This window comes from Phodopus roborovskii, unplaced genomic scaffold (assembly GCF_943737965.1).
Source record: "Phodopus roborovskii unplaced genomic scaffold, PHOROB, whole genome shotgun sequence".
Classification (NCBI taxonomy): domain Eukaryota; kingdom Metazoa; phylum Chordata; class Mammalia; order Rodentia; family Cricetidae; genus Phodopus; species Phodopus roborovskii.
The window spans coordinates 55774600-55843969 of NW_026126511.1; the positions used below are offsets into that span (position 1 = coordinate 55774600).

The following is a 69370-nucleotide window of genomic DNA, read 5'->3' on the forward strand; positions in this document are numbered from 1 at the left end:
TGAGTAAAACCACTTCTATACCCATATCCGTATCATCTCAGTCTGGTTTCCCTTGCACACTGGGCAACGGGAGGCTTGGAAACAAAGACTTTGAGTTCTACAGCTGAAGGGCTACAGAATGGAAACTCTGATGAGGTACTGTCCATCAGAGAGACATGCAGATGTGGTACAGGAGTCTGAGTACAAGAGTCCCATGCAGAAAGAGAGTACTAGAATCAACCTCCTCCAAGCCCCCATCCCCTGCTGCTCTATCCTCATGGCCCACACTGAAATGACAAGGATGAGGCGGGAGTGATTTTATTGACCTTTATTTGATTCCACCTTTGTCTGCATATAGGAGGCAGACAAAGATGCGTACACATACAACACATAGGGTCCTCGTGTTTCTAGAGAAAACACAGCAATCTCCACTGAATTCCCTGAGGGCCTTGGGTGTCATCAGGAGTCAAGCACTGTTGGTTGACACTGGAGTCTCTAGGACGGGAGCAGGAAGGGGTTGTGCAGCCGAAAAGAAGGCTGGATGGCCGGAATGCCCACAAGACATCATAGACCATTGGTAGCCTTGAAGCCTTGGAGAAGGTGCAGGTAAGCCATAATGGCAAGGCTGGTACGGGGCAGATGGTATCACCATTGGAAGTTGAGGGTCCATCGGATACAGGGGGTAACCAGCTCCATATTTGGGAGGCCCTGCCAAGAGAAGAAACTCAGTGAGATCATGAGCATGGCACCACAGTTGGCCCTATTCACCCTCAGCAACTGCCTGGCTCCCGTCTCTCGGTCTGCTATGAACAAGTCCCAATTCCATTGCCTGGGGTGAAAGACAAGGTCAGACACACAGGGCACAGACTTTCCCACCATGGGCCACGGAAGCTGTAGGAATGGGGCTTGCCTGCATCCTGTGCTATCCCCAGTGGGTGCCCACCACAGAGAGGCCAGCTGATTCCACACTCAAGGGCATTCCCTGGACCGTCCCCAAGAAACTTACCTGGGAAATAGCTTCCCTGGGGTCTATGGCCCAGGATCCTATACAGGGCCTCGGCATACGGAGAAAACAAGGGTTCTGTCCTGGGTCTCTCGCTACATAGTTTCCTGTGCAGATACTGCAGACTGACCAGCAGGTCGAAACAGCTTTGCCATGACTTCTTCAGGCCCCTGTGAAAGAGTCGCTGGCAAAGAGCCCTGGTCTTCTTGTGAATTTTTCTGCCTGGGTGGCCTATTTCCGCTTCTACTACTTCCCACTCCTGCAGGAAGATCCTGATGTCAGGGTCAGTCCATCTGCTCCGGGAAGGCCCTGCAAGGACAGGAAGGGGGTCACTATTGTGAACACAGCATGCAGGTGTACCGCTGAACTCTTCCTGGGAAATCTTCCTGCTCACTCACTAGCCACGAGTCCCCTAACTCACTCCAGGACTTGGCATCCACCCTGACCGCAGTGCCAAGCAATGTCCTCCCTCGGGATGAGTAGGTACCCTCGCCTTTGGAGATTAAACATCAGAACAGGAGGGGCAGTCGCGGGCCTAGCTGACTGGGGACGCTGTCCCTGTATACACTGACAGCCACCGTTCCACCTATCATTTTGGAGACTCTGTGCAGCTGGGGAGATGGCCAGCTACCTGGCACCACTGGCTGTCCCTCTCTGTCCATCACAGCTGTCCCCATCTTGACTCATGCATAGACCAGTAAGTCACTGAAAAAACACACCGTCTAGAAGGATTTGGATTTAGCACAGGTTTGCATACAAGTACCTGAGAGTGTTGGCCCTTGCTGCTGCACACTCTGCTCCATCCTAGCTTCTCCTCTGCTGTTTCTCAAACTTGTCAATTGGGGTTCTTTTCTCTGTTCACAAATGAATAAATAAATTATTAATCATTTTCATGCAACTTTCTAAGCTGTCCCTGCATCAAGGAACCAACCCCTCGCAACAGCATCCAATCAAAAGACTCCACATTCCTCACCTACAGGTGCTGGTACATACATTCTCACCTAATGGGAAGCTTGGTCATCAAATTGGACCAAGCAATGCCTCCAGTGAAGCCTGAGGTGCCCCCTGTGGAAGGGACAGATAAGAAACAGAAGGGCCTGTCCTTTGACAGGACCTCACCCATTCTCTCCTGCTCACATTCTACCCCCAAATCTTCTGCATTATCCTGCTGCTAAAATACCTCTAGAGTCTCCTGATGAACCCCAGCTGGTTGTCCGGACATATACAGGTTATCAGAGGAAAGATGTCAACCCACAATTTTTCATCTGCTATCGCATGGCATGGGTGTTTGGCCGGTAGCTATAATCCTGGCTCTTTCACAAGAGGACAGGGAGATTCTACACTTCAGGGTAATCCTTGACTACACAGTAGGTTGTGGGCAAGCCTCGGACAAAGAAGAATCTGCCTTGAGGCAGAGGTGCTGCCCGCCTTTAATCCCAGCACTCGGGAGTCAGACCCTGGTTGACCTCTGTGAACTCAAGCACATCCATGTCCACAGAGCAAGTTCCAGGACAGCCAAGGCTGCGCCACAGAGAAAACATCCCACAAACCCCCTAACAAGAAAAACACACACACACACACACATACACAATAAGTGGGATTGGAGATAGTTTAGCAGTTAAGTGCATTGGCAGTTATTTCACAGGGCCTGATTTCACTTCTCAGTAACCACATGGAGGCTTGCAGCCATTTATAATGGGATCTGATGCCCTCTTCTGGGAAGCAAAAAGTCTAAAAAACAAAACAAAACAAAAAAGAAAAACAAAAAACAACAACAACACAAAAAGGCCTGTCGGTGTCACATGCCTTTAATCCCAGCACTCAGGAGGCAGAGACTGGCAGATCTCTGTGAGTATGAGGACAGCATTGTCTACAGGACTAGTTCCAAGACAGCCTCCAAAGCTACAGAGAATCCCTGTCTTTTAAAAACGGAACAAAACAAACAAACAAACAAAAAAACAATCTGCCAAGACAAACATAAAAAAACAAATAATCCCAAGAAAACAAGGATCACTGGCTTTTGTAATTGCAGAAATGTGTTCCCGTTTAAGGCAGTTACCCACGTTTCCTTGCCTGTACAATGAACAGAGAACCAACACCTCCAATGGGGCATACTACTACTCCTGGTTCATTTCACCTCACTCCATGTGGAGTGGAGAAGCATGCCAGAGACACAGTTTAAGGCTATAAACCTCCTGGGATGGATTGAAAAACAAACATTCCAGCCATCCTCCAGAAAACACCAGACTGGATGACCTGGACCTTACGTACATTTTCCCTTCTGAGCTCTCTTGTGGTCCACAGAATCAGGAAACCAGTGTTCTGTAGGTGCTGCTGGGTGCCACAGAGTCTGGAGTGTGCAGTGTGGAGGGAGGGTTCTGTTCACTGCCCGAGCTCCAAGAGGTCTGGGAACCCGATGGAGATCTGACCCTTTATAAAGCTCTTGGTAGGCTCGAATCTGGCCACGCCTGACTAGATTCCAGGGTGTGTCAACAGAGTATAACAGCAGCTTTGCATCCCATCTCAGGAGGCTGAGACAGGAGGGATGCCCAAGTTTCTAGCATTCTTAGGTTAGACCTCCTTGAGAACCACACAGTCTCCATTAAAAGCTATCAAACAAGCGCAGGAAACATAGGCAAATAGTTTCAATGTCTTCTTTGAAGCAGCTTTTTGGTTTTTCATAGCACATTTATTAAATATCTTCACTTCATGTAAACTGTGATTGAAACCTGAGATGTACAGAAAGTTTGGAACTTCTCTATCAAAGGGCCAAAAAGAGAAATAGTGAAGGAGGCTAAGAGATCATCAGGAAGCATGGCCCGAGGAAGAGACAGGAATGGTGAACACTGGGGCCTTCTATATGGAGGCGACACTGGATGGGCCCAGTTTGTGCAAAACTGTCACAACTCAACACGTGTGTCAAGGACGCTTCTCTCGCCTACAGAAGCATGAGAGTTGCCTCAGCTAGCTCAGTGTTTGTCACCTAGTCGGACAAGAGCCCTCTCCAGAAAGAATGGCCCTGACACAGGCATGGCCTGTTATTTACTTTATGGATTATAAGATGATTTAACACAGTGGCAAAATACACCTAGAAAGGAGCAACTTATGTGAATTTAGGTTTGGGCTGGGAGGTCACCACACCCTGAAGAACTGTATTTATGGGTAGAGTCATCGGCGAGGGTGAGGACAACTGGTCTACCCCTTGAGATGTGCTCTTTCCACGCTGTGTTCACTTTAATGCAAGGGATCTCACAGGACCACGTGGACAATGCCATAACCAGTGAAAGGAAGCATCATTCTCAAGTCTAGGGAAAAGAGTCATTATTTTACTTGGTGGGTTTTCTTGTTGTGAGTGAGGATCTTGAGACAGTAACTCTCATATCCCAAGATACAGTGAAACCCTCTTTGTAGACAAGAATGAGCATGAATCCCTGCTCAATTTCCCTTGGTTTGCCTGTTGCTAGGATGATCTACTCACTCCTGTCATATCATAGTACAGGGCTCATGGAAAGAACAAAGTTGGCAAGAGACTTTAAGGTGGATTTTAATCACCAGGACAAGAGTAATTCACCAGGCCAGGCCTAGAATGAAGAGCTCCTACCTATGGAATTGCGATTCCCTGGATCCCTGAGCCTACAATTCCTCCAGTAGTACCCGATGACCTTGTACCCCTCTTATCCCTTTCCCCGGTGATCTGATCTCTGCCCACCCACAGACACAGCATCTGTGCAAAGTACCATGAAAAACAGTTATGATGTGAGCCCCCTATAAGAAGATCCTTGATAGGTAGCCAATATCCCAAGAAATCTCTCTTTTGGTTTTTGTTTTGTTTTGTTTTCAGATGTTGATTTCCGGAGGTTTCTAGCATGACTCACTGACAATGGCTATGTGTGGTGTGCTAGAGTTCCCTACAATAACTGAAATTTAGCATTATTCTTTCCCTATACGTGTGTGTGTATGTCTTTTAGTCAGGGTTTTCTACATTCACCAACATTAGGGGACATATACACATATGTGAGTGAGTGAGTGAGTGAGTGTGTGTCTTTCTGCGTGTCATTTTTTAGACAGGCTGCTGTCAAAATCATGTGATCCCTAGATGTGAATGGAAAGTAGGAGAATGTAGAGTTTACTTGGCCATTTGGGCCGGGTTGTCTCAGCTATTCATCTGTATATGCTGAAACTGGATAAGTAGGTCCAATATCACTGAAGGAATAGATGTACTGCCAGGTTCAGGCCAAACAGACATGAAAATAGGAATCGATCCTCATTTGATTGAGTTTATATTGGTTTCCAGCTGAAGCTGAGAGCCTGATTAAAGGTGTGCCTTTCCTTTTCAGGATTTGGATTAAAGGCGTGTCTTGTCCCACTTACAGGCCTTGATCTAAAGCCTGTGTCTTCCCAGCTCAGTATAGGGATCAAAGGGGAGTCCTTCAATTCTGAATTTGTAATTCATTTGGAATAAAGTCAAATTTACAACTACGAGGAGTCAACAGTGTGTGTGTGTGTGCGGGGGGTGGGGGAGGGTTCGTATTCCTGTGTTTATGTGTGTTTGTCTATGTGCCTGTCTCTTGGTATAATGTGTATGTTTATGGATGTAGATATGTGTAAGTGTGTGTATGTGTATATATCCGGTTTGACAAGAACCACATAAAGGCAGCTAATCCAACAATGGCTGCCTATGGACAGAAGGTCCGAGGATCCAGTAGTCGTTGTTCCCCGAGGAGGAATGTCTCAACTGCTCTTTAGTATTTGTCACATCTCAAAGAAGTAGACTCTAAGACAGTGTTTCTCACCTTTCAAATGTGAAAATCTTTCATGCGGCTCCTCATGTTATGTTGATTCTTAATCCTACACCTTTTCATTGCTGCTTCATAACTGTGTATTTGCTACCATTGTGAAATATAAAGTATATAAGTGTATTTTGCCATATTTTAGAACATAATTGTCTTTTCACCTCATGAGGGGTTCCCAAACACTGGGTGTCAAACATCTCTCTAATGCCACCCAAGGGATGGATTTGCCATCCCGGGCCATACCTCGTAGGCAAAAGAGAGAAACTTTGTGTCAGTCACCTTGAGCAGCTGGAGTGCCTGAGCCGAGCAGGGGCTGCAGGGGAGTGGGGGTGCAGATTGGAAAATGCAGACCACCAAGGCACTGCTCTTTACTCCAGGTCGGATCCGCTCCTGTACCAGGGGTCTAATCAGACCTGTGTCTGCCTCCCTCCTGAGTAGGACAGAGGCCCTGTCTAAACAGCCTTCCAGTAGCAGCTCCCCTACTCCAGGGGGCCAGACGGGAATTGCAGACCAGTGTTGTGTCCCTGGACATTGACACAGCTGCCAAGGCTATTGGTGCTGGGGCTGCCACAGTTGGTATGGCTGGCTCAGGGACGGGCATTTGAACAGTGTTTGCTAGCTTGATTACTGGCTATGCCAGGAAGCCATCTCTCAGGCAACAGCTCTTCTCCTATGCCGTTCTGAGCTTAGCCCTGTGAGGCCATGGGGCTCTTCTGTTTGATGGTAGCCTTCCTCATCCTCTTCGCCATGTGAGTTGAGGCTCCATGGGGTCAGCCAGCCATCCATGCTGCTTGGACTCCAGGCCAGGCCTGGTGCTGGAGTGTGCTAACTTTTACCATTAAACAATTTTTGTCAAAAAAACAAAACAGAGGTAAGAGTGAAGGGGAGAGAGGAGAGAGAGAGAGAGAGAGAGAGAGAGAGAGAGAGAGAGAGAGAGAGACATTGTCCTTCAGGTCCATTCACACATTTCCATTATGAAATCTGGCCCATGTGAGAGGTGTGACATTTCCCTTCAATACACCTGGACTAAATGAGTGTCTCATACCTTGTTGTAGAAATGGCTTCTGTAGCAGGGAAGACACACCATGAGCAAGGCAACCCTTATGAGCAAGGAAATCCCTTAGTGGGGTGTCTCACTTAGTGGTCAATGGGTTTAGTCCATTGTCACCATGGTGACATACAAACCTGCATGTTGCTGGCTACAACTTGGTCAAAGACAACAGAGAACGAACTGTGACGTTCAGCTAAGCATAAGCACAACAGACTCCAAAGCCTGCCCCCACAGTGACACACTTCCTTCAACAAGACCACACCTCTCAATGGAGGCAGAGGCTAAGAGATTATGGGGAAAATTACATTCAACCTACCACAAACCTCAATCATCCTCATAAGAAGTGAAACTTCCCCCATCCAGAGGACAGACCCCCATCGAGGAGATGCCCAGCCATTTGGGGATTTTAACTACTGGTAGATGTAGTCAAGTACACCATAATTCCACCCCTTTTCAATTTGATACACAATTAGGTCACCTTATGACATGCTGAAGTCCAAAACATTAACCAGCTCATACCTACATGAAAAGAGTCATTGTATGAAATAACTCTAATGTGTTTATGTATAATGGCCATAGAACTATACGGCCAAGAATGACAACAACATTATATACTTAAGGAGATCATAGTTGGCCCTGACGTATTACAAATGTGACCCCTAAGATGCAAAAGCATTATTTGAGACCTAGATCAAAGGATCAGCAGCCCATAATTCACACCACCAGAGGAGATTCACATAAAGTCCCTCACAGAACGGGGAAGGGACAAGTCCCCCAGAGCACAGGGGAAGTGGGGGGGGGGCAGCAAATGGAGAAAGAATTAGGAGAAAACAAGGGGTAGGAAAGGAAAACATGTGTGTCCAGGAAGATTGAACCCGGTTAGGAATAGAAGACAGGAGACAGACAGAGAGAGGAGAGAGAGAGAGAGAGAGAGAGAGAGAGAGAGAGAGAGAGAGAGAGATCATAAAAGAGGGAGCCAATAATGGTTGAAGATAAAATTGAACCCAAAGAAAGGTCTAGAGAAATACAAGACTGCTGCCAACTAACAATCTGAGTTTCTGTGGATAGGCTACCATAAATGCCCTTCCCGGAGAGTGAGATCAACAACTAACTTCTCCATGGAGCCCTCAACTAATGCCTGATGGAAACAGGAGCAAACACCCATACATAAACCCTGAGTGGAAGTAGAACCCAGATGCAGATGGAGAGGACAAGACCAGCTGGCAGAAACACAAAGAGACAGATTACCTGAACAAGGAGGAGCTAAAGGGCCACCAGACTGATAGCTGGGAAGCCAGCAGGGGACTGACTCAGGCCCCCCTGAATATGGGTCTCAGCCAGAAGGACTGAACAGTCTAAGGGACCTCAGACAGTGGAGCCAGGAAGTATCCCTGGTGCACAAAAGGACCTTGAGAACACATCCCCCAAGGAGGGATAACTGCCTTAATCTAGAGTCAGGACAGAAGCCCTAGTCCCTACTTCACATGACCTGTCAGATCTACATGACCCCAACTGGATGGCATTCCCCTACATATGGAATTGGGGTGAGGGGATGGGAGGGGAGGGTGGTTAGAGTGCATGTGAGAGGGCAGAGAGGGTAATGGGGAGGGAGGAAGGGAGGGAGGGCCGGAGGGAGAGAGGGAGAGAGGGAGAGGGAACTGGGATCGACATGTAAAATAATAAATTAAATTTAAAAAATGCTTTGACTCCAAAATTTAAGTTCAAGGACAAGTTACTGGGGATAAGGACTTCTATTTTTGTTTCCACAGAAAATGAAAAGATGTGGATTCCTTCCAGACTAATGTGGTTTGATCAAGCCACACCACCTGAAACAGAGTACCTACCAGGTGATCCTACATTCAAAACAGCTGGACAACGCAGCCTTACAGACTACAGCCAGGATTTCTGGGTCTTCTTCAAATCCCCTTGACAGCGCCCCTTACCAGCAAGAAGTAGTTTGGAAAGAACGACGCCCAAATTCCCAAATATTGTCTATAAATGTTTGCTTTCATTTAAATCAACTTGGTTATATAAAAGAAATAAAAAAAAATGCAAAAGCATTTTCAATTCACACTGGATGACAATGTCGCTGGTGGACATTATTTTATATCTGATTCTTAACTGTGATAGCTTCCCCTTCATCTGAGTAAAACCACTTCTATACCCATATCCGTATCATCTCAGTCTGGTTTCCCTTGCACACTGGGCAACGGGAGGCTTGGAAACAAAGACTTTGAGTTCTACAGCTGAAGGGCTACAGAATGGAAACTCTGATGAGGTACTGTCCATCAGAGAGACATGCAGATGTGGTACAGGAGTCTGAGTACAAGAGTCCCATGCAGAAAGAGAGTACTAGAATCAACCTCCTCCAAGCCCCCATCCCCTGCTGCTCTATCCTCATGGCCCACACTGAAATGACAAGGATGAGGCGGGAGTGATTTTATTGACCTTTATTTGATTCCACCTTTGTCTGCATATAGGAGGCAGACAAAGATGCGTACACATACAACACATAGGGTCCTCGTGTTTCTAGAGAAAACACAGCAATCTCCACTGAATTCCCTGAGGGCCTTGGGTGTCATCAGGAGTCAAGCACTGTTGGTTGACACTGGAGTCTCTAGGACGGGAGCAGGAAGGGGTTGTGCAGCCGAAAAGAAGGCTGGATGGCCGGAATGCCCACAAGACATCATAGACCATTGGTAGCCTTGAAGCCTTGGAGAAGGTGCAGGTAAGCCATAATGGCAAGGCTGGTACGGGGCAGATGGTATCACCATTGGAAGTTGAGGGTCCATCGGATACAGGGGGTAACCAGCTCCATATTTGGGAGGCCCTGCCAAGAGAAGAAACTCAGTGAGATCATGAGCATGGCACCACAGTTGGCCCTATTCACCCTCAGCAACTGCCTGGCTCCCGTCTCTCGGTCTGCTATGAACAAGTCCCAATTCCATTGCCTGGGGTGAAAGACAAGGTCAGACACACAGGGCACAGACTTTCCCACCATGGGCCACGGAAGCTGTAGGAATGGGGCTTGCCTGCATCCTGTGCTATCCCCAGTGGGTGCCCACCACAGAGAGGCCAGCTGATTCCACACTCAAGGGCATTCCCTGGACCGTCCCCAAGAAACTTACCTGGGAAATAGCTTCCCTGGGGTCTATGGCCCAGGATCCTATACAGGGCCTCGGCATACGGAGAAAACAAGGGTTCTGTCCTGGGTCTCTCGCTACATAGTTTCCTGTGCAGATACTGCAGACTGACCAGCAGGTCGAAACAGCTTTGCCATGACTTCTTCAGGCCCCTGTGAAAGAGTCGCTGGCAAAGAGCCCTGGTCTTCTTGTGAATTTTTCTGCCTGGGTGGCCTATTTCCGCTTCTACTACTTCCCACTCCTGCAGGAAGATCCTGATGTCAGGGTCAGTCCATCTGCTCCGGGAAGGCCCTGCAAGGACAGGAAGGGGGTCACTATTGTGAACACAGCATGCAGGTGTACCGCTGAACTCTTCCTGGGAAATCTTCCTGCTCACTCACTAGCCACGAGTCCCCTAACTCACTCCAGGACTTGGCATCCACCCTGACCGCAGTGCCAAGCAATGTCCTCCCTCGGGATGAGTAGGTACCCTCGCCTTTGGAGATTAAACATCAGAACAGGAGGGGCAGTCGCGGGCCTAGCTGACTGGGGACGCTGTCCCTGTATACACTGACAGCCACCGTTCCACCTATCATTTTGGAGACTCTGTGCAGCTGGGGAGATGGCCAGCTACCTGGCACCACTGGCTGTCCCTCTCTGTCCATCACAGCTGTCCCCATCTTGACTCATGCATAGACCAGTAAGTCACTGAAAAAACACACCGTCTAGAAGGATTTGGATTTAGCACAGGTTTGCATACAAGTACCTGAGAGTGTTGGCCCTTGCTGCTGCACACTCTGCTCCATCCTAGCTTCTCCTCTGCTGTTTCTCAAACTTGTCAATTGGGGTTCTTTTCTCTGTTCACAAATGAATAAATAAATTATTAATCATTTTCATGCAACTTTCTAAGCTGTCCCTGCATCAAGGAACCAACCCCTCGCAACAGCATCCAATCAAAAGACTCCACATTCCTCACCTACAGGTGCTGGTACATACATTCTCACCTAATGGGAAGCTTGGTCATCAAATTGGACCAAGCAATGCCTCCAGTGAAGCCTGAGGTGCCCCCTGTGGAAGGGACAGATAAGAAACAGAAGGGCCTGTCCTTTGACAGGACCTCACCCATTCTCTCCTGCTCACATTCTACCCCCAAATCTTCTGCATTATCCTGCTGCTAAAATACCTCTAGAGTCTCCTGATGAACCCCAGCTGGTTGTCCGGACATATACAGGTTATCAGAGGAAAGATGTCAACCCACAATTTTTCATCTGCTATCGCATGGCATGGGTGTTTGGCCGGTAGCTATAATCCTGGCTCTTTCACAAGAGGACAGGGAGATTCTACACTTCAGGGTAATCCTTGACTACACAGTAGGTTGTGGGCAAGCCTCGGACAAAGAAGAATCTGCCTTGAGGCAGAGGTGCTGCCCGCCTTTAATCCCAGCACTCGGGAGTCAGACCCTGGTTGACCTCTGTGAACTCAAGCACATCCATGTCCACAGAGCAAGTTCCAGGACAGCCAAGGCTGCGCCACAGAGAAAACATCCCACAAACCCCCTAACAAGAAAACACACACACACACACACATACACAATAAGTGGGATTGGAGATAGTTTAGCAGTTAAGTGCATTGGCAGTTATTTCACAGGGCCTGATTTCACTTCTCAGTAACCACATGGAGGCTTGCAGCCATTTATAATGGGATCTGATGCCCTCTTCTGGGAAGCAAAAAGTCTAAAAAACAAAACAAAACAAAAAAGAAAAACAAAAAACAACAACAACACAAAAAGGCCTGTCGGTGTCACATGCCTTTAATCCCAGCACTCAGGAGGCAGAGACTGGCAGATCTCTGTGAGTATGAGGACAGCATTGTCTACAGGACTAGTTCCAAGACAGCCTCCAAAGCTACAGAGAATCCCTGTCTTTTAAAAACGGAACAAAACAAACAAACAAACAAAAAAACAATCTGCCAAGACAAACATAAAAAAACAAATAATCCCAAGAAAACAAGGATCACTGGCTTTTGTAATTGCAGAAATGTGTTCCCGTTTAAGGCAGTTACCCACGTTTCCTTGCCTGTACAATGAACAGAGAACCAACACCTCCAATGGGGCATACTACTACTCCTGGTTCATTTCACCTCACTCCATGTGGAGTGGAGAAGCATGCCAGAGACACAGTTTAAGGCTATAAACCTCCTGGGATGGATTGAAAAACAAACATTCCAGCCATCCTCCAGAAAACACCAGACTGGATGACCTGGACCTTACGTACATTTTCCCTTCTGAGCTCTCTTGTGGTCCACAGAATCAGGAAACCAGTGTTCTGTAGGTGCTGCTGGGTGCCACAGAGTCTGGAGTGTGCAGTGTGGAGGGAGGGTTCTGTTCACTGCCCGAGCTCCAAGAGGTCTGGGAACCCGATGGAGATCTGACCCTTTATAAAGCTCTTGGTAGGCTCGAATCTGGCCACGCCTGACTAGATTCCAGGGTGTGTCAACAGAGTATAACAGCAGCTTTGCATCCCATCTCAGGAGGCTGAGACAGGAGGGATGCCCAAGTTTCTAGCATTCTTAGGTTAGACCTCCTTGAGAACCACACAGTCTCCATTAAAAGCTATCAAACAAGCGCAGGAAACATAGGCAAATAGTTTCAATGTCTTCTTTGAAGCAGCTTTTTGGTTTTTCATAGCACATTTATTAAATATCTTCACTTCATGTAAACTGTGATTGAAACCTGAGATGTACAGAAAGTTTGGAACTTCTCTATCAAAGGGCCAAAAAGAGAAATAGTGAAGGAGGCTAAGAGATCATCAGGAAGCATGGCCCGAGGAAGAGACAGGAATGGTGAACACTGGGGCCTTCTATATGGAGGCGACACTGGATGGGCCCAGTTTGTGCAAAACTGTCACAACTCAACACGTGTGTCAAGGACGCTTCTCTCGCCTACAGAAGCATGAGAGTTGCCTCAGCTAGCTCAGTGTTTGTCACCTAGTCGGACAAGAGCCCTCTCCAGAAAGAATGGCCCTGACACAGGCATGGCCTGTTATTTACTTTATGGATTATAAGATGATTTAACACAGTGGCAAAATACACCTAGAAAGGAGCAACTTATGTGAATTTAGGTTTGGGCTGGGAGGTCACCACACCCTGAAGAACTGTATTTATGGGTAGAGTCATCGGCGAGGGTGAGGACAACTGGTCTACCCCTTGAGATGTGCTCTTTCCACGCTGTGTTCACTTTAATGCAAGGGATCTCACAGGACCACGTGGACAATGCCATAACCAGTGAAAGGAAGCATCATTCTCAAGTCTAGGGAAAAGAGTCATTATTTTACTTGGTGGGTTTTCTTGTTGTGAGTGAGGATCTTGAGACAGTAACTCTCATATCCCAAGATACAGTGAAACCCTCTTTGTAGACAAGAATGAGCATGAATCCCTGCTCAATTTCCCTTGGTTTGCCTGTTGCTAGGATGATCTACTCACTCCTGTCATATCATAGTACAGGGCTCATGGAAAGAACAAAGTTGGCAAGAGACTTTAAGGTGGATTTTAATCACCAGGACAAGAGTAATTCACCAGGCCAGGCCTAGAATGAAGAGCTCCTACCTATGGAATTGCGATTCCCTGGATCCCTGAGCCTACAATTCCTCCAGTAGTACCCGATGACCTTGTACCCCTCTTATCCCTTTCCCCGGTGATCTGATCTCTGCCCACCCACAGACACAGCATCTGTGCAAAGTACCATGAAAAACAGTTATGATGTGAGCCCCCTATAAGAAGATCCTTGATAGGTAGCCAATATCCCAAGAAATCTCTCTTTTGGTTTTTGTTTTGTTTTGTTTTCAGATGTTGATTTCCGGAGGTTTCTAGCATGACTTAATACACTTATCATCACTGACAATGGCTATGTGTGGTGTGCTAGAGTTCCCTACAATAACTGAAATTTAGCATTATTCTTTCCCTATACGTGTGTGTGTATGTCTTTTAGTCAGGGTTTTCTACATTCACCAACATTAGGGGACATATACACATATGTGAGTGAGTGAGTGAGTGAGTGTGTGTCTTTCTGCGTGTCATTTTTTAGACAGGCTGCTGTCAAAATCATGTGATCCCTAGATGTGAATGGAAAGTAGGAGAATGTAGAGTTTACTTGGCCATTTGGGCCGGGTTGTCTCAGCTATTCATCTGTATATGCTGAAACTGGATAAGTAGGTCCAATATCACTGAAGGAATAGATGTACTGCCAGGTTCAGGCCAAACAGACATGAAAATAGGAATCGATCCTCATTTGATTGAGTTTATATTGGTTTCCAGCTGAAGCTGAGAGCCTGATTAAAGGTGTGCCTTTCCTTTTCAGGATTTGGATTAAAGGCGTGTCTTGTCCCACTTACAGGCCTTGATCTAAAGCCTGTGTCTTCCCAGCTCAGTATAGGGATCAAAGGGGAGTCCTTCAATTCTGAATTTGTAATTCATTTGGAATAAAGTCAAATTTACAACTACGAGGAGTCAACAGTGTGTGTGTGTGTGCGGGGGTGGGGGAGGGTTCGTATTCCTGTGTTTATGTGTGTTTGTCTATGTGCCTGTCTCTTGGTATAATGTGTATGTTTATGGATGTAGATATGTGTAAGTGTTGTGTATGTGTATATATCCGGTTTGACAAGAACCACATAAAGGCAGCTAATCCAACAATGGCTGCCTATGGACAGAAGGTCCGAGGATCCAGTAGTCGTTGTTCCCCGAGGAGGAATGTCTCAACTGCTCTTTAGTATTTGTCACATCTCAAAGAAGTAGACTCTAAGACAGTGTTTCTCACCTTTCAAATGTGAAAATCTTTCATGCGGCTCCTCATGTTATGTTGATTCTTAATCCTACACCTTTTCATTGCTGCTTCATAACTGTGTATTTGCTACCATTGTGAAATATAAAGTATATAAGTGTATTTTGCCATATTTTAGAACATAATTGTCTTTTCACCTCATGAGGGGTTCCCAAACACTGGGTGTCAAACATCTCTCTAATGCCACCCAAGGGATGGATTTGCCATCCCGGGCCATACCTCGTAGGCAAAAGAGAGAAACTTTGTGTCAGTCACCTTGAGCAGCTGGAGTGCCTGAGCCGAGCAGGGGCTGCAGGGGAGTGGGGGTGCAGATTGGAAAATGCAGACCACCAAGGCACTGCTCTTTACTCCAGGTCGGATCCGCTCCTGTACCAGGGGTCTAATCAGACCTGTGTCTGCCTCCCTCCTGAGTAGGACAGAGGCCCTGTCTAAACAGCCTTCCAGTAGCAGCTCCCCTACTCCAGGGGGCCAGACGGGAATTGCAGACCAGTGTTGTGTCCCTGGACATTGACACAGCTGCCAAGGCTATTGGTGCTGGGGCTGCCACAGTTGGTATGGCTGGCTCAGGGACGGGCATTTGAACAGTGTTTGCTAGCTTGATTACTGGCTATGCCAGGAAGCCATCTCTCAGGCAACAGCTCTTCTCCTATGCCGTTCTGAGCTTAGCCCTGTGAGGCCATGGGGCTCTTCTGTTTGATGGTAGCCTTCCTCATCCTCTTCGCCATGTGAGTTGAGGCTCCATGGGGTCAGCCAGCCATCCATGCTGCTTGGACTCCAGGCCAGGCCTGGTGCTGGAGTGTGCTAACTTTTACCATTAAACAATTTTTGTCAAAAAAACAAAACAGAGGTAAGAGTGAAGGGGGGAGGGGGAGGGGAGAGAGAGAGAGAGAGAGAGAGAGAGAGAGAGAGAGAGAGAGAGAGAGAGACATTGTCCTTCAGGTCCATTCACACATTTCCATTATGAAATCTGGCCCATGTGAGAGGTGTGACATTTCCCTTCAATACACCTGGACTAAATGAGTGTCTCATACCTTGTTGTAGAAATGGCTTCTGTAGCAGGGAAGACACACCATGAGCAAGGCAACCCTTATGAGCAAGGAAATCCCTTAGTGGGGTGTCTCACTTAGTGGTCAATGGGTTTAGTCCATTGTCACCATGGTGACATACAAACCTGCATGTTGCTGGCTACAACTTGGTCAAAGACAACAGAGAACGAACTGTGACGTTCAGCTAAGCATAAGCACAACAGACTCCAAAGCCTGCCCCCACAGTGACACACTTCCTTCAACAAGACCACACCTCTCAATGGAGGCAGAGGCTAAGAGATTATGGGGAAAATTACATTCAACCTACCACAAACCTCAATCATCCTCATAAGAAGTGAAACTTCCCCCATCCAGAGGACAGACCCCCATCGAGGAGATGCCCAGCCATTTGGGGATTTTAACTACTGGTAGATGTAGTCAAGTACACCATAATTCCACCCCTTTTCAATTTGATACACAATTAGGTCACCTTATGACATGCTGAAGTCCAAAACATTAACCAGCTCATACCTACATGAAAAGAGTCATTGTATGAAATAACTCTAATGTGTTTATGTATAATGGCCATAGAACTATACGGCCAAGAATGACAACAACATTATATACTTAAGGAGATCATAGTTGGCCCTGACGTATTACAAATGTGACCCCTAAGATGCAAAAGCATTATTTGAGACCTAGATCAAAGGATCAGCAGCCCATAATTCACACCACCAGAGGAGATTCACATAAAGTCCCTCACAGAACGGGGAAGGGACAAGTCCCCCAGAGCACAGGGGAAGTGGGGGGGGGGCAGCAAATGGAGAAAGAATTAGGAGAAAACAAGGGGTAGGAAAGGAAAACATGTGTGTCCAGGAAGATTGAACCCGGTTAGGAATAGAAGACAGGAGACAGACAGAGAGAGAGAGAGAGAGAGAGAGAGAGAGAGAGAGAGAGAGAGAGAGAGAGATCATAAAAGAGGGAGCCAATAATGGTTGAAGATAAAATTGAACCCAAAGAAAGGTCTAGAGAAATACAAGACTGCTGCCAACTAACAATCTGAGTTTCTGTGGATAGGCTACCATAAATGCCCTTCCCGGAGAGTGAGATCAACAACTAACTTCTCCATGGAGCCCTCAACTAATGCCTGATGGAAACAGGAGCAAACACCCATACATAAACCCTGAGTGGAAGTAGAACCCAGATGCAGATGGAGAGGACAAGACCAGCTGGCAGAAACACAAAGAGACAGATTACCTGAACAAGGAGGAGCTAAAGGGCCACCAGACTGATAGCTGGGAAGCCAGCAGGGGACTGACTCAGGCCCCCCTGAATATGGGTCTCAGCCAGAAGGACTGAACAGTCTAAGGGACCTCAGACAGTGGAGCCAGGAAGTATCCCTGGTGCACAAAAGGACCTTGAGAACACATCCCCCAAGGAGGGATAACTGCCTTAATCTAGAGTCAGGACAGAAGCCCTAGTCCCTACTTCACATGACCTGTCAGATCTACATGACCCCAACTGGATGGCATTCCCCTACATATGGAATTGGGGTGAGGGGATGGGAGGGGAGGGTGGTTAGAGTGCATGTGAGAGGGCAGAGAGGGTAATGGGGAGGGAGGAAGGGAGGGAGGGCCGGAGGGAGAGAGGGAGAGAGGGAGAGGGAACTGGGATCGACATGTAAAATAATAAATTAAATTTAAAAAATGCTTTGACTCCAAAATTTAAGTTCAAGGACAAGTTACTGGGGATAAGGACTTCTATTTTTGTTTCCACAGAAAATGAAAAGATGTGGATTCCTTCCAGACTAATGTGGTTTGATCAAGCCACACCACCTGAAACAGAGTACCTACCAGGTGATCCTACATTCAAAACAGCTGGACAACGCAGCCTTACAGACTACAGCCAGGATTTCTGGGTCTTCTTCAAATCCCCTTGACAGCGCCCCTTACCAGCAAGAAGTAGTTTGGAAAGAACGACGCCCAAATTCCCAAATATTGTCTATAAATGTTTGCTTTCATTTAAATCAACTTGGTTATATAAAAGAAATAAAAAAAAATGCAAAAGCATTTTCAATTCACACTGGATGACAATGTCGCTGGTGGACATTATTTTATATCTGATTCTTAACTGTGATAGCTTCCCCTTCATCTGAGTAAAACCACTTCTATACCCATATCCGTATCATCTCAGTCTGGTTTCCCTTGCACACTGGGCAACGGGAGGCTTGGAAACAAAGACTTTGAGTTCTACAGCTGAAGGGCTACAGAATGGAAACTCTGATGAGGTACTGTCCATCAGAGAGACATGCAGATGTGGTACAGGAGTCTGAGTACAAGAGTCCCATGCAGAAAGAGAGTACTAGAATCAACCTCCTCCAAGCCCCCATCCCCTGCTGCTCTATCCTCATGGCCCACACTGAAATGACAAGGATGAGGCGGGAGTGATTTTATTGACCTTTATTTGATTCCACCTTTGTCTGCATATAGGAGGCAGACAAAGATGCGTACACATACAACACATAGGGTCCTCGTGTTTCTAGAGAAAACACAGCAATCTCCACTGAATTCCCTGAGGGCCTTGGGTGTCATCAGGAGTCAAGCACTGTTGGTTGACACTGGAGTCTCTAGGACGGGAGCAGGAAGGGGTTGTGCAGCCGAAAAGAAGGCTGGATGGCCGGAATGCCCACAAGACATCATAGACCATTGGTAGCCTTGAAGCCTTGGAGAAGGTGCAGGTAAGCCATAATGGCAAGGCTGGTACGGGGCAGATGGTATCACCATTGGAAGTTGAGGGTCCATCGGATACAGGGGGTAACCAGCTCCATATTTGGGAGGCCCTGCCAAGAGAAGAAACTCAGTGAGATCATGAGCATGGCACCACAGTTGGCCCTATTCACCCTCAGCAACTGCCTGGCTCCCGTCTCTCGGTCTGCTATGAACAAGTCCCAATTCCATTGCCTGGGGTGAAAGACAAGGTCAGACACACAGGGCACAGACTTTCCCACCATGGGCCACGGAAGCTGTAGGAATGGGGCTTGCCTGCATCCTGTGCTATCCCCAGTGGGTGCCCACCACAGAGAGGCCAGCTGATTCCACACTCAAGGGCATTCCCTGGACCGTCCCCAAGAAACTTACCTGGGAAATAGCTTCCCTGGGGTCTATGGCCCAGGATCCTATACAGGGCCTCGGCATACGGAGAAAACAAGGGTTCTGTCCTGGGTCTCTCGCTACATAGTTTCCTGTGCAGATACTGCAGACTGACCAGCAGGTCGAAACAGCTTTGCCATGACTTCTTCAGGCCCCTGTGAAAGAGTCGCTGGCAAAGAGCCCTGGTCTTCTTGTGAATTTTTCTGCCTGGGTGGCCTATTTCCGCTTCTACCACTTCCCACTCCTGCAGGAAGATCCTGATGTCAGGGTCAGTCCATCTGCTCCGGGAAGGCCCTGCAAGGACAGGAAGGGGGGTCACTATTGTGAACACAGCATGCAGGTGTACCGCTGAACTCTTCCTGGGAAATCTTCCTGCTCACTCACTAGCCACGAGTCCCCTAACTCACTCCAGGACTTGGCATCCACCCTGACCGCAGTGCCAAGCAATGTCCTCCCTCGGGATGAGTAGGTACCCTCGCCTTTGGAGATTAAACATCAGAACAGGAGGGGCAGTCGCGGGCCTAGCTGACTGGGGACGCTGTCCCTGTATACACTGACAGCCACCGTTCCACCTATCATTTTGGAGACTCTGTGCAGCTGGGGAGATGGCCAGCTACCTGGCACCACTGGCTGTCCCTCTCTGTCCATCACAGCTGTCCCCATCTTGACTCATGCATAGACCAGTAAGTCACTGAAAAAACACACCGTCTAGAAGGATTTGGATTTAGCACAGGTTTGCATACAAGTACCTGAGAGTGTTGGCCCTTGCTGCTGCACACTCTGCTCCATCCTAGCTTCTCCTCTGCTGTTTCTCAAACTTGTCAATTGGGGTTCTTTTCTCTGTTCACAAATGAATAAATAAATTATTAATCATTTTCATGCAACTTTCTAAGCTGTCCCTGCATCAAGGAACCAACCCCTCGCAACAGCATCCAATCAAAAGACTCCACATTCCTCACCTACAGGTGCTGGTACATACATTCTCACCTAATGGGAAGCTTGGTCATCAAATTGGACCAAGCAATGCCTCCAGTGAAGCCTGAGGTGCCCCCTGTGGAAGGGACAGATAAGAAACAGAAGGGCCTGTCCTTTGACAGGACCTCACCCATTCTCTCCTGCTCACATTCTACCCCCAAATCTTCTGCATTATCCTGCTGCTAAAATACCTCTAGAGTCTCCTGATGAACCCCAGCTGGTTGTCCGGACATATACAGGTTATCAGAGGAAAGATGTCAACCCACAATTTTTCATCTGCTATCGCATGGCATGGGTGTTTGGCCGGTAGCTATAATCCTGGCTCTTTCACAAGAGGACAGGGAGATTCTACACTTCAGGGTAATCCTTGACTACACAGTAGGTTGTGGGCAAGCCTCGGACAAAGAAGAATCTGCCTTGAGGCAGAGGTGCTGCCCGCCTTTAATCCCAGCACTCGGGAGTCAGACCCTGGTTGACCTCTGTGAACTCAAGCACATCCATGTCCACAGAGCAAGTTCCAGGACAGCCAAGGCTGCGCCACAGAGAAAACATCCCACAAACCCCCTAACAAGAAAACACACACACACACACACATACACAATAAGTGGGATTGGAGATAGTTTAGCAGTTAAGTGCATTGGCAGTTATTTCACAGGGCCTGATTTCACTTCTCAGTAACCACATGGAGGCTTGCAGCCATTTATAATGGGATCTGATGCCCTCTTCTGGGAAGCAAAAAGTCTAAAAAACAAAACAAAACAAAAAAGAAAAACAAAAAACAACAACAACACAAAAAGGCCTGTCGGTGTCACATGCCTTTAATCCCAGCACTCAGGAGGCAGAGACTGGCAGATCTCTGTGAGTATGAGGACAGCATTGTCTACAGGACTAGTTCCAAGACAGCCTCCAAAGCTACAGAGAATCCCTGTCTTTTAAAAACGGAACAAAACAAACAAACAAACAAAAAAACAATCTGCCAAGACAAACATAAAAAAACAAATAATCCCAAGAAAACAAGGATCACTGGCTTTTGTAATTGCAGAAATGTGTTCCCGTTTAAGGCAGTTACCCACGTTTCCTTGCCTGTACAATGAACAGAGAACCAACACCTCCAATGGGGCATACTACTACTCCTGGTTCATTTCACCTCACTCCATGTGGAGTGGAGAAGCATGCCAGAGACACAGTTTAAGGCTATAAACCTCCTGGGATGGATTGAAAAACAAACATTCCAGCCATCCTCCAGAAAACACCAGACTGGATGACCTGGACCTTACGTACATTTTCCCTTCTGAGCTCTCTTGTGGTCCACAGAATCAGGAAACCAGTGTTCTGTAGGTGCTGCTGGGTGCCACAGAGTCTGGAGTGTGCAGTGTGGAGGGAGGGTTCTGTTCACTGCCCGAGCTCCAAGAGGTCTGGGAACCCGATGGAGATCTGACCCTTTATAAAGCTCTTGGTAGGCTCGAATCTGGCCACGCCTGACTAGATTCCAGGGTGTGTCAACAGAGTATAACAGCAGCTTTGCATCCCATCTCAGGAGGCTGAGACAGGAGGGATGCCCAAGTTTCTAGCATTCTTAGGTTAGACCTCCTTGAGAACCACACAGTCTCCATTAAAAGCTATCAAACAAGCGCAGGAAACATAGGCAAATAGTTTCAATGTCTTCTTTGAAGCAGCTTTTTGGTTTTTCATAGCACATTTATTAAATATCTTCACTTCATGTAAACTGTGATTGAAACCTGAGATGTACAGAAAGTTTGGAACTTCTCTATCAAAGGGCCAAAAAGAGAAATAGTGAAGGAGGCTAAGAGATCATCAGGAAGCATGGCCCGAGGAAGAGACAGGAATGGTGAACACTGGGGCCTTCTATATGGAGGCGACACTGGATGGGCCCAGTTTGTGCAAAACTGTCACAACTCAACACGTGTGTCAAGGACGCTTCTCTCGCCTACAGAAGCATGAGAGTTGCCTCAGCTAGCTCAGTGTTTGTCACCTAGTCGGACAAGAGCCCTCTCCAGAAAGAATGGCCCTGACACAGGCATGGCCTGTTATTTACTTTATGGATTATAAGATGATTTAACACAGTGGCAAAATACACCTAGAAAGGAGCAACTTATGTGAATTTAGGTTTGGGCTGGGAGGTCACCACACCCTGAAGAACTGTATTTATGGGTAGAGTCATCGGCGAGGGTGAGGACAACTGGTCTACCCCTTGAGATGTGCTCTTTCCACGCTGTGTTCACTTTAATGCAAGGGATCTCACAGGACCACGTGGACAATGCCATAACCAGTGAAAGGAAGCATCATTCTCAAGTCTAGGGAAAAGAGTCATTATTTTACTTGGTGGGTTTTCTTGTTGTGAGTGAGGATCTTGAGACAGTAACTCTCATATCCCAAGATACAGTGAAACCCTCTTTGTAGACAAGAATGAGCATGAATCCCTGCTCAATTTCCCTTGGTTTGCCTGTTGCTAGGATGATCTACTCACTCCTGTCATATCATAGTACAGGGCTCATGGAAAGAACAAAGTTGGCAAGAGACTTTAAGGTGGATTTTAATCACCAGGACAAGAGTAATTCACCAGGCCAGGCCTAGAATGAAGAGCTCCTACCTATGGAATTGCGATTCCCTGGATCCCTGAGCCTACAATTCCTCCAGTAGTACCCGATGACCTTGTACCCCTCTTATCCCTTTCCCCGGTGATCTGATCTCTGCCCACCCACAGACACAGCATCTGTGCAAAGTACCATGAAAAACAGTTATGATGTGAGCCCCCTATAAGAAGATCCTTGATAGGTAGCCAATATCCCAAGAAATCTCTCTTTTGGTTTTTGTTTTGTTTTGTTTTCAGATGTTGATTTCCGGAGGTTTCTAGCATGACTTAATACACTTATCATCACTGACAATGGCTATGTGTGGTGTGCTAGAGTTCCCTACAATAACTGAAATTTAGCATTATTCTTTCCCTATACGTGTGTGTGTATGTCTTTTAGTCAGGGTTTTCTACATTCACCAACATTAGGGGACATATACACATATGTGAGTGAGTGAGTGAGTGAGTGTGTGTCTTTCTGCGTGTCATTTTTTAGACAGGCTGCTGTCAAAATCATGTGATCCCTAGATGTGAATGGAAAGTAGGAGAATGTAGAGTTTACTTGGCCATTTGGGCCGGGTTGTCTCAGCTATTCATCTGTATATGCTGAAACTGGATAAGTAGGTCCAATATCACTGAAGGAATAGATGTACTGCCAGGTTCAGGCCAAACAGACATGAAAATAGGAATCGATCCTCATTTGATTGAGTTTATATTGGTTTCCAGCTGAAGCTGAGAGCCTGATTAAAGGTGTGCCTTTCCTTTTCAGGATTTGGATTAAAGGCGTGTCTTGTCCCACTTACAGGCCTTGATCTAAAGCCTGTGTCTTCCCAGCTCAGTATAGGGATCAAAGGGGAGTCCTTCAATTCTGAATTTGTAATTCATTTGGAATAAAGTCAAATTTACAACTACGAGGAGTCAACAGTGTGTGTGTGTGTGCGGGGGTGGGGGAGGGTTCGTATTCCTGTGTTTATGTGTGTTTGTCTATGTGCCTGTCTCTTGGTATAATGTGTATGTTTATGGATGTAGATATGTGTAAGTGTGTGTTGTGTATGTGTATATATCCGGTATGACAAGAACCACATAAAGGCAGCTAATCCAACAATGGCTGCCTATGGACAGAAGGTCCGAGGATCCAGTAGTCGTTGTTCCCCGAGGAGGAATGTCTCAACTGCTCTTTAGTATTTGTCACATCTCAAAGAAGTAGACTCTAAGACAGTGTTTCTCACCTTTCAAATGTGAAAATCTTTCATGCGGCTCCTCATGTTATGTTGATTCTTAATCCTACACCTTTTCATTGCTGCTTCATAACTGTGTATTTGCTACCATTGTGAAATATAAAGTATATAAGTGTATTTTGCCATATTTTAGAACATAATTGTCTTTTCACCTCATGAGGGGTTCCCAAACACTGGGTGTCAAACATCTCTCTAATGCCACCCAAGGGATGGATTTGCCATCCCGGGCCATACCTCGTAGGCAAAAGAGAGAAACTTTGGGTCAGTCACCTTGAGCAGCTGGAGTGCCTGAGCCGAGCAGGGGCTGCAGGGGAGTGGGGGTGCAGATTGGAAAATGCAGACCACCAAGGCACTGCTCTTTACTCCAGGTCGGATCCGCTCCTGTACCAGGGGTCGAATCAGACCTGTGTCTGTCTCCCCTCCTGAGTAGGACAGAGGCCCTGTCTAAACAGCCTTCCAGTAGCAGCTCCCCTACTCCAGGGGGCCAGACGGGAATTGCAGACCAGTGTTGTGTCCCTGGACATTGACACAGCTGCCAAGGCTATTGGTGCTGGGGCTGCCACAGTTGGTATGGCTGGCTCAGGGACGGGCATTTGAACAGTGTTTGCTAGCTTGATTACTGGCTATGCCAGGAAGCCATCTCTCAGGCAACAGCTCTTCTCCTATGCCGTTCTGAGCTTAGCCCTGTGAGGCCATGGGGCTCTTCTGTTTGATGGTAGCCTTCCTCATCCTCTTCGCCATGTGAGTTGAGGCTCCATGGGGTCAGCCAGCCATCCATGCTGCTTGGACTCCAGGCCAGGCCTGGTGCTGGAGTGTGCTAACTTTTACCATTAAACAATTTTTGTCAAAAAAACAAAACAGAGGTAAGAGTGAAGGGGAAGAGGAGAGAGAGAGAGAGAGAGAGAGAGAGAGAGAGAGAGAGAGAGAGAGAGACATTGTCCTTCAGGTCCATTCACACATTTCCATTATGAAATCTGGCCCATGTGAGAGGTGTGACATTTCCCTTCAATACACCTGGACTAAATGAGTGTCTCATACCTTGTTGTAGAAATGGCTTCTGTAGCAGGGAAGACACACCATGAGCAAGGCAACCCTTATGAGCAAGGAAATCCCTTAGTGGGGTGTCTCACTTAGTGGTCAATGGGTTTAGTCCATTGTCACCATGGTGACATACAAACCTGCATGTTGCTGGCTACAACTTGGTCAAAGACAACAGAGAACGAACTGTGACGTTCAGCTAAGCATAAGCACAACAGACTCCAAAGCCTGCCCCCACAGTGACACACTTCCTTCAACAAGACCACACCTCTCAATGGAGGCAGAGGCTAAGAGATTATGGGGAAAATTACATTCAACCTACCACAAACCTCAATCATCCTCATAAGAAGTGAAACTTCCCCCATCCAGAGGACAGACCCCCATCGAGGAGATGCCCAGCCATTTGGGGATTTTAACTACTGGTAGATGTAGTCAAGTACACCATAATTCCACCCCTTTTCAATTTGATACACAATTAGGTCACCTTATGACATGCTGAAGTCCAAAACATTAACCAGCTCATACCTACATGAAAAGAGTCATTGTATGAAATAACTCTAATGTGTTTATGTATAATGGCCATAGAACTATACGGCCAAGAATGACAACAACATTATATACTTAAGGAGATCATAGTTGGCCCTGACGTATTACAAATGTGACCCCTAAGATGCAAAAGCATTATTTGAGACCTAGATCAAAGGATCAGCAGCCCATAATTCACACCACCAGAGGAGATTCACATAAAGTCCCTCACAGAACGGGGAAGGGACAAGTCCCCCAGAGCACAGGGGAAGTGGGGGGGGGCAGCAAATGGAGAAAGAATTAGGAGAAAACAAGGGGTAGGAAAGGAAAACATGTGTGTCCAGGAAGATTGAACCCGGTTAGGAATAGAAGACAGGAGACAGACAGAGAGAGAGAGAGAGAGAGAGAGAGAGAGAGAGAGAGAGAGAGAGATCATAAAAGAGGGAGCCAATAATGGTTGAAGATAAAATTGAACCCAAAGAAAGGTCTAGAGAAATACAAGACTGCTGCCAACTAACAATCTGAGTTTCTGTGGATAGGCTACCATAAATGCCCTTCCCGGAGAGTGAGATCAACAACTAACTTCTCCATGGAGCCCTCAACTAATGCCTGATGGAAACAGGAGCAAACACCCATACATAAACCCTGAGTGGAAGTAGAACCCAGATGCAGATGGAGAGGACAAGACCAGCTGGCAGAAACACAAAGAGACAGATTACCTGAACAAGGAGGAGCTAAAGGGCCACCAGACTGATAGCTGGGAAGCCAGCAGGGGACTGACTCAGGCCCCCCTGAATATGGGTCTCAGCCAGAAGGACTGAACAGTCTAAGGGACCTCAGACAGTGGAGCCAGGAAGTATCCCTGGTGCACAAAAGGACCTTGAGAACACATCCCCCAAGGAGGGATAACTGCCTTAATCTAGAGGCAGGACAGAAGCCCTAGTCCCTACTTCACATGACCTGTCAGATCTACATGACCCCAACTGGATGGCATTCCCCTACATATGGAATTGGGGTGAGGGGATGGGAGGGGAGGGTGGTTAGAGTGCATGTGAGAGGGCAGAGAGGGTAATGGGGAGGGAGGAAGGGAGGGAGGGCCGGAGGGAGAGAGGGGAGAGAGGGAGAGGGAACTGGGATCGACATGTAAAATAATAAATTAAATTTAAAAAATGCTTTGACTCCAAAATTTAAGTTCAAGGACAAGTTACTGGGGATAAGGACTTCTATTTTTGTTTCCACAGAAAATGAAAAGATGTGGATTCCTTCCAGACTAATGTGGTTTGATCAAGCCACACCACCTGAAACAGAGTACCTACCAGGTGATCCTACATTCAAAACAGCTGGACAACGCAGCCTTACAGACTACAGCCAGGATTTCTGGGTCTTCTTCAAATCCCCTTGACAGCGCCCCTTACCAGCAAGAAGTAGTTTGGAAAGAACGACGCCCAAATTCCCAAATATTGTCTATAAATGTTTGCTTTCATTTAAATCAACTTGGTTATATAAAAGAAATAAAAAAAAATGCAAAAGCATTTTCAATTCACACTGGATGACAATGTCGCTGGTGGACATTATTTTATATCTGATTCTTAACTGTGATAGCTTCCCCTTCATCTGAGTAAAACCACTTCTATACCCATATCCGTATCATCTCAGTCTGGTTTCCCTTGCACACTGGGCAACGGGAGGCTTGGAAACAAAGACTTTGAGTTCTACAGCTGAAGGGCTACAGAATGGAAACTCTGATGAGGTACTGTCCATCAGAGAGACATGCAGATGTGGTACAGGAGTCTGAGTACAAGAGTCCCATGCAGAAAGAGAGTACTAGAATCAACCTCCTCCAAGCCCCCATCCCCTGCTGCTCTATCCTCATGGCCCACACTGAAATGACAAGGATGAGGCGGGAGTGATTTTATTGACCTTTATTTGATTCCACCTTTGTCTGCATATAGGAGGCAGACAAAGATGCGTACACATACAACACATAGGGTCCTCGTGTTTCTAGAGAAAACACAGCAATCTCCACTGAATTCCCTGAGGGCCTTGGGTGTCATCAGGAGTCAAGCACTGTTGGTTGACACTGGAGTCTCTAGGACGGGAGCAGGAAGGGGTTGTGCAGCCGAAAAGAAGGCTGGATGGCCGGAATGCCCACAAGACATCATAGACCATTGGTAGCCTTGAAGCCTTGGAGAAGGTGCAGGTAAGCCATAATGGCAAGGCTGGTACGGGGCAGATGGTATCACCATTGGAAGTTGAGGGTCCATCGGATACAGGGGGTAACCAGCTCCATATTTGGGAGGCCCTGCCAAGAGAAGAAACTCAGTGAGATCATGAGCATGGCACCACAGTTGGCCCTATTCACCCTCAGCAACTGCCTGGCTCCCGTCTCTCGGTCTGCTATGAACAAGTCCCAATTCCATTGCCTGGGGTGAAAGACAAGGTCAGACACACAGGGCACAGACTTTCCCACCATGGGCCACGGAAGCTGTAGGAATGGGGCTTGCCTGCATCCTGTGCTATCCCCAGTGGGTGCCCACCACAGAGAGGCCAGCTGATTCCACACTCAAGGGCATTCCCTGGACCGTCCCCAAGAAACTTACCTGGGAAATAGCTTCCCTGGGGTCTATGGCCCAGGATCCTATACAGGGCCTCGGCATACGGAGAAAACAAGGGTTCTGTCCTGGGTCTCTCGCTACATAGTTTCCTGTGCAGATACTGCAGACTGACCAGCAGGTCGAAACAGCTTTGCCATGACTTCTTCAGGCCCCTGTGAAAGAGTCGCTGGCAAAGAGCCCTGGTCTTCTTGTGAATTTTTCTGCCTGGGTGGCCTATTTCCGCTTCTACCACTTCCCACTCCTGCAGGAAGATCCTGATGTCAGGGTCAGTCCATCTGCTCCGGGAAGGCCCTGCAAGGACAGGAAGGGGGTCACTATTGTGAACACAGCATGCAGGTGTACCGCTGAACTCTTCCTGGGAAATCTTCCTGCTCACTCACTAGCCACGAGTCCCCTAACTCACTCCAGGACTTGGCATCCACCCTGACCGCAGTGCCAAGCAATGTCCTCCCTCGGGATGAGTAGGTACCCTCGCCTTTGGAGATTAAACATCAGAACAGGAGGGGCAGTCGCGGGCCTAGCTGACTGGGGACGCTGTCCCTGTATACACTGACAGCCACCGTTCCACCTATCATTTTGGAGACTCTGTGCAGCTGGGGAGATGGCCAGCTACCTGGCACCACTGGCTGTCCCTCTCTGTCCATCACAGCTGTCCCCATCTTGACTCATGCATAGACCAGTAAGTCACTGAAAAAACACACCGTCTAGAAGGATTTGGATTTAGCACAGGTTTGCATACAAGTACCTGAGAGTGTTGGCCCTTGCTGCTGCACACTCTGCTCCATCCTAGCTTCTCCTCTGCTGTTTCTCAAACTTGTCAATTGGGGTTCTTTTCTCTGTTCACAAATGAATAAATAAATTATTAATCATTTTCATGCAACTTTCTAAGCTGTCCCTGCATCAAGGAACCAACCCCTCGCAACAGCATCCAATCAAAAGACTCCACATTCCTCACCTACAGGTGCTGGTACATACATTCTCACCTAATGGGAAGCTTGGTCATCAAATTGGACCAAGCAATGCCTCCAGTGAAGCCTGAGGTGCCCCCTGTGGAAGGGACAGATAAGAAACAGAAGGGCCTGTCCTTTGACAGGACCTCACCCATTCTCTCCTGCTCACATTCTACCCCCAAATCTTCTGCATTATCCTGCTGCTAAAATACCTCTAGAGTCTCCTGATGAACCCCAGCTGGTTGTCCGGACATATACAGGTTATCAGAGGAAAGATGTCAACCCACAATTTTTCATCTGCTATCGCATGGCATGGGTGTTTGGCCGGTAGCTATAATCCTGGCTCTTTCACAAGAGGACAGGGAGATTCTACACTTCAGGGTAATCCTTGACTACACAGTAGGTTGTGGGCAAGCCTCGGACAAAGAAGAATCTGCCTTGAGGCAGAGGTGCTGCCCGCCTTTAATCCCAGCACTCGGGAGTCAGACCCTGGTTGACCTCTGTGAACTCAAGCACATCCATGTCCACAGAGCAAGTTCCAGGACAGCCAAGGCTGCGCCACAGAGAAAACATCCCACAAACCCCCTAACAAGAAAACACACACACACACACACATACACAATAAGTGGGATTGGAGATAGTTTAGCAGTTAAGTGCATTGGCAGTTATTTCACAGGGCCTGATTTCACTTCTCAGTAACCACATGGAGGCTTGCAGCCATTTATAATGGGATCTGATGCCCTCTTCTGGGAAGCAAAAAGTCTAAAAAACAAAACAAAACAAAAAAGAAAAACAAAAAACAACAACAACACAAAAAGGCCTGTCGGTGTCACATGCCTTTAATCCCAGCACTCAGGAGGCAGAGACTGGCAGATCTCTGTGAGTATGAGGACAGCATTGTCTACAGGACTAGTTCCAAGACAGCCTCCAAAGCTACAGAGAATCCCTGTCTTTTAAAAACGGAACAAAACAAACAAACAAACAAAAAAACAATCTGCCAAGACAAACATAAAAAAACAAATAATCCCAAGAAAACAAGGATCACTGGCTTTTGTAATTGCAGAAATGTGTTCCCGTTTAAGGCAGTTACCCACGTTTCCTTGCCTGTACAATGAACAGAGAACCAACACCTCCAATGGGGCATACTACTACTCCTGGTTCATTTCACCTCACTCCATGTGGAGTGGAGAAGCATGCCAGAGACACAGTTTAAGGCTATAAACCTCCTGGGATGGATTGAAAAACAAACATTCCAGCCATCCTCCAGAAAACACCAGACTGGATGACCTGGACCTTACGTACATTTTCCCTTCTGAGCTCTCTTGTGGTCCACAGAATCAGGAAACCAGTGTTCTGTAGGTGCTGCTGGGTGCCACAGAGTCTGGAGTGTGCAGTGTGGAGGGAGGGTTCTGTTCACTGCCCGAGCTCCAAGAGGTCTGGGAACCCGATGGAGATCTGACCCTTTATAAAGCTCTTGGTAGGCTCGAATCTGGCCACGCCTGACTAGATTCCAGGGTGTGTCAACAGAGTATAACAGCAGCTTTGCATCCCATCTCAGGAGGCTGAGACAGGAGGGATGCCCAAGTTTCTAGCATTCTTAGGTTAGACCTCCTTGAGAACCACACAGTCTCCATTAAAAGCTATCAAACAAGCGCAGGAAACATAGGCAAATAGTTTCAATGTCTTCTTTGAAGCAGCTTTTTGGTTTTTCATAGCACATTTATTAAATATCTTCACTTCATGTAAACTGTGATTGAAACCTGAGATGTACAGAAAGTTTGGAACTTCTCTATCAAAGGGCCAAAAAGAGAAATAGTGAAGGAGGCTAAGAGATCATCAGGAAGCATGGCCCGAGGAAGAGACAGGAATGGTGAACACTGGGGCCTTCTATATGGAGGCGACACTGGATGGGCCCAGTTTGTGCAAAACTGTCACAACTCAACACGTGTGTCAAGGACGCTTCTCTCGCCTACAGAAGCATGAGAGTTGCCTCAGCTAGCTCAGTGTTTGTCACCTAGTCGGACAAGAGCCCTCTCCAGAAAGAATGGCCCTGACACAGGCATGGCCTGTTATTTACTTTATGGATTATAAGATGATTTAACACAGTGGCAAAATACACCTAGAAAGGAGCAACTTATGTGAATTTAGGTTTGGGCTGGGAGGTCACCACACCCTGAAGAACTGTATTTATGGGTAGAGTCATCGGCGAGGGTGAGGACAACTGGTCTACCCCTTGAGATGTGCTCTTTCCACGCTGTGTTCACTTTAATGCAAGGGATCTCACAGGACCACGTGGACAATGCCATAACCAGTGAAAGGAAGCATCATTCTCAAGTCTAGGGAAAAGAGTCATTATTTTACTTGGTGGGTTTTCTTGTTGTGAGTGAGGATCTTGAGACAGTAACTCTCATATCCCAAGATACAGTGAAACCCTCTTTGTAGACAAGAATGAGCATGAATCCCTGCTCAATTTCCCTTGGTTTGCCTGTTGCTAGGATGATCTACTCACTCCTGTCATATCATAGTACAGGGCTCATGGAAAGAACAAAGTTGGCAAGAGACTTTAAGGTGGATTTTAATCACCAGGACAAGAGTAATTCACCAGGCCAGGCCTAGAATGAAGAGCTCCTACCTATGGAATTGCGATTCCCTGGATCCCTGAGCCTACAATTCCTCCAGTAGTACCCGATGACCTTGTACCCCTCTTATCCCTTTCCCCGGTGATCTGATCTCTGCCCACCCACAGACACAGCATCTGTGCAAAGTACCATGAAAAACAGTTATGATGTGAGCCCCCTATAAGAAGATCCTTGATAGGTAGCCAATATCCCAAGAAATCTCTCTTTTGGTTTTTGTTTTGTTTTGTTTTCAGATGTTGATTTCCGGAGGTTTCTAGCATGACTTAATACACTTATCATCACTGACAATGGCTATGTGTGGTGTGCTAGAGTTCCCTACAATAACTGAAATTTAGCATTATTCTTTCCCTATACGTGTGTGTGTATGTCTTTTAGTCAGGGTTTTCTACATTCACCAACATTAGGGGACATATACACATATGTGAGTGAGTGAGTGAGTGAGTGTGTGTCTTTCTGCGTGTCATTTTTTAGACAGGCTGCTGTCAAAATCATGTGATCCCTAGATGTGAATGGAAAGTAGGAGAATGTAGAGTTTACTTGGCCATTTGGGCCGGGTTGTCTCAGCTATTCATCTGTATATGCTGAAACTGGATAAGTAGGTCCAATATCACTGAAGGAATAGATGTACTGCCAGGTTCAGGCCAAACAGACATGAAAATAGGAATCGATCCTCATTTGATTGAGTTTATATTGGTTTCCAGCTGAAGCTGAGAGCCTGATTAAAGATGTGCCTTTCCTTTTCAGGATTTGGATTAAAGGCGTGTCTTGTCCCACTTACAGGCCTTGATCTAAAGCCTGTGTCTTCCCAGCTCAGTATAGGGATCAAAGGGGAGTCCTTCAATTCTGAATTTGTAATTCATTTGGAATAAAGTCAAATTTACAACTACGAGGAGTCAACAGTGTGTGTGTGTGTGCGGGGGTGGGGGAGGGTTCGTATTCCTGTGTTTATGTGTGTTTGTCTATGTGCCTGTCTCTTGGTATAATGTGTATGTTTATGGATGTAGATATGTGTAAGTGTGTGTATGTGTATATATCCGGTTTGACAAGAACCACATAAAGGCAGCTAATCCAACAATGGCTGCCTATGGACAGAAGGTCCGAGGATCCAGTAGTCGTTGTTCCCCGAGGAGGAATGTCTCAACTGCTCTTTAGTATTTGTCACATCTCAAAGAAGTAGACTCTAAGACAGTGTTTCTCACCTTTCAAATGTGAAAATCTTTCATGCGGCTCCTCATGTTATGTTGATTCTTAATCCTACACCTTTTCATTGCTGCTTCATAACTGTGTATTTGCTACCATTGTGAAATATAAAGTATATAAGTGTATTTTGCCATATTTTAGAACATAATTGTCTTTTCACCTCATGAGGGGTTCCCAAACACTGGGTGTCAAACATCTCTCTAATGCCACCCAAGGGATGGATTTGCCATCCCGGGCCATACCTCGTAGGCAAAAGAGAGAAACTTTGTGTCAGTCACCTTGAGCAGCTGGAGTGCCTGAGCCGAGCAGGGGCTGCAGGGGAGTGGGGGGTGCAGATTGGAAAATGCAGACCACCAAGGCACTGCTCTTTACTCCAGGTCGGATCCGCTCCTGTACCAGGGGTCTAATCAGACCTGTGTCTGCCTCCCCTCCTGAGTAGGACAGAGGCCCTGTCTAAACAGCCTTCCAGTAGCAGCTCCCCTACTCCAGGGGGCCAGACGGGAATTGCAGACCAGTGTTGTGTCCCTGGACATTGACACAGCTGCCAAGGCTATTGGTGCTGGGGCTGCCACAGTTGGTATGGCTGGCTCAGGGACGGGCATTTGAACAGTGTTTGCTAGCTTGATTACTGGCTATGCCAGGAAGCCATCTCTCAGGCAACAGCTCTTCTCCTATGCCGTTCTGAGCTTAGCCCTGTGAGGCCATGGGGCTCTTCTGTTTGATGGTAGCCTTCCTCATCCTCTTCGCCATGTGAGTTGAGGCTCCATGGGGTCAGCCAGCCATCCATGCTGCTTGGACTCCAGGCCAGGCCTGGTGCTGGAGTGTGCTAACTTTTACCATTAAACAATTTTTGTCAAAAAAACAAAACAGAGGTAAGAGTGAAGGGGAGAGAGAGAGAGAGAGAGAGAGAGAGAGAGAGAGAGAGAGAGAGAGAGACATTGTCCTTCAGGTCCATTCACACATTTCCATTATGAAATCTGGCCCATGTGAGAGGTGTGACATTTCCCTTCAATACACCTGGACTAAATGAGTGTCTCATACCTTGTTGTAGAAATGGCTTCTGTAGCAGGGAAGACACACCATGAGCAAGGCAACCCTTATGAGCAAGGAAATCCCTTAGTGGGGTGTCTCACTTAGTGGTCAATGGGTTTAGTCCATTGTCACCATGGTGACATACAAACCTGCATGTTGCTGGCTACAACTTGGTCAAAGACAACAGAGAACGAACTGTGACGTTCAGCTAAGCATAAGCACAACAGACTCCAAAGCCTGCCCCCACAGTGACACACTTCCTTCAACAAGACCACACCTCTCAATGGAGGCAGAGGCTAAGAGATTATGGGGAAAATTACATTCAACCTACCACAAACCTCAATCATCCTCATAAGAAGTGAAACTTCCCCCATCCAGAGGACAGACCCCCATCGAGGAGATGCCCAGCCATTTGGGGATTTTAACTACTGGTAGATGTAGTCAAGTACACCATAATTCCACCCCTTTTCAATTTGATACACAATTAGGTCACCTTATGACATGCTGAAGTCCAAAACATTAACCAGCTCATACCTACATGAAAAGAGTCATTGTATGAAATAACTCTAATGTGTTTATGTATAATGGCCATAGAACTATACGGCCAAGAATGACAACAACATTATATACTTAAGGAGATCATAGTTGGCCCTGACGTATTACAAATGTGACCCCTAAGATGCAAAAGCATTATTTGAGACCTAGATCAAAGGATCAGCAGCCCATAATTCACACCACCAGAGGAGATTCACATAAAGTCCCTCACAGAACGGGGAAGGGACAAGTCCCCCAGAGCACAGGGGAAGTGGGGGGGGGGCAGCAAATGGAGAAAGAATTAGGAGAAAACAAGGGGTAGGAAAGGAAAACATGTGTGTCCAGGAAGATTGAACCCGGTTAGGAATAGAAGACAGGAGACAGACGAGAGAGAGAGAGAGAGAGAGAGAGAGAGAGAGAGAGAGAGAGAGAGAGATCATAAAAGAGGGAGCCAATAATGGTTGAAGATAAAATTGAACCCAAAGAAAGGTCTAGAGAAATACAAGACTGCTGCCAACTAACAATCTGAGTTTCTGTGGATAGGCTACCATAAATGCCCTTCCCGGAGAGTGAGATCAACAACTAACTTCTCCATGGAGCCCTCAACTAATGCCTGATGGAAACAGGAGCAAACACCCATACATAAACCCTGAGTGGAAGTAGAACCCAGATGCAGATGGAGAGGACAAGACCAGCTGGCAGAAACACAAAGAGACAGATTACCTGAACAAGGAGGAGCTAAAGGGCCACCAGACTGATAGCTGGGAAGCCAGCAGGGGACTGACTCAGGCCCCCCTGAATATGGGTCTCAGCCAGAAGGACTGAACAGTCTAAGGGACCTCAGACAGTGGAGCCAGGAAGTATCCCTGGTGCACAAAAGGACCTTGAGAACACATCCCCCAAGGAGGGATAACTGCCTTAATCTAGAGTCAGGACAGAAGCCCTAGTCCCTACTTCACATGACCTGTCAGATCTACATGACCCCAACTGGATGGCATTCCCCTACATATGGAATTGGGGTGAGGGGATGGGAGGGGAGGGTGGTTAGAGTGCATGTGAGAGGGCAGAGAGGGTAATGGGGAGGGAGGAAGGGAGGGAGGGCCGGAGGGGAGAGAGGGAGAGAGGGAGAGGGAACTGGGATCGACATGTAAAATAATAAATTAAATTTAAAAAAATGCTTTGACTCCAAAATTTAAGTTCAAGGACAAGTTACTGGGGATAAGGACTTCTATTTTTGTTTCCACAGAAAATGAAAAGATGTGGATTCCTTCCAGACTAATGTGGTTTGATCAAGCCACACCACCTGAAACAGAGTACCTACCAGGTGATCCTACATTCAAAACAGCTGGACAACGCAGCCTTACAGACTACAGCCAGGATTTCTGGGTCTTCTTCAAATCCCCTTGACAGCGCCCCTTACCAGCAAGAAGTAGTTTGGAAAGAACGACGCCCAAATTCCCAAATATTGTCTATAAATGTTTGCTTTCATTTAAATCAACTTGGTTATATAAAAGAAATAAAAAAAAATGCAAAAGCATTTTCAATTCACACTGGATGACAATGTCGCTGGTGGACATTATTTTATATCTGATTCTTAACTGTGATAGCTTCCCCTTCATCTGAGTAAAACCACTTCTATACCCATATCCGTATCATCTCAGTCTGGTTTCCCTTGCACACTGGGCAACGGGAGGCTTGGAAACAAAGACTTTGAGTTCTACAGCTGAAGGGCTACAGAATGGAAACTCTGATGAGGTACTGTCCATCAGAGAGACATGCAGATGTGGTACAGGAGTCTGAGTACAAGAGTCCCATGCAGAAAGAGAGTACTAGAATCAACCTCCTCCAAGCCCCCATCCCCTGCTGCTCTATCCTCATGGCCCACACTGAAATGACAAGGATGAGGCGGGAGTGATTTTATTGACCTTTATTTGATTCCACCTTTGTCTGCATATAGGAGGCAGACAAAGATGCGTACACATACAACACATAGGGTCCTCGTGTTTCTAGAGAAAACACAGCAATCTCCACTGAATTCCCTGAGGGCCTTGGGTGTCATCAGGAGTCAAGCACTGTTGGTTGACACTGGAGTCTCTAGGACGGGAGCAGGAAGGGGTTGTGCAGCCGAAAAGAAGGCTGGATGGCCGGAATGCCCACAAGACATCATAGACCATTGGTAGCCTTGAAGCCTTGGAGAAGGTGCAGGTAAGCCATAATGGCAAGGCTGGTACGGGGCAGATGGTATCACCATTGGAAGTTGAGGGTCCATCGGATACAGGGGGTAACCAGCTCCATATTTGGGAGGCCCTGCCAAGAGAAGAAACTCAGTGAGATCATGAGCATGGCACCACAGTTGGCCCTATTCACCCTCAGCAACTGCCTGGCTCCCGTCTCTCGGTCTGCTATGAACAAGTCCCAATTCCATTGCCTGGGGTGAAAGACAAGGTCAGACACACAGGGCACAGACTTTCCCACCATGGGCCACGGAAGCTGTAGGAATGGGGCTTGCCTGCATCCTGTGCTATCCCCAGTGGGTGCCCACCACAGAGAGGCCAGCTGATTCCACACTCAAGGGCATTCCCTGGACCGTCCCCAAGAAACTTACCTGGGAAATAGCTTCCCTGGGGTCTATGGCCCAGGATCCTATACAGGGCCTCGGCATACGGAGAAAACAAGGGTTCTGTCCTGGGTCTCTCGCTACATAGTTTCCTGTGCAGATACTGCAGACTGACCAGCAGGTCGAAACAGCTTTGCCATGACTTCTTCAGGCCCCTGTGAAAGAGTCGCTGGCAAAGAGCCCTGGTCTTCTTGTGAATTTTTCTGCCTGGGTGGCCTATTTCCGCTTCTACTACTTCCCACTCCTGCAGGAAGATCCTGATGTCAGGGTCAGTCCATCTGCTCCGGGGAAGGCCCTGCAAGGACAGGAAGGGGGTCACTATTGTGAACACAGCATGCAGGTGTACCGCTGAACTCTTCCTGGGAAATCTTCCTGCTCACTCACTAGCCACGAGTCCCCTAACTCACTCCAGGACTTGGCATCCACCCTGACCGCAGTGCCAAGCAATGTCCTCCCTCGGGATGAGTAGGTACCCTCGCCTTTGGAGATTAAACATCAGAACAGGAGGGGCAGTCGCGGGCCTAGCTGACTGGGGACGCTGTCCCTGTATACACTGACAGCCACCGTTCCACCTATCATTTTGGAGACTCTGTGCAGCTGGGGAGATGGCCAGCTACCTGGCACCACTGGCTGTCCCTCTCTGTCCATCACAGCTGTCCCCATCTTGACTCATGCATAGACCAGTAAGTCACTGAAAAAACACACCGTCTAGAAGGATTTGGATTTAGCACAGGTTTGCATACAAGTACCTGAGAGTGTTGGCCCTTGCTGCTGCACACTCTGCTCCATCCTAGCTTCTCCTCTGCTGTTTCTCAAACTTGTCAATTGGGGTTCTTTTCTCTGTTCACAAATGAATAAATAAATTATTAATCATTTTCATGCAACTTTCTAAGCTGTCCCTGCATCAAGGAACCAACCCCTCGCAACAGCATCCAATCAAAAGACTCCACATTCCTCACCTACAGGTGCTGGTACATACATTCTCACCTAATGGGAAGCTTGGTCATCAAATTGGACCAAGCAATGCCTCCAGTGAAGCCTGAGGTGCCCCCTGTGGAAGGGACAGATAAGAAACAGAAGGGCCTGTCCTTTGACAGGACCTCACCCATTCTCTCCTGCTCACATTCTACCCCCAAATCTTCTGCATTATCCTGCTGCTAAAATACCTCTAGAGTCTCCTGATGAACCCCAGCTGGTTGTCCGGACATATACAGGTTATCAGAGGAAAGATGTCAACCCACAATTTTTCATCTGCTATCGCATGGCATGGGTGTTTGGCCGGTAGCTATAATCCTGGCTCTTTCACAAGAGGACAGGGAGATTCTACACTTCAGGGTAATCCTTGACTACACAGTAGGTTGTGGGCAAGCCTCGGACAAAGAAGAATCTGCCTTGAGGCAGAGGTGCTGCCCGCCTTTAATCCCAGCACTCGGGAGTCAGACCCTGGTTGACCTCTGTGAACTCAAGCACATCCATGTCCACAGAGCAAGTTCCAGGACAGCCAAGGCTGCGCCACAGAGAAAACATCCCACAAACCCCCTAACAAGAAACACACACACACACACACACATACACAATAAGTGGGATTGGAGATAGTTTAGCAGTTAAGTGCATTGGCAGTTATTTCACAGGGCCTGATTTCACTTCTCAGTAACCACATGGAGGCTTGCAGCCATTTATAATGGGATCTGATGCCCTCTTCTGGGAAGCAAAAAGTCTAAAAAACAAAACAAAACAAAAAAGAAAAACAAAAAACAACAACAACACAAAAAGGCCTGTCGGTGTCACATGCCTTTAATCCCAGCACTCAGGAGGCAGAGACTGGCAGATCTCTGTGAGTATGAGGACAGCATTGTCTACAGGACTAGTTCCAAGACAGCCTCCAAAGCTACAGAGAATCCCTGTCTTTTAAAAACGGAACAAAACAAACAAACAAACAAAAAAACAATCTGCCAAGACAAACATAAAAAAACAAATAATCCCAAGAAAACAAGGATCACTGGCTTTTGTAATTGCAGAAATGTGTTCCCGTTTAAGGCAGTTACCCACGTTTCCTTGCCTGTACAATGAACAGAGAACCAACACCTCCAATGGGGCATACTACTACTCCTGGTTCATTTCACCTCACTCCATGTGGAGTGGAGAAGCATGCCAGAGACACAGTTTAAGGCTATAAACCTCCTGGGATGGATTGAAAAACAAACATTCCAGCCATCCTCCAGAAAACACCAGACTGGATGACCTGGACCTTACGTACATTTTCCCTTCTGAGCTCTCTTGTGGTCCACAGAATCAGGAAACCAGTGTTCTGTAGGTGCTGCTGGGTGCCACAGAGTCTGGAGTGTGCAGTGTGGAGGGAGGGTTCTGTTCACTGCCCGAGCTCCAAGAGGTCTGGGAACCCGATGGAGATCTGACCCTTTATAAAGCTCTTGGTAGGCTCGAATCTGGCCACGCCTGACTAGATTCCAGGGTGTGTCAACAGAGTATAACAGCAGCTTTGCATCCCATCTCAGGAGGCTGAGACAGGAGGGATGCCCAAGTTTCTAGCATTCTTAGGTTAGACCTCCTTGAGAACCACACAGTCTCCATTAAAAGCTATCAAACAAGCGCAGGAAACATAGGCAAATAGTTTCAATGTCTTCTTTGAAGCAGCTTTTTGGTTTTTCATAGCACATTTATTAAATATCTTCACTTCATGTAAACTGTGATTGAAACCTGAGATGTACAGAAAGTTTGGAACTTCTCTATCAAAGGGCCAAAAAGAGAAATAGTGAAGGAGGCTAAGAGATCATCAGGAAGCATGGCCCGAGGAAGAGACAGGAATGGTGAACACTGGGGCCTTCTATATGGAGGCGACACTGGATGGGCCCAGTTTGTGCAAAACTGTCACAACTCAACACGTGTGTCAAGGACGCTTCTCTCGCCTACAGAAGCATGAGAGTTGCCTCAGCTAGCTCAGTGTTTGTCACCTAGTCGGACAAGAGCCCTCTCCAGAAAGAATGGCCCTGACACAGGCATGGCCTGTTATTTACTTTATGGATTATAAGATGATTTAACACAGTGGCAAAATACACCTAGAAAGGAGCAACTTATGTGAATTTAGGTTTGGGCTGGGAGGTCACCACACCCTGAAGAACTGTATTTATGGGTAGAGTCATCGGCGAGGGTGAGGACAACTGGTCTACCCCTTGAGATGTGCTCTTTCCACGCTGTGTTCACTTTAATGCAAGGGATCTCACAGGACCACGTGGACAATGCCATAACCAGTGAAAGGAAGCATCATTCTCAAGTCTAGGGAAAAGAGTCATTATTTTACTTGGTGGGTTTTCTTGTTGTGAGTGAGGATCTTGAGACAGTAACTCTCATATCCCAAGATACAGTGAAACCCTCTTTGTAGACAAGAATGAGCATGAATCCCTGCTCAATTTCCCTTGGTTTGCCTGTTGCTAGGATGATCTACTCACTCCTGTCATATCATAGTACAGGGCTCATGGAAAGAACAAAGTTGGCAAGAGACTTTAAGGTGGATTTTAATCACCAGGACAAGAGTAATTCACCAGGCCAGGCCTAGAATGAAGAGCTCCTACCTATGGAATTGCGATTCCCTGGATCCCTGAGCCTACAATTCCTCCAGTAGTACCCGATGACCTTGTACCCCTCTTATCCCTTTCCCCGGTGATCTGATCTCTGCCCACCCACAGACACAGCATCTGTGCAAAGTACCATGAAAAACAGTTATGATGTGAGCCCCCTATAAGAAGATCCTTGATAGGTAGCCAATATCCCAAGAAATCTCTCTTTTGGTTTTTGTTTTGTTTTGTTTTCAGATGTTGATTTCCGGAGGTTTCTAGCATGACTTAATACACTTATCATCACTGACAATGGCTATGTGTGGTGTGCTAGAGTTCCCTACAATAACTGAAATTTAGCATTATTCTTTCCCTATACGTGTGTGTGTATGTCTTTTAGTCAGGGTTTTCTACATTCACCAACATTAGGGGACATATACACATATGTGAGTGAGTGAGTGAGTGAGTGTGTGTCTTTCTGCGTGTCATTTTTTAGACAGGCTGCTGTCAAAATCATGTGATCCCTAGATGTGAATGGAAAGTAGGAGAATGTAGAGTTTACTTGGCCATTTGGGCCGGGTTGTCTCAGCTATTCATCTGTATATGCTGAAACTGGATAAGTAGGTCCAATATCACTGAAGGAATAGATGTACTGCCAGGTTCAGGCCAAACAGACATGAAAATAGGAATCGATCCTCATTTGATTGAGTTTATATTGGTTTCCAGCTGAAGCTGAGAGCCTGATTAAAGGTGTGCCTTTCCTTTTCAGGATTTGGATTAAAGGCGTGTCTTGTCCCACTTACAGGCCTTGATCTAAAGCCTGTGTCTTCCCAGCTCAGTATAGGGATCAAAGGGGAGTCCTTCAATTCTGAATTTGTAATTCATTTGGAATAAAGTCAAATTTACAACTACGAGGAGTCAACAGGTGTGTGTGTGTGTGCGGGGGTGGGGGAGGGTTCGTATTCCTGTGTTTATGTGTGTTTGTCTATGTGCCTGTCTCTTGGTATAATGTGTATGTTTATGGATGTAGATATGTGTAAGTGTGTGTATGTGTATGTGTATATATCCGGTTTGACAAGAACCACATAAAGGCAGCTAATCCAACAATGGCTGCCTATGGACAGAAGGTCCGAGGATCCAGTAGTCGTTGTTCCCCGAGGAGGAATGTCTCAACTGCTCTTTAGTATTTGTCACATCTCAAAGAAGTAGACTCTAAGACAGTGTTTCTCACCTTTCAAATGTGAAAATCTTTCATGCGGCTCCTCATGTTATGTTGATTCTTAATCCTACACCTTTTCATTGCTGCTTCATAACTGTGTATTTGCTACCATTGTGAAATATAAAGTATATAAGTGTATTTTGCCATATTTTAGAACATAATTGTCTTTTCACCTCATGAGGGGTTCGCAAACACTGGGTGTCAAACATCTCTCTAATGCCACCCAAGGGATGGATTTGCCATCCCGGGCCATACCTCGTAGGCAAAAGAGAGAAACTTTGGGTCAGTCACCTTGAGCAGCTGGAGTGCCTGAGCCGAGCAGGGGCTGCAGGGGAGTGGGGGTGCAGATTGGAAAATGCAGACCACCAAGGCACTGCTCTTTACTCCAGGTCGGATCCACTCCTGTACCAGGGGTCTAATCAGACCTGTGTCTGTCTCCCCTCCTGAGTAGGACAGAGGCCCTGTCTAAACAGCCTTCCAGTAGCAGCTCCCCTACTCCAGGGGGCCAGACGGGAATTGCAGACCAGTGTTGTGTCCCTGGACATTGACACAGCTGCCAAGGCTATTGGTGCTGGGGCTGCCACAGTTGGTATGGCTGGCTCAGGGACGGGCATTTGAACAGTGTTTGCTAGCTTGATTACTGGCTATGCCAGGAAGCCATCTCTCAGGCAACAGCTCTTCTCCTATGCCGTTCTGAGCTTAGCCCTGTGAGGCCATGGGGCTCTTCTGTTTGATGGTAGCCTTCCTCATCCTCTTCGCCATGTGAGTTGAGGCTCCATGGGGTCAGCCAGCCATCCATGCTGCTTGGACTCCAGGCCAGGCCTGGTGCTGGAGTGTGCTAACTTTTACCATTAAACATTTTTTGTCAAAAAAACAAAACAGAGGTAAGAGTGAAGGGGAGAGAGAGAGAGAGAGAGAGAGAGAGAGAGAGAGAGAGAGAGAGAGAGAGAGACTTTGTCCTTCAGGTCCATTCACACATTTCCATTATGAAATCTGGCCCATGTTAGAGGTGTGACATTTCCCCTCAATACACCTGGACTAAATGAGTGTCTCATACCTTGTTGTAGAAATGGCTTCTGTAGCAGGGAAGACACACCATGAGCAAGGCAACCCTTATGAGCAAGGAAATCCCTTAGTGGGGTGTCTCACTTAGTGGTCAATGGGTTTAGTCCATTGTCACCATGGTGACATACAAACCTGCATGTTGCTGGCTACAACTTGGTCAAAGACAACAGAGAACGAACTGTGACGTTCAGCTAAGCATAAGCACAACAGACTCCAAAGCCTGCCCCCACAGTGACACACTTCCTTCAACAAGACCACACCTCTCAATGGAGGCAGAGGCTAAGAGATTATGGGGAAAATTACATTCAACCTACCACAAACCTCAATCATCCTCATAAGAAGTGAAACTTCCCCCATCCAGAGGACAGACCCCCATCGAGGAGATGCCCAGCCATTTGGGGATTTTAACTACTGGTAGATGTAGTCAAGTACACCATAATTCCACCCCTTTTCAATTTGATACACAATTAGGTCACCTTATGACATGCTGAAGTCCAAAACATTAACCAGCTCATACCTACATGAAAAGAGTCATTGTATGAAATAACTCTAATGTGTTTATGTATAATGGCCATAGAACTATACGGCCAAGAATGACAACAACATTATATACTTAAGGAGATCATAGTTGGCCCTGACGTATTACAAATGTGACCCCTAAGATGCAAAAGCATTATTTGAGACCTAGATCAAAGGATCAGCAGCCCATAATTCACACCACCAGAGGAGATTCACATAAAGTCCCTCACAGAACGGGGAAGGGACAAGTCCCCCAGAGCACAGGGGGAAGTGGGGGGGGCAGCAAATGGAGAAAGAATTAGGAGAAAACAAGGGGTAGGAAAGGGAAAACATGTGTGTCCAGGAAGATTGAACCCGGTTAGGAATAGAAGACAGGAGACAGAGAGGAGAGAGAGAGAGAGAGAGAGAGAGAGAGAGAGAGAGAGAGAGAGAGAGAGAGATCATAAAAGAGGGAGCCAATAATGGTTGAAGATAAAATTGAACCCAAAGAAAAGTCTAGAGAAATACAAGACTGCTGCCAACTAACAATCTGAGTTTCCGTGGATAGGCTACCATAAATGCCCTTCCCGGAGAGTGAGATCAACAACTAACTTCTCCATGGAGCCCTCAACTATTGCCTGATGGAAACAGGAGCAAACACCCATACATAAACCCTGAGTGGAAGTAGAACCCAGATGCAGATGGAGAGGACAAGACCAGCTGGCAGAAACACAAAGAGACAGCTTACCTGAACAAGGAGGAGCTAACGGGCCACCAGACTGATAGCTGGGAAGCCAGCAGGGGACTGACTCAGGCCCCCCCTGAATATGGGTCTCAGCCAGAAGGACTGAACAGTCTAAGGGACCTCAGACAGTGGAGCCAGGAAGTATCCCTGGTGCACAAAAGGACCTTGAGAACACATCCCCCAAGGAGGGATAACTGCCTTAATCTAGAGTCAGGACAGAAGCCCTAGTCCCTACTTCACATGACCTGTCAGATCTACATGACCCCAACTGGATGGCATTCCCCTACATATGGAATTGGGGTGAGGGGATGGGAGGGGGAGGGTGGTTAGAGTGCATGTGAGAGGGCAGAGAGGGTAATGGGGAGGGAGGAAGGGAGGGAGGGCCGGGGGGGTGGGAGAGAGGGAGAGGGAACTGGGATCGACATGTAAAATAATAAATTAAATTAAAAAAAAATGCTTTGACTCCAAAATTTAAGTTCAAGGACAAGTTACTGGGGATAAGGACTTCTATTTTTGTTTCCACAGAAAATGAAAAGATGTGGATTCCTTCCAGACTAATGTGGTTTGATCAAGCCACACCACCTGAAACAGAGTACCTACCAGGTGATCCTACATTCAAAACAGCTGGACAACGCAGCCTTACAGACTACAGCCAGGATTTCTGGGTCTTCTTCAAATCCCCTTGACAGCGCCCCTTGCCAGCAAGAAGTAGTTTGGAAAGAACGACGCCCAAATTCCCAAATATTGTCTATAAATGTTTGCTTTCATTTAAATCAACTTGGTTATATAAAAGAAATAAAAAAAAATGCAAAAGCATTTTCAATTCACACTGGATGACAATGTCGCTGGTGGACATTATTTTATATCTGATTCTTAACTGTGATAGCTTCCCCTTCATCTGAGTAAAACCACTTCTATACCCATATCCGTATCATCTCAGTCTGGTTTCCCTTGCACACTGGGCAACGGGAGGCTTGGAAACAAAGACTTTGAGTTCTACAGCTGAAGGGCTACAGAATGGAAACTCTGATGAGGTACTGTCCATCAGAGAGACATGCAGATGTGGTACAGGAGTCTGAGTACAAGAGTCCCATGCAGAAAGAGAGTACTAGAATCAACCTCCTCCAAGCCCCCATCCCCTGCTGCTCTATCCTCATGGCCCACACTGAAATGACAAGGATGAGGCGGGAGTGATTTTATTGACCTTTATTTGATTCCACCTTTGTCTGCATATAGGAGGCAGACAAAGATGCGTACACATACAACACATAGGGTCCTCGTGTTTCTAGAGAAAACACAGCAATCTCCACTGAATTCCCTGAGGGCCTTGGGTGTCATCAGGAGTCAAGCACTGTTGGTTGACACTGGAGTCTCTAGGACGTGAGCAGGAAGGGGTTGTGCAGCCGAAAAGGAAGGCTGGATGGCCGGAATGCCCACAAGACATCATAGACCATTGGTAGCCTTGAAGCCTTGGAGAAGGTGCAGGAAAGCCATAATGGCAAGGCTGGTACGGGGCAGATGGTATCACCATTGGAAGTTGAGGGTCCATCGGATACAGGGGATAACCAGCTCCATATTTGGGAGGCCCTGCCAAGAGAAGAAACTCAGTGAGATCATGAGCATGGCACCACAGTTGGCCCTATTCACCCTCAGCAACTGCCTGGCTCCCGTCTCTCGGTCTGCTATGAACAAGTCCCAATTCCATTGCCTGGGGTGAAAGACAAGGTCAGACACACAGGGCACAGACTTTCCCACCATGGGCCACGGAAGCTGTAGGAATGGGGCTTGCCTGCATCCTGTGCTATCCCCAGTGGGTGCCCACCACAGAGAGGCCAGCTGATTCCACACTCAAGGGCATTCCCTGGACCGTCCCCAAGAAACTTACCTGGGAAATAGCTTCCCTGGGGTCTATGGCCCAGGATCCTATACAGGGCCTCGGCATACGGAGAAAACAAGGGTTCTGTCCTGGGTCTCTCGCTACATAGTTTCCTGTGCAGATACTGCAGACTGACCAGCAGGTCGAAACAGCTTTGCCATGACTTCTTCAGGCCCCTGTGAAAGAGTCGCTGGCAAAGAGCCCTGGTCTTCTTGTGAATTTTTCTGCCTGGGTGGCCTATTTCCGCTTCTACCACTTCCCACTCCTGCAGGAAGATCCTGATGTCAGGGTCAGTCCATCTGCTCCGGGAAGGCCCTGCAAGGACAGGAAGGGGGTCACTATTGTGAACACAGCATGCAGGTGTACCGCTGAACTCTTCCTGGGAAATCTTCCTGCTCACACACTAGCCACGAGTCCCCTAACTCACTCCAGGACTTGGCATCCACCCTGACCGCAGTGCCAAGCAATGTCCTCCCTCGGGATGAGTAGGTACCCTCGCCTTTGGAGATTAAACATCAGAACAGGAGGGGCAGTCGCGGGCCTAGCTGACTGGGGACACTGTCCCTGTATACACTGACAGCCACCGTTCCACCTATCATTTTGGAGACTCTGTGCAGCTGGGGGAGATGGCCAGCTACCTGGCACCACTGGCTGTCCCTCTCTGTCCATCACAGCTGTCCCCATCTTGACTCATGCATAGACCAGTAAGTCACTGAAAAAACACACCGTCTAGAAGGATTTGGATTTAGCACAGGTTTGCATACAAGTACCTGAGAGTGTTGGCCCTTGCTGCTGCACACTCTGCTCCATCCTAGCTTCTCCTCTGCTGTTTCTCAAACTTGTCAATTGGGGTTCTTTTCTCTGTTCACAAATGAATAAATAAATTATTAATCATTTTCATGTAACTTTCTAAGCTGTCCCTGCATCAAGGAACCAACCCCTCGCAACAGCATCCAATCAAAAGACTCCACATTCCTCACCTACAGGTGCTGGTACATACATTCTCACCTAATGGGAAGCTTGGTCATCAAATTGGACCAAGCAATGCCTCCAGTGAAGCCTGAGGTGCCCCCTGTGGAAGGGACAGATAAGAAACAGAAGGGCCTGTCCTTTGACAGGACCTCACCCATTCTCTCCTGCTCACATTCTACCCCCAAATCTTCTGCATTATCCTACTGCTAAAATACCTCTAGAGTCTCCTGATGAACCCCAGCTGGTTGTCCGGACATATACAGGTTATCAGAGGAAAGATGTCAACCCACAATTTTTCATCTGCTATCGCATGGCATGGGTGTTTGGCCGGCAGCTATAATCCTGGCTCTTTCACAAGAGGACAGGGAGATTCTACACTTCAGGGTCATCCTTGACTACACAGTAGGTTGTGGGCAAGCCTCGGACAAAAAAGAATCTGCCTTGAGGCAGAGGTGCTGCCCGCCTTTAATCCCAGCACTCGGGAGTCAGACCCTGGCTGACCTCTGTGAACTCAAGAACATCCATGTCCACAGAGCAAGTTCCAGGACAGCCAAGGCTGCGCCACAGAGAAAACATCCCTCAAACCCCCTAACAAGCAAACACACACACACACACACACACATACACAATAAGTGGGATTGGAGATAGTTTAGCAGTTAAGTGCATTGGCAGTTATTTCACAGGGCCTGATTTCACTTCTCAGTAACCACATGGAGGCTTGCAGCCATTTATAATGGGATCTGATGCCCTCTTCTGGGAAGCAAAAAGTCTAAAAAACAAAACAAAACAAAAAAGAAAAACAAAAGACAACAACAACACAAAAAGGCCTGTCGTTGGTGTCACATGCCTTTAATCCCAGCACTCAGGAGGCAGAGACTGGCAGATCTCTGTGAGTATGAGGACAGCATTGTCTACAGGACTAGTTCCAAGACAGCCTCCAAAGCTACAGAGAAACCCTGTCTTTTAAAAACGGAACAAAACAAACAAACAAACAAAAAAAAAAACAAAAACAATCTGCCAAGACAAACATAAAAAAACAAATAATCCCAAGAAAACAAGGATCACTAGCTTTTCTAATTGCAGAAATGTGTCCCCGTTTAAGGCAGTTACCCACGTTTCCTTGCCTGTACAATGAACAGAGAACCAACACCTCCAATGGGGCATACTACTACTCCTGGTTCATTTCACCTCACTCCATGTGGAGTGGAGAAGCATGCCAGAGACTCAGTTTAAGGCTATAAACCTCCTGGGATGGATTGAAAACCAAACATTCCAGCCATCCTCCAGAAAACACCAGACTGGACGTACATGTTCCCTTCTGAGCTCTCTTGTGGTCCACAGAATCAGGAAACCAGTGTTCTGTAGGTGCTGCTGGGTGCCACAGAGTCTGGAGTGTGCAGTGTGGAGGGAGGGTTCTGTTCACTGCCCGAGCTCCAAGAGGTCTGGGAACCCGATGGAGATCTGACCCTTTATAAAGCTCTTGGTAGGCTCGAATCTGGCCACGCCTGACTAGATTCCAGGGTGTGTCAACAGAGTATAACAGCAGCTTTGCATCCCATCTCAGGAGGCTGAGACAGGAGGGATGCCCAAGTTTCTAGCATTCTTAGGTTAGACCTCCTTGAGAACCACACAGTCTCCATTAAAAGCTATCAAACAAGCGCAGAAAACATAGGCAAATAGTTTCAATGTCTTCTTTGAAGCAGCTTTTTGGTTTTTCATAGCACATTTATTAAATATCTTCACTTCATGTAAACTGTGATTGAAACCTGAGATGTACAGAAAGTTTGGAACTTCTCTATCAAAGGGCCAAAAAGAGAAATAGTGAAGGAGGCTAAGAGATCATCAGGAAGCATGGCCCGAGGAAGAGACAGGAATGGTGAACACTGGGGCCTTCTATATGGAGGCGACACTGGATGGGCCCAGTTTGTGCAAAACTGTCACAACTCAACACGTGTGTCAAGGATGCTTCTCTCGCCTACAGAAGCATGAGAGTTGCCTCAGCTAGCTCAGTGTTTGTCACCTAGTCGGACAAGAGCCCTCTCCAGAAAGAATGGCCCTGACACAGGCATGGCCTGTTATTTACTTTATGGATTATAAGATGATTTAACACAGTGGCAAAATACACCTAGAAAGGAGCAACTTATGTGAATTTAGGTTTGGGCTGGGGAGGTCACCACACCCTGAAGAACTGTATTTATGGGTAGAGTCATCGGCGAGGGTGAGGACAACTGGTCTACCCCTTGTGATGTGCTCTTTCCACGCTGTGTTCACTTTAATGCAAGGGATCTCACAGGACCACGTGGACAATGCCATAACCAGTGAAAGGAAGCATCATTCTCAAGTCTAGGGAAAAGAGTCATTATTTTACTTGGTGGGTTTTCTTGTTGTGAGTGAGGATCTTGAGACAGTAACTCTCATATCCCAAGATACAGTGAAACCCTCTTTGTAGACAAGAATGAGCATGAATCCCTGCTCAATTTCCCTTGGTTTGCCTGTTGCTAGGATAATCTACTCACTCCTGTCATATCATAGTACAGGGCTCATGGAAAGAACAAAGTTGGCAAGAGACTTTAAGGTGGATTTTAATCACCAGGACAAGAGAAATTCATCAGGCCAGGCCTAGAATGAAGAGGTCCTACCTATGGAATTGCGATTCCCTGGATCCCTGAGCCTACAATTCCTACAGTAGTACCCGATGACCTTGTACCCCTCTTATCCCTTTCCCTGGTGATCTGATCTCTGCCCATCCACAGACACAGCATCGGTGCAAAGTACCATGAAAAACAGTTATGATGTGAGCCCCCTATAAGAAGATCCTTGATAGGTAGCCAATATCCCAAGAAATCTCTCTATTGGTTTTTGCTTTGTTTTGTTTTCAGATGTTGACTTCCGGAGGTTTCTAGCATGACTTAATACACTTATCATCACTGACAATGGTTATGTGTGGTGTGCTAGAGTTCCCTACAATAACTGAAATTTAGCATTATTCTTTCCCTGTACGTGTGTGTGTATGTCTTTTAGTCAGGGTTCTCTACATTCACAAATTTTAGGGGACATATACACATATGTGAATGAGTGAGTGTGTGTGTCTTTGTGCGTGTCATTTTTTTGACAGGCTGCTGTCAAAATTATGTGATCCCTAGATGTGAATGGAAAGTAGGAGAATGTAGAGTTTACTTGGCCATTTGGGCCTGGTTGTATCAGCTATTCATCTGTATATGCTGAAACTGGATAAGTAGGTCCAATATCACTGAAGGAATAGATGTACTGCCAGGTTCAGGCCAAACAGACATGAAAATAGGAATCGATCCTCATTTGATTGAGTTTATATTGGTTTCCAGCTGAAGCTGAGAGCCTGATTAAAGGTGTGCCTTTCCTTTTCAGGATTTGGATTAAAGGCGTGTCTTGTCCCACTTACAGGCCTTGATCTAAAGCCTGTGTCTTCCCAGCTCAGTATAGGGATCAAAGGGAAGTCCTTCAATTCTGAATTTGTAATTCATTTGGAATAAAGTCAAATTTACAACTACGAGGAGTCAACAGGTGTGTGTGTGTGTGCGGGGGTGGGGGGAGGGTTCGTATTCCTGTGTTTATGTGTGTTTGTCTATGTGCCTGTCTCTTGGTATAATGTGTATGTTTATGGATGTAGATATGTGTAAGTGTGTGTATGTGTATATATCCTGTTTGACAAGAACCACATAAAGGCAGCTAATCCAACAATGGCTGCCTATGGACAGAAGGTCTGAGAATCCAGTAGTCGTTGTTCCCCGAGGAGGAATGTCTCAACTGCTCTTTAGTATTTGTCACATCTGAAAGAAGTAGACTCTAAGACAGTGTTTCTCACCTTTCAAATGTGAAAATCTTTCATGCGGCTCCTCATGTTATGTTGATTCTTAATCCTACACCTTTTCATTGCTGCTTCATAACTGTGTATTTGCTACCATTGTGAAATATAAAGTATATAAGTGTATTTTGCCATAATTGTCTTTTCACCTCATGAGGGGTTCCCAAACACTGGGTGTCAAACATCTCTCTAATGCCACCCAAGGGATGGATTTGCCATCCCGGGCCATACCTCGTAGGCAAAAGAGAGAAACTTTGTGTCAGTCACCTAGAGCAGCTGGAGTGCCTGAGCCGAGCAGGGGCTGCAGGGGAGTGGGGGTGCAGATTGGAAAATGCAGACCACCAAGGGACTGCTCTTTACTCCAGGTCGGATCCACTCCTGTACCAGGGGTCTAATCAGACCTGTGTCTGTCTCCCTCCTGAGTAGGACAGAGGCCCTGTCTAAACAGCCTTCCAGTAGCAGCTCCCCTACTCCAGGGGGCCAGACGGGAATTGCAGACCAGTGTTGTGTCCCTGGACATTGACACAGCTGCCAAGGCTATTGGTGCTGGGGCTGCCACAGTTGGTATGGCTGGCTCAGGGACGGGCATTTGAACAGTGTTTGCTAGCTTGATTACTGGCTATGCCAGGAAGCCATCTCTCAGGCAACAGCTCTTCTCCTATGCCGTTCTGAGCTTAGCCCTGTGAGGCCATGGGGCTCTTCTGTTTGATGGTAGCCTTCCTCATCCTCTTCGCCATGTGAGTTGAGGCTCCATGGGGTCAGCCAGCCATCCATGCTGCTTGGACTCCAGGCCAGGCCTGGTGCTGGAGTGTGCTAACTTTTACCATTAAACAATTTTTGTCAAAAAAAAAAAAACAGAGAAAAGAGTGAGAGAGAGAGAGAGAGAGAGAGAGAGAGAGAGAGAGAGAGAGAGAGAGAGACTTTGTCCTTCAGGTCCATTCATACATTTCCATTATGAAATCTGGCCCATGTTAGAGGTGTGACATTTCCCCTCAATACACCTGGACTAAATGAGTGTCTCATACCTTGTTGTAGAAATGGCTTCTGTAGCAGGGAAGACACACCATGAGCAAGGCAACCCTTATGAGCAAGGAAATCCCTTAGTGGGGTGTCTCACTTAGTGGTCAATGGGTTTAGTCCATTGTCACCATGGTGACATACAAACCTGCATGTTGCTGGCTACAACATGGTCAAAGACAACAGAGAACGAACTGTGACGTTCACCTAAGCATAAGCACAACAGACTCCAAAGCCTGCCCCCACAGTGACACACTTCCTTCAACAAGACCACACCTCTCAATGGAGGCAGAGGCTAAGAGATTATGGGGAAAATTACATTCAACCTACCACAAACCTCAATCATCCTCATAAGAAGTGAAACTTCCCCCATCCAGAGGACAGACCCCCATCAAGGAGATGCCCAGCCATTTGGGGATTTTAACTACTGGTAGATGTAGTCAAGTACACAGGCAACAATCGCCACCATAATTCCACTCCTTTTCAATTTGATACACAATTAGGTCACCTTATGACATGCTGAAGTCCAAAACATTAACCAGCTCATACCTACATGAAAAGAGTCATTGTATGAAATAACTCTAATGTGTTTATGTATAATGGCCATAGAACTATACGGCCAAGAATGACAACAACATTATATACTTAAGGAGATCATAGTTGGCCCTGACGTATTACAAATGTGCCCCCTAAGATGCAAAAGCATTATTTGAGACCTAGATCAAAGGATCAGCAGCCTATAATTCACACCACCAGAGGAGATTCACATAAAGTCCCCCAGAGCACAGGGGAAGTGGGGGGGCAGCAAATGGAGAAAGAATTAGGAGAAAACAAGGGGTAGGAAAGGAAAACATGTGCGTCCAGGAAGATTGAACCCGGTTAGGAATAGAAGACAGGAGAGAGAGAGAGACAGAGAGAGAGAGAGAGAGAGAGAGAGAGAGAGAGAGAGAGAGAGAACATAAAAGAGGGAGCCAATAATGGTTGAAGATAAAATTGAACCCAAAGAAAGGTCTAGAGAAATACAAGACTGCTGCCAACTAACAATCTGAGCTACCATAAATGCCCTTCCTAGAGAGTGAGATCAACAACTAACTTCTCCATGGAGCCCTCAACTAATGCCTGATGGAAACAGGAGCAAACACCCATACATAAACCCTGAGTGGAAGTAGAACCCAGATGCAGATGGAGAGGACAAGACCAACTGGCAGAAACACAAAGAGACAGATTACCTGAACAAGGAGGAGCTAACGGGCCACCAGACTGATAGCTGGGAAGCCAGCAGGGGACTGACTCAGGCCCCCCTGAATATGGGTCTCAGCCAGAAGGACTGAACAGTCTAAGGGACCTCAGACAGTGGAGCCAGGAAGTATCCCTGGTGCACAAAAGGACCTTGAGAACACATCCCCCCAAGGAGGGATAACTGCCTTAATCTAGAGTCAGGACAGAAGCCCTAGTCCCTACTTCACATGACCTGTCAGATCTACATGACCCCAACTGGATGGCATTCCCCTACATATGGAATTGGGGTGAGGGGATGGGAGGGGAGGGTGGTTAGAGTGCATGTGAGAGGGCAGAGAGGGTAGTAGGGAGGGAGGAAGGGAGGGAGGGCCGGAGGGAGAGAGGGAGAGAGGGAGAGGGAACTGGGATCGACATGTAAAATAATAAATTAAATTAAAAAAAATGCTTTGACTCCAAAATTTAAGTTCAAGGACAAGTTACTGGGGATAAGGACTTCTATTTTTGTTTCCACAGAAAATGAAAAGATGTGGATTCCTTCCAGACTAATGTGGTTTGATCAAGCCACACCACCTGAAACAGAGTACCTACCAGGTGATCCTACATTCAAAACAGCTGGACAACGCAGCCTTACAGACTACAGCCAGGATTTCTGGGTCTTCTTCAAATCCCCTTGACAGCGCCCCTTACCAGCAAGAAATAGTTTGGAAAGAACGATGCCCAAATTCCCAAATATTGTCTATAAATGTTTGTTTTCATTTAAATCAACTTGGTTATATAAAAGAACTAAAAAAATGCAAAAGCATTTTCAATTCACACTGGATGACAATGTCGCTGGTGGACATTATTTTATATCTGATTCTTAACTGTGATAGCTTCCCCTTCATCTGAGTAAAACCACTTCTATACCCATATCCGTATCATCTCAGTCTGGTTTCCCTTGCACACTGGGCAACGGGAGGCTTGGAAACAAAGACTTTGAGTTCTACAGCTGAAGGGCTACAGAATGGAAACTCTGATGAGGTACTGTCCATCAGAGAGACATGCAGATGTGGTACAGGAGTCTGAGTACAAGAGTCCCATGCAGAAAGAGGGTACTAGAATCAACCTCCTCCAAGCCCCCATCCCCTGCTGCTCTATCCTCATGGCCCACACTGAAATGACAAGGATGAGGCGGGAGTGATTTTATTGACCTTTATTTGATTCCACCTTTGTCTGCATATAGGAGGCAGACAAAGATGCGTACACATACAACACATAGGGTCCTCGTGTTTCTAGAGAAAACACAGCAATCTCCACTGAATTCCCTGAGGGCCTTGGGTGTCATCAGGAGTCAAGCACTGTTGGTTGACACTGGAGTCTCTAGGACGGGAGCAGGAAGGGGTTGTGCAGCCGAAAAGGAAGGCTGGATGGCCGGAATGCCCACAAGACATCATAGACCATTGGTAGCCTTGAAGCCTTGGAGAAGGTGCAGGAAAGCCATAATGGCAAGGCTGGTACGGGGCAGATGGTATCACCATTGGAAGTTGAGGGTCCATCGGATACAGGGGGTAACCAGCTCCATATTTGGGAGGCCCTGCCAAGAGAAGAAACTCAGTGAGATCATGAGCATGGCACCACAGTTGGCCCTATTCACCCTCAGCAACTGCCTGGCTCCCGTCTCTCGGTCTGCTATGAACAAGTCCCAATTCCATTGCCTGGGGTGAAAGACAAGGTCAGACACACAGGGCACAGACTTTCCCACCATGGGCCACGGAAGCTGTAGGAATGGGGCTTGCCTGCATCCTGTGCTATCCCCAGTGGGTGCCCACCACAGAGAGGCCAGCTGATTCCACACTCAAGGGCATTCCCTGGACCGTCCCCAAGAAACTTACCTGGGAAATAGCTTCCCTGGGGTCTATGGCCCAGGATCCTATACAGGGCCTCGGCATACGGAGAAAACAAGGGTTCTGTCCTGGGTCTCTCGCTACATAGTTTCCTGTGCAGATACTGCAGACTGACCAGCAGGTCGAAACAGCTTTGCCATGACTTCTTCAGGCCCCTGTGAAAGAGTCCCTGGCAAAGAGCCCTGGTCTTCTTGTGAATTTTTCTGCCTGGGTGGCCTATTTCCGCTTCTACTACTTCCCACTCCTGCAGGAAGATCCTGATGTCAGGGTCAGTCCATCTGCTCCTGGAAGGCCCTGCAAGGACAGGAAGGGGGTCACTATTGTGAACACAGCATGCAGGTGTACCGCTGAACTCTTCCTGGGAAATCTTCCTGCTCACTCACTAGCCACGAGTCCCCTAACTCACTCCAGGACTTGGCATCCACCCTGACCGCAGTGCCAAGCAATGTCCTCCCTCGGGATGAGTAGGTACCCTCGCCTTTGGAGATTAAACATCAGAACAGGAGGGGCAGTCGCGGGCCTAGCTGACTGGGGACGCTGTCCCTGTATACACTGACTGCCACCGTTCCACGTATCATTTTGGAGACTCTGGGCAGCTGGGGAGATGGCCAGCTATCTGGCACCACTGGCTGTCCCTCTCTGTCCATCACAGCTGTCCCCATCTTGACTCATGCATAGACCCGTAAGTCACTGAAAAAACACACCGACTAGAAGGATTTGGATTTAGCACAGGTTTGCACACAAGTACCTGAGAGTGTTGGTCCTTGCTGCTGCACACTCTGCTCCATCCTAGCTTCTCCTCTGCTGTTTCTCAAACTTGTCAATTGGAGTTCTTTTCTCCCTTCACATGTGAACAAATGACATATTTAATTTTTTTTTTCTTTTTGTGTGCTCTAGGTTTCTCTGTCTCTCAGCTCTGTCTGCATTAAAGGACTACAACTTGCAGCATCAGCCAAACCATGGACAAGTCTTTCTTCATCTCACCTAATGGTAAGCTAGGTCATCAAATTGGAGCTGGAATATTCTCCAGTGAAGCCTGAAGTGCCCCCTGTAGAAGGGCCAGTTAAGAAACAGAAGGACCTGTCCTTTGACAGGACCTCACCCATTCTCTCCAGATCACATTCTACTCAAATGTCCTCTCTATCAGCATACCCTCAAAATATAGTTTTGGAGTACTCCTAATAAACACCACCTGGGCTGTCAATATATAAAGGATCAGAAGAACCATATCAACCATCAATTTGCAATCTCTTATCACCTAATATGGGCTCTTGCTCTCTCTTACATGAGAGGTACGTGAGATTCAGCTAGACAGGCTAGTATTGAAATAAAAATAAGTGCCTCAAGAAACTAAAAGCAAGTGAACCCAAGGACAGGAAGATTGGTATCTTTTATGCCTCTGCAGATGGCAGAGATGACTTCACATTGAAGGCAGTGAACCTCCTTCCCTTGTCTGTACAATCAACACATACAAACACCTCTCATGAGGCTCCCTGTTTGTTCCCGTTCATTTTACATCCATGTGGTGTGCAGAAACATGCCAGATGCCTGCTTTAAAGCTATAAGGCTTCTGACATGAACTGAAAGACAGATATCTCCCAGCCATCCTCCTGAAAACACAAGGCTGAATTCCTCCCCATCACCCCAACCCTGATTCACCTGCCTTTTCTCTCCTGGGATCTGTTGTACCCCAGAGTCAGGGAACTTCTCGGGTGCTGATGGACTCAACAAATCTGAAGTGTGGAAGGAGAGCTCTTTTATCCTCGCTTGACTGCTGGAAGTGTGAGAAGCCTGTGCAAATCTGACCCTTTATACAATTCTTGGTTATGATTGAATCTGGCCCAACTATTTTGGATCACAGGGTGGGGCAGCAGAGGATAACAGGAGCTTTGCATGCCATCTCAGTAGGCTGAGACAGTAATTTTGCCCAGATTTCTAGTAGTCTATGCTAGACCCACTAGTAATACCACTCTCAATATAATATGATCAATACCAAATTTAAAATAGCTAATTTCATTTTCTTTCTTTGAGACAGGGTTTCTTTACTTAGTCATTGTCATTCTAGACTTACCAAAATGTAGACCAAATTGTCCAGGACATTACTATGGTCTGTGTATCTCTGGATAACCCTCCTGAGTGCTCGGATGTAAGTTGTAGTTTTCTTGGCTGTTTCATTTCATAATGTCACACATTTAGAGGAATAGTTATTTTAATAATCAGGACTAGAGATATTTAATTGGGAGGCATTGGTTTGAAGAATAGATAGGTTCATTTTTTCCTTTCTTCTTTTAGACACAGTTGCAGATACTCAGAGCTGGCCTACAATACTCTTTTGATACCTGAATATAGTTATGTGTGGTTATCAGAATTCTCTTAAGTAAAGAACTACAGAGTTGAGAGATCCGCCTATCTCTGCGGGTCCACTTGGAGTTCCTGCAGGCAAGATCCTTGACCCCCAAATCCGGGCCCCTGCCAAAGAACGAGGTCTCAGCTGGAGAGCGCCAGTTTCCAGTGAGATCCCACAACCCTGCAAAACCTTCTCAAGTTCCAGCCCAGCCCTCGTCCTCTTCTGCCGGCTATTGGCCAGAGGTGAGTCTGGGCCCAATCGGGGCTGCCTGTCCCCTTCAACCTCTTTTCCCCCCTCCCCCGCCTGAACTCGCTGGGTTGGCCCCTGATCCTGCTGCTCCTGTCTCCGGTCCCCTTTGAGAGCACCCTTGGAGCTCTGATACACCCCCACCCATCCCAACCTCCAGCCTACCCCCCTACCCTGTGCCCTACCCCACCTACGGTCCTGCCGCTCTGGTTGAGCACTGGGACAGAGGGTGGAGCCAACAGTCCACCCTACTTCGGAGACCTCTCAGAGCAACTCCGAACAAAGGAGACCTGACTATCCACGTGGGACCACCTGTAATTTCCACCGGCTTGGTCCCTGACCCCGCCTCCAGTCCTCTGCTGGAGTCCCAGGCCCCTCCCAGAGATCCGCCTATCTCTGCGGGTCCACTTGGAGTTCCTGCAGGCAAGATCCTTGACCCCCAAATCCGGGCCCCTGCCAAAGAACGAGGTCTCAGCTGGAGAGCGCCAGTTTCCAGTGAGATCCCACTACCCTGCAAAACCTTCTCAAGTTCCAGTCCAGCCCTCGTCCTCTTCTGCCGGCTATTGGCCAGAGAGAAGCCTCCTAGAGAGCTTGGACCACACAGAGATACAGACATTGAATCTTTGATCCACATAAGCCCATCTGGGAAGGACCATAGAGAGAGGGAAGAGACACCACCAACACCTACAGGAAGAAACTATGGGAAGAAGGCAATACAAGAGAACACCTAACAACAGAAAGACAAACATGACACCACCAGAATCTAGGGAATCTACACCAACTAGAATGGAACACAACAACAAAGCAGAGGAAGCAGAAGGGTACGACTTAAAAATCACCATCATAAAAATGATAGAGGCCCTCAAAGAAGATATGAGAAAATCCCTTAAAGAAATAGAGGAAAAAACAAACAAAAAAGTGGAAGAAATGAACAAATTCCTTAAGGAAAGTACAGAAAGCCAAGAAAAAACAATTAACCAGGTGAAGGAAACGGTTCAAGATTTGAAAACCGAAATTGAGAAAATAAAGGCAACACAAATGGAAGGAAAGCTGGAAATTGAAAAGCTGGGCAAAAAATCGGAAACCACGGACACAAGCATAACCAATAGAATTCAAGAGATGGAAGAGAGAATCTCAGGCGCAGAAGATAAACTAGAAGAAATAGATTCATCGACCAAAGAAAACCATAAATCCAACAAATCCTTAACACACAATATCCAGGAAATGTGGGACACCATGAAAAGGCCAAACCTAAGAATAATAGGCATAGAGGAAGGTGAGGAAGCCCAGCTCAAAGGTGCTGAAAACATATTCAACAAAATCATCGAGGAAAACTTTCCAAATCTGAAGAAGGACATGCCCATGAAAGTACAAGAAGCATACCGAACCCCAAATAGGCTGGACCAAAGAAAAAAGACCCCTCGACATATAATAATCAAAACACCTAGCATACAGAATAAAGAAAAAATATTAAGAGCAGCGAAGGAAAAAGGACAGGTAACATATAAAGGCAGACCTATCAAAATTACACCTGACTTCTCCATGGAAACCCTCAAGGCCAGAAGGTCCTGGATAGATGTTCTAAAAGTATTAAGAGAACACGGATGCCAGCCTAGGCTACTATATCCAGCAAAACTCTCAGTCAATATAGATGGAGAGAACAAGATATTCAATGACAAAACCAGATTTTCCCAATATGTATCTACAAATCCAGCCCTACAGAAAGTATTGGAAGGAAAATTCCAACCCAAGGAAGGTAACTACGCCCACAAAAATGTAGGCAACAGATAATCCAACTACACCAGAAACCTAGGGTGAAGCAGAACAAATATATTCACAGTACCACTGCCAACAACAAACCTAAATCAAACAACCATCAACAATCAATGGTCCTTACTCACCCTCAACATTAATGGTCTTAACTCACCTATAAAAAGACACAGATTAACAGAATGGATACAAAGACAGAATCCATCCTTCTGCTGCATACAAGAAACACATCTTAGCTCCAAAGATAGACATTACCTCAGGGTAAAGGGTTGGGAAAAGATTTTCCAATCAAATGGAAATAAGAAGCAAGCAGGCGTAGCTATCCTAATATCTAACAAGCTAGACTTCAAACCAAAACTAGTCAAAAGAGATGAAGACGGTCATTTCATATTCATCTCAGGAGAAATCCATCAACACAAAGTCTCAATTCTGAACATCTATGCCCCTAATACAAAGCCACCCACATTCGTAAAAGAAACACTACTAAAACTCAAAGCTCATATAAAACCTCACACACTTATAGTGGGAGACTTCAATACACCACTCTCAACACTAGACAGGACCACAAATCAGAAACTCAACAAAGAAACAAAAGAATTAACAGAAGTTATGTCTCAACTGGGGCTAACAGACATCTATAGAACATTCCATCCAAAGACAAAAGAATATACCTTCTTCTCTGCTCCACATGGAACCTTCTCTAAAATCGACAACATACTAGGAGACATAACAAACCTCAACAGATACAAGAGAATAGAAATAGTCCCCTGTATCTTATCGGACCACCATGCTTTAAAATTGGAATTCAACAACAATACAAATAGCAGAAAACCTGCAAACTCATGGAAACTTAACAATGTGCAATTGCACCACTCCTGGGTCAAAGAAGAAATAAAGAAAGAAATTAAAGACTTTCTAATATTCAACGAGAATGAGGATACAACATACCCGAACTTATGGGACACCTTGAAAGCAGTGCTACGAGGGAAGTTCATTGCACTAAGTGCCCATATGAAGAAAACAGAGGATAGTCACATAAATGAATTAACAGCGCAACTGAAAACCTTAGAACAGAGAGAAGCGAATTCACCCCGCAGGAGCAGACGCCAGGAAATAATCAACTTGAGGGCTGAAATCAACAAAATAAAAACCAGGAAAACAATACAAAAAATCAATGCAACAAAGAGTTGGTTTTTTGAGAAAATCAACAAGATTGATAAACCTTTATCCAAATTAACGAAAAAGCAGAGACAGAACATGCAAATTAACAAAATCAGAAACGAAATGGGGAACATAACAACAGACACAGAGGAAATCCAGACAATTTTCAGGTCATACTTCGAAAATCTGTATTCCACAAAAATTGAAAATTCAAAGGAAATGGACAAGTTTCTGGATAACTATCACTTACCAAAATTAAATCAAGAACAGACAAACAACTTAAATAGACCTATAACCCGAAATGAAATAGAAGCAGTCATCGAAAGCCTTCCAACGAAAAAAAGTCCAGGGCCAGATGGATTCAGTGCAGAATTCTACCAGACATTCAAGGAAGAACTAATACCACTACTCCTCAAACTGTTCCACAAGATAGAAACAGAAGGTTTATTGCCAATCTCTTTTTATGAGGCCACAATAACTTTGGTACCCAAACCTCACAAAGACACAACTAAGAAAGAAAACTACAGACCAATATCCCTGATGAACATCGATGCAAAAATACTCAATAAAATAATGGCAAACCGAATTCAAAAATACATCAGAGAAATCATCCACCATGATCAAGTAGGCTTCATACCTGGATTGCAGGGATGGTTTAACATACGAAAATCTATCAACGTGATCCACCATATAAACAAACTGAAAAAGAAAAACCATATGATTATCTCCCTAGATGCAGAAAAAGCCTTCGATAAAATTCAACACCCTTTCATGATAAAGGTATTAGAGAGGTCAGGGATAACAGGAACATACCTAAACATAATAAGAGCAATATACAGCAAACCAACTGCCAACATCAAACTGAATGGAGAGAAACTTAAGCCAATTCCTCTAAAATCAGGAACAAGACAAGGCTGTCCTCTCTCTCCATATCTCTTCAATATCGTACTAGAAGTTCTAGCTAATGCTATAAGACAACAAAAGGAGATCAAGGGCATCCAAATTGGAAAGGAAGAAGTCAAACTGTCTCTATTTGCAGATGATATGATAGTTTACATAAGCGACCCAATAAACTCTACCAGGGAACTGCTACAGCTGATAAACACCTTCAGCAAACTAGCAGGATACAAGATAAACTCAAAAAAATCAGTAGCCCTATTTTTTTCAGACGACAAAGAGGCAGAGAAAGAAATCAGAGAAACATCACCCTTTACAATAGCCACAAGCAACATAAAGTATCTTGGTGTAACGCTTACCAAACAAGTAAAAGATCTATATAATAAGAACTTTGTGACTCTAAAGAAAGAAATTAAAGAAGATACCAGAAAATGGAAAGACCTCCCATGCTCTTGGATAGGTAGGATAAACATAGTAAAAATGGCAATCTTACCAAAAGCAATCTACAGATTCAATGCAATCCCCATTAAAATCCCACCACAATTCTTCACCGACCTTGAAAGGATAATAATCAACATTATATGGAAAAACAAAAGACCCAGGATAGCCAAAACAACCCTATACAATAAAAGAACATCAGGAGGCATCACCATTCCTGACTTTAAGCTCTACTACAGAGCTATAGTTCTGAAAACAGCCTGGTATTGGCATAAAAATAGACAGGTAGACCAATGGAATCGAATTGAAAATCCTGATATTAATCCACGCACCTATGAACACCTGATTTTCGACAAAACAGCTAAAATTATACAATGGGGCAAAGACAGCATCTTCAACAAATGGTGCTGGCACAATTGGATAAGGGTGTGTAGAAGACTGCAGATAGACCCATGTCTGTCGCCATGCACAAAACTCAAGTCCAAATGGATCAAAGACCTCAACATCAATCCAGCCACATTGAACCTCTTAGAAGAGAAAGTAGGAGGTACCCTTGAACAAATTGGTATAGGAGACCGCTTCTTGAACATAACTCCAGGGGCACAGACACTGAAAGAAACAATTAATAAATGGGACCTCTTCAAACTTAGAAGCTTCTGTAAGGCAAAGGACACAGTTGACAAGACCAAACGGCAGCCCACTGACTGGGAAAAGATTTTCACTAATCCTATATCCGACAAAGGGCTGATCTCCAAAATATACAAAGAACTCAAGAAACTAGTCAACAAAACACCAAATAACCCTATTAAAAAATGGGGTACAGAACTGAAGAAAGAATTCTCAATGGAGGAAATCAAAAAGGCTGAAAGACACTTAAGAAAATGCTCCACATCCTTAGCTATCAGGGAAATGCAAATCAAAACAACTTTGAGATACCATCTTACCCCTGCCAGAATGGCTAAAATTAGAAACACCAGTGATGACTTATGTTGGAGAGGATGTGGAGAAAGTGGAACACTCCTCCACTGCTGGTGGGAGTGCAAACTCATACAGCCACTTTGGAGATCAGTATGGCGGTTCCTCAGGAAAATGGGAATTAGTTTACCACAGGACCCGGCAATCCCCCTCTTAGGCATATACCCAAAGGATTCACATCAATGCAACAAAGACATCTGTTCAACTATGTTCATAGCAGCACTATTTGTAATAGCAAGAACCTGGAAGCAACCTAGATGCCCTTCAATTGAAGAATGGTTAATGAAGATGTGGCACATCTACACAATGGAATACTACTCTGCAGAAAAAAATAATGGTATCTTGAAATTCGCAGGCAAGTGGATGGCACTTGAAGAAACCATCCTGAATGAGGTAACCCAGTCACAAAAAGAGGAACACAGTATGTACTCACTCATATATGGATTTTAGACCTAGATCAAATGATCACCAGCTTATAATTCACATCACCAGAGGAACTAGGATACAAGTTGTATTCTAAGAGATTCATATAAAGTCCCTCACAGAACTGGGAAGGGACAAGTCCCCCAGACCTCAGGTATAGTGGGGGAGGACAGCTAATGGAGAGAGAAGTAGGAGAAAATGAGAGGGAGGAGAGGAAGGCATGTGCGACCAGGAGGATTGAGCCTGGTTAGGAATGGAAAATAGGAAAGAGAGAGAGAGAGACAGAGACAGAGAGAGAGAACATAAAAGAGGGAGCCAATATTGGTTTGAAGATAAAGTTGAACACAAAGAAAGGTCGAGGGAACTACAAGACTGCTCCCAACTAACAATCTCAGCTTCCGTGGAAAGGCTATCATAAATGCCCTTCCCCGGAGAGTGAGATCAACAACTAACTTCTCCATGGAGTCCTCAACTAATGCCTGTTGAAAACAGGAGCAAACACCCATACATAAACACTGAGTCAAACTAGAACCCAGAAGCAGATGGAGAGGACAAGACCATGCAGTAGAAGTACATAGAGACAGCTTACCTGAACAAGGAGGAGCTAAGGGCCACTAGACTGATAGCTGGGAAGCCAACAGGGGTCTGACTCAGACCCCCCTGAATATGGGTCTCAGCCAGAAGGTCTGAGCAGTCTAAGAGACCTCAGACAGTGGAGCCAGGATGTATCCCTGGTGCACAAAAGGACTTTGCAAACATATCCCCCATGGAGGGATAACTGCCTTATTCTAGAGATAGGAGAGAAGCCCTAGTCCCTACTTCACAGGGCCTGTCAGATCTACATGACCCCAACTGGATGGCATTCCCCTACATATTGTATTGTGGTGGGGGGTTGGGAGGGGAGGGTGTTTAGAGTGCATGGGAGAGGGTAGAGAGGGCAAAAGGGAGGGAAGGAGGGAGGGAGAGGGAACTGGGATCGACATGTAAAATAATAATAAAAAAAAAAAAAAAAAAAAAAAAAAACGCTTTGACTCCAAAATTTAAGTTGAAGAACAAGTTACTGGGGAAAAGTATTTCTATTTTTGTTTCCACAGAAAATGAAAAGATGTGGATTCCTTCCAGACTAATGTGGTTTGATCACACCAGACCGCCTGAAACAGAGTACAAGCTGATCCTACATTCCAAACAGCTGGACAAAACAGCCCTACAGACTACAGCTAGGATATCTGAATCTTCTTCGAATCCCCCAAGACAGCGCTCCTTACCAGCAGGAAGTAGTTTGGAAAGAACGACGCCCAAATTCCCAAATATTGTGTATAAATGTTTGTTTTCATTTAATTGGACTTTGTTATATAAAATTAAATAAAAAATACTCTATATGCATAAAAAAAAAGAACTACAGAGTTGATGTGGAATAATCTTGCTCTGCACTTTGAAGATGTGTTGCTGTGATTTTTAATAAAGATCTGACTGGTCAATAGCTCAGCAGGAAGTGATTAGGTGGAAGAGCCAAACTGAAAGGTTGCTGGGAATAAGGACAGAGTTACAGGAGGCACAGAGGAAGTGGAAGATAAACATGCCATTGTGAAAATGGTAGAGCACAGATTAAAAAAAAATAGGCTAATTTAAGATGTAAGAGCTAGTTAGTAACAAGCCTAAACTATTGACAGAGCACTTATGATTAGTGATAAGTCAAGTCTCTGTGTGGTTATTGCAGGAGCTGTCTGGTGGGACAGAGCTGACTGGCATTACAGAAAACCCCACCTATGAAGAATGAATCTCTATATATAAATTTTATGTGTCTGTGTGTATGCTGTTTTGGTATATGTATATAAGAGGGTTTATATACATATACATGACTTACAGGCTATGGTTCAGCTAATTCAACAATGGCTGCCTGTGAACAGAAAGTCTAAGAATCTAGTTGTTTAGTCCCTGAGGCTAGATGTGAGTGCTGGACCTGGCAGTGTCAGGAGAGCAGGCAAAGAGTAAATGCTCTCTTCTTCCATATGCTTGTGTAGGCTTCCAGTGCAATGATTTGCCCAGATTAGATTTAGACTAAAGGTGTGTCTTCCTACCCAGAGATCTGGATGAGAATTAGGTCTTCCCACTTCAAATTAGTTATCCCTCACAGGTGTGCCTTCCATTTGGTGGGTTTTCATTAATTCCAAATGTTTTAAGTTGATAACCAAGAATGGCTGTCAGTGACTTAACAAGAAACTATTTTTTAAAAGTAAATAAGCTGAAGTAATTGTCCTGAATGAATCCAGGAATTAGAAAGAAACAGAAGGTATACAGGAGAAACCAGGGTTGCATTATCCTTCTCACCAATAATGAAATCTACCAAGGGACTGAAGCTCAAGGACAATTTTATTAGAGAAAAAAAAAAAAAAAAAAAAAAAACCTCTACAGAAGGCAGGTTGTTAACCTCATCAATTTCCCGGAGATTTGTGTTGGAAAGGAGACGGGGGAAAGCCATGCCTCATAAGCTGAGCAGTTCAGACACCTGCCAACATGCAGTGTTAGGGAGTATGCTTAGAAAGGAAAGGAGAAAAGGAAAAGTTTAAAGCAGGCAGACTTCCATGCCATATGGGTGGCTGTAGCCCCAAAGCTACCTCCCTAAGGGTGGGATCCTGGAAAGACAAAAGTTTCTCATTAAAGGGCTTCTAATTCTTCCTATCTCTTTAGCTAGACTTCAGGTGAGCCATGCTTCCTTGGGGATATTATATCTCCACTCAGGCCAGAGATCAATTCTCTTGACGAGGAATTTCTTCTGCTCTGACAGTATGAGAAAGACGTTCAGGAACAGAAAGTCCTAAATCAATAAGCCATCGAGTTGGTGGTGGCACACACCTTTGGTCCCAGCACTTAGGAGGCTGAGGCAGGCAGATCTCAGTGAGTTTGAGACCAGCCTAGACTACCAAACGAGTTCCAGCACAACCAAAGCTACACAGAGAAACGCTGTCATGAAAACAAACAAAATGAAAACAAACAACAAGAAGAAAAAAGTGCTAGAAAGGAAGGAGGTGGAACACGAATAAATAAAAGATACAGAGACTGATATTGGGGCTCAAGCTTCAAGCTAAAGACCATAGAAGCAAGCAGCCGGCCACTGTCTCTCAACTCTAGCTCAGACTGAAAGGGCTTATCCATGCACGAGCTCTTCACCAAGTCTCAGACTGCTGCCTCTCTTCAGTATGGCTAGAAAATGGATGCCTCTCTGAGACCTTGCTTCTGTCTTATATACTTCCCTAATATTGGGATTAAAGGTGTGAGCTATAATCTTCTTTTAGACTGATTCACTGTTGTGTAGACCTGGGTAGTCTTGAACTCAGAAAGATCCATGAGTCCTAGGATTAAAGGTGTGTATCACCACAGCCTGATCTCTATAGTTTGAGACTGATTTTGCCTTTCTGAATCCTCAGCCAAGTTTTAGTAAGTCATAAATAATACAGCACTACAAGGAGGTAGGTGGAAGAAGAGACAATACGTGAGAAGACAAAAAATTGTCAAGTCTAATGAAGGAGCCCATCCATAAATTCAAAACCCAGTGAATTCCAAGTCACCCCTCACCTCAGGTAGAACCTCAAGACTTGTCATACAGGAAGTTCAACTGCAAAGGCATGAAGGAGCTACAAAGGAGATTTTTATCTTAGTGCTCACAGGCCAGCTCTGCTTACAGTTTGTGGGATTTTGTTGTTTTGCTTTTTTGTTGTTGTTATTGTTTGGTTTTTCAAGACAGGCAGGGTTTCTATGTGTAGCCCTGGCTGTCCTGGAACTAGATCCATAGTCCAGGCTGACCTTAAACTCAGAGATCCACCTGCCTCTGCCCCCTAAGTGGGTCATCTTCTACCTGTGTGTTCACACAGAATCTGGGGCATGCATATTTCTCCTTATATTTTTTCTCTTATATCATGAATGTTCTCTATGTTAATACGTCTTCAAATTTGTAAATTCTGAAGGCTACGACCAAACTAATCTAATACTAGCTGTGAATGGAAAGTACTTGCTCAGCCCCTTGAGGCTGGGTGTCTCAGCTGGCCATCTGTATATGATGAGTCCCAAAGAAGCAGGCTGCTCCGTCAGTGAAGGGATGGTGTGCTGGCAATGTGACAGCACGCAGACAAGAAAGAAGCCTGCCTTCTTTTGTTGTCTTTACATAGACTTCCAGCAGAAGGCATAGCCTGCAGTAAAGGTATGTGTTCTCCCCCACCCCCTGCTCCATGGGGGGGGTACTTAATTCAGGTGTATGTCCACATCTGTAATTCTGTGTACACACACACCTGTAAACCTGAGTCTCAGAAGACTAAGTCAGGATCCCCAAGGTCTGGCCAGCCTGGGCTACAGAGCAGATTGAAGATAGCCTAAAGTGTGAGGCCCTGTCCCAAAACCCAGCAACAATAAAATAAATAAATAGATTCCACCATTTCATTGTATGTAACTTGTTTAGTCAGAAGCCAATTTTGTATAGGCATCACCTCTCTTTTTCTCTCCACTTTTTCATGTGCATATGATGTGTGTGCACATGTTTTACATGTGTGGGGAGAGCGCACTGGTGTGTGCCAGCCTAAAGGCCTCAAGGTGCTGTGGAAATTCAGCCTTGACTGCACTTTCACTTTCCATTGAGTCAGGATTTGTCAATCAAACCAAGGGCTCACAGCCCTGGCCAGTCCTGCTGGGCACTCTACTCCCATGATCTCCACCTTCAGAAGCTGGAGTTACAGGTGATCCACCATGCCCACCAGACATTTACATGGCATCCTGGGAATCCTGACACTTGATGATCCATCTCCCCAGTCCCCACTGATTATTTCTTCAGGACAGATGCAGAAGAGTGGGTTGCTGAGGTGAGGGAAATGAAGTCTAAGGTGTAAATTACCTAATTGCTTCCCAGGAAGACTGTCCTTGCCTCAGACTCTAAGGACCCTGTCTCAGGTCCCAGGTGTGGGATAGCCACTGTCCACAACTTATGTTAATTGACTTTCATGAATGCCCCTTTCCGATAAATGAAAGCCCCAGGCACAAACAGACTAGTAAAAGAGCTTTGGGGAAAGCACCCACACCCCTCAGAAGCACAAAAATATGAAAATGTGGAGATCCTTTCACTGTTTGTAAGCTTTGCTTCTGTTTTCCAAAACAATGGTGCTTCATTTACTTGAACAAAACACGTTAAAGTGCAGTTGTCATCTGTTCTTTACCCGCTAAGCACCAGACAGTTTGTTTTATGACAAATGGTGGCCTTAGTTCATACCACGTGGTGAAAGACATTCAGCAAGAGTCCCAGCCTCTAATCACAGCCCATAATCTCGTTTACACATTCCTCTCTGGGTATCCTGCTTGACCCTGCTGACTGAAGCACTTTCATTGTGCTGCTTAAAAGGACCAGGATTGAGCAGAAACAAAAGCAAGGTCTGAGGATTGTCACACCATGTGCCCATCCAGCTCTGCCCTCACATGAATAGGAACGAGCTGGAGCCCAGCCAACACCACTTGATGGAAACCCTCACTTCCAAAACCATGTTCCTGGTGCTTTTGAAAATGCATGGAAATTAACCCAGGTGGAAAGGAAGACCCATGTGGTCACAATAAGTGCACAGCTGCCTCCCCCCCCCCCACCTGGGATTCAGGGCTCCACAGGCCTTTCCTCTACGGTGAGTACTTCACCCATGAGAACCAAGTGGTCTGTTATACAACCACTCAACTCTGCCTCTGGCACAGGAAGTGACCACAGATACGAGGCCGATGAGTGAGTGTGTCCGTACCCATTCAGCATCACCCAGAATGGGTGATGACTGGACTCGGTCTGTGAGAAGTCCTTTTTCAATTCCTGCTTATAATCCAACAGCCACTCTTGACCTCTCTGGCTGTGCCTGGGCTCAGTGCTGTTGGAAAGGAGAGGCATTTTGGAATTTAGTTGTCCAGTACTGGCTGGTGGCAGGTATACTGGACAGGAGCTAACGAGCAGCCACTGTGAAGTAGCCTGCCTGGCCCCCAGTCTGCACATTCTTATGGACCAGATAAGAGTCAGAATGAACCTAGTGCTGACTGAGCACAGCTTCCAGGACAGGCTCAAAAAAGAAATACAGCTCCCATCTCTTCCTTTCACCAGCAAAATTCCCAGGAGCAGCATTGCTCTCTCAAGTTTCTGGTCTACGTTTTTAACTCCATGTTCATGTTGGCTCAGGGCCTCTGATGTCAACCTCCTGCTTCCTCCAATTGCTCCCCCGCAGCCTCCCCAGTACTATATACTGAGAGCCATTCCCCCCAACCCTGTCCT

General features: G+C 46.2%; 2 protein-coding genes and 6 pseudogenes across 2 annotated transcripts; 6 read left to right on the forward strand and 2 right to left on the reverse strand.

The window, feature by feature from the left end:
- Positions 1-6100: 6100 nt before the first annotated feature.
- Positions 6101-6528, forward strand: LOC127230505 (ATP synthase F(0) complex subunit C1, mitochondrial-like; annotated as a pseudogene).
- An 8555-nt stretch (positions 6529-15083) lies between these two features.
- Positions 15084-15511, forward strand: LOC127230506 (ATP synthase F(0) complex subunit C1, mitochondrial-like; annotated as a pseudogene).
- An 8567-nt stretch (positions 15512-24078) lies between these two features.
- On the forward strand, positions 24079-24507 carry LOC127230507 (ATP synthase F(0) complex subunit C1, mitochondrial-like; annotated as a pseudogene).
- An 8565-nt stretch (positions 24508-33072) lies between these two features.
- LOC127230508 (ATP synthase F(0) complex subunit C1, mitochondrial-like) lies at positions 33073-33483 on the forward strand (annotated as a pseudogene).
- A 2877-nt stretch (positions 33484-36360) lies between these two features.
- LOC127230058 (putative uncharacterized protein MSANTD5) lies at positions 36361-37701 on the reverse strand. Its single transcript, XM_051195175.1, has 4 exons — positions 37662-37701; positions 37297-37391; positions 36901-37207; positions 36361-36602 (listed from the first exon to the last, which is right to left on the reverse strand). The coding sequence occupies exons 1-4, from the start codon at positions 37699-37701 to the stop codon at positions 36361-36363; spliced, it is 684 nt and encodes a 227-aa protein (XP_051051132.1).
- A 4336-nt stretch (positions 37702-42037) lies between these two features.
- LOC127230509 (ATP synthase F(0) complex subunit C1, mitochondrial-like) lies at positions 42038-42466 on the forward strand (annotated as a pseudogene).
- A 2827-nt stretch (positions 42467-45293) lies between these two features.
- Positions 45294-55624, reverse strand: LOC127230059 (putative uncharacterized protein MSANTD5). The gene is made up of 4 exons (XM_051195176.1): positions 55585-55624; positions 54825-55130; positions 45894-46199; positions 45294-45595 (listed from the first exon to the last, which is right to left on the reverse strand). The coding sequence occupies exons 1-4, from the start codon at positions 55622-55624 to the stop codon at positions 45294-45296; spliced, it is 954 nt and encodes a 317-aa protein (XP_051051133.1).
- On the forward strand, positions 51029-51438 carry LOC127230510 (ATP synthase F(0) complex subunit C1, mitochondrial-like; annotated as a pseudogene).
- Positions 55625-69370: the final 13746 nt, after the last annotated feature.

Bases quoted from the DNA above. Each gene is read 5' to 3' on its own strand.
- LOC127230059 (XM_051195176.1), bottom strand. From the start codon at position 55,624: ATGGAGCAGAGTGTGCAGCAGCAAGGACCAACACTCTCAG. The intron at 55,131-55,584 runs GTACTTGTGTGC...CTGTCCTTGCAG, and splicing joins GCAAGGACCAACACTCTCAG to GGCCTTCCAGGAGCAGATGG. The intron at 45,596-45,893 runs GTAAGTTTCTTG...TTCTCTTGGCAG, and splicing joins CCAGGGAAGCTATTTCCCAG to GGCCTCCCAAATATGGAGCT.
- LOC127230058 (XM_051195175.1), bottom strand. From the start codon at position 37,701: ATGGAGCAGAGTGTGCAGCAGCAAGGGCCAACACTCTCAG. The intron at 37,392-37,661 runs GTACTTGTATGC...TAATCTCCAAAG, and splicing joins GCAAGGGCCAACACTCTCAG to GCGAGGGTACCTACTCATCC. The intron at 37,208-37,296 runs GTGAGTGAGCAG...CTGTCCTTGCAG, and splicing joins AGTTAGGGGACTCGTGGCTA to GGCCTTCCCCGGAGCAGATG.